General features: G+C 44.8%; 4 protein-coding genes and 2 pseudogenes across 4 annotated transcripts in view; 5 read left to right on the forward strand and 1 right to left on the reverse strand.

The window, feature by feature from the left end:
* The window catches only part of NLRP9 (NLR family pyrin domain containing 9), a 24825-nt gene extending 21231 nt beyond the window's left edge, over nt 1-3594 (reverse strand). Inside the window, 2 exon segments of the mRNA NM_001024664.1 lie at nt 1-533; nt 3315-3594. The exon segment at nt 1-533 is cut by the window's left edge and continues 1031 nt beyond it. Of these exon segments, the coding sequence (NP_001019835.1) occupies nt 1-533; nt 3315-3594 (813 nt within the window).
* Nucleotides 3595-18012: 14418 nt separating this feature from the next.
* BOSTAUV1R424 (vomeronasal 1 receptor bosTauV1R424) lies at nt 18013-19252 on the forward strand. The gene has a single exon (XM_015458417.3). It carries the CDS (start codon nt 18330-18332, stop codon nt 19236-19238), a length of 909 nt encoding a protein of 302 aa, XP_015313903.1. The 5' UTR covers nt 18013-18329; the 3' UTR covers nt 19239-19252.
* Nucleotides 19253-27807: 8555 nt separating this feature from the next.
* BOSTAUV1R425 (vomeronasal 1 receptor bosTauV1R425) lies at nt 27808-28716 on the forward strand. The gene has a single exon (XM_002695401.4). It carries the CDS (start codon nt 27808-27810, stop codon nt 28714-28716), a length of 909 nt encoding a protein of 302 aa, XP_002695447.4.
* A 4013-nt stretch (nt 28717-32729) lies between these two features.
* Nucleotides 32730-43423, forward strand: LOC100336049 (vomeronasal type-1 receptor 4-like; annotated as a pseudogene).
* Nucleotides 43424-54011: 10588 nt separating this feature from the next.
* Nucleotides 54012-55321, forward strand: BOSTAUV1R426 (vomeronasal 1 receptor bosTauV1R426). Its single transcript, XM_024979484.1, has 2 exons — nt 54012-54024; nt 54372-55321. Exons 1-2 carry the CDS (start codon nt 54012-54014, stop codon nt 55319-55321), a joined length of 963 nt encoding a protein of 320 aa, XP_024835252.1.
* Nucleotides 55322-70132: 14811 nt separating this feature from the next.
* LOC112442380 (vomeronasal type-1 receptor 4-like) overlaps nt 70133-71778 on the forward strand; it is a 1801-nt pseudogene continuing 155 nt past the window's right edge.

Genomic DNA, 71778 nt, shown 5'->3' on the forward strand with positions numbered 1-71778 from the left:
TGGGAGCATCTGTTTCTGCAGCAGGCTCTGCAGGACAACCTGCATGGACTGTGGCTGCTCCCAGTCTTCACAGAGGTCAGCGTTGCAATCCAAGTCAAACTTCAGTTCCTCCATGCCATCCAAGATAAAGAGGATTCTCTCTGGCTGGGAAAAGATGTCTTCAATGGGCTCTGAAGACTCAGGCCAGTCCCTGGAGAGCAGCTCCACCAGGCTCATGTCCGTCACACCATTCATTTCACGGCCTGTGAGGAAGAAGACGAACGAGAACCTGTCCCTCCATAGGTTTCCCTTGGCCCACTCCAGCATCACTTTTCTCAGAAAGGTTGTTTTTCCAATCCCTTCAGGACCGTGCAAGACCACAGTGGGTGAGGACTCTCCAGGCTTGAAGGCATCAAGGTAGACAGTGCTCAGGAGTTCGTACTCAATCTTTGTGGTCTCTTCGTAGAAATCTTCAGGAACCAGAAGGCAGGGCTCCTTCTCCCATAGGACTTGGAATTTCTGCTTCATGTGGCTTCTATATGGGTTTATCTTCTCTGAATTAACAGGGACAGAAGAGAAGACAATTAAAAAAAATACACCCCATATTTGGTACTGAGAACAAACCCTATGGATTTACTCAAACATATGCGCAAAGACTGATGTATGCCCATGGGGGACCAGGCTCATAAACTTTGGGGTTTTTTCTTATTTATTTTTATTAAAGTATAGTTGATGTACAATGTTGTTCATTCCTATTGTATAGCAAACTGATTCGGTTATACTTATATATTCATTCTTTTTTAATATTCTTTTCCATTATGGCTTATAGGATTTTTTTAATTAAAGGGTAATTACTTTATAATGTTGTGTTATTTCATGCTGTACAACAATGTGAATTAGTTATATGTTCTATGTCTCCTGCTTTGGCAGGTGGGTTCTTTGCTGTGGAGCCATCATGGAATCCCTAAATACGTGGGTCATCACAGAGCACCAAACTGAGCTCCTCGCGCTACACAGCAGCTTCCCACTAGCTGTCTGTTTTACACATGGTGGTGTGTATATGTCAGTACTACTCTTTCAATTCATCCCGCCCTCACCTTCTCCCAATGTGTCCTAAGAACCTAGGAATAAAACTATCACACGGCCCAGAAATCCCACTGCTGGGCATAGACCTAGACAAAAACATAATCCCCCCAAAAAAATCTACCCCAGATTTTACACAGAATATGAACACCTGAGGATTACATTTCAAACTAGAAGAACACCATCTGCACAGTCAAGAATTCATAAGCACTGCTATTTAGGGATTCCATGATGGCTTAGCAGCAAAGAACCCACCTGCCAATGCAGGAGACATGGTCAATCCCTGGGTCAGAAAGACACTCTGGAGAAGGAAATGGCAACCCACTTCAGTACTCTTGCCTGGAGAATTCCATGGACAGAGGAGCCTGGTAGGCTATGGTACATGGGGTCCCTACGAGTCAGACACAACTGAACATGTATAAAACAGATAACCAGCAAGGACCTACTGCATAGCACAGGAAACTTTACTCATTACTTTGTAATAACTTCTAAAGGAAAAGAATATGAAATATATATACCTTATATAATTTATGTACTATATAATATTTATGTATATTGTGCATTATAATACATAATATATAAATTATATGTCAGAAAGATCCCCTGGAGAAAGAAATGGCAACCCACTCCAGTTTTTGTTGGCTGGGAAATCCCATGTTCAGAGGAGCCTGAAGGGCTACAGTCTATGGGGTTGCAAAGAATCAGACACAATTTGGCGACTAAACAACAACAAATGATTACTAACATATTTAATGTATAATATAAATTATATATTACATGGCTATACATCTGAAACTAACACAACATTCTAACATTATAAATCAACAATAATTCCTTTTAAGAAATCATAATAAAGCCATGAAAACAGATAAAAGAGAACCTTGAGAGCAGAAAAATAAAATCTAAAGAAATGTTGGAAGAGTTTCCATGTTCATGAACTCCAATTTAAGATCAAACACTCACTCAAAAATAAATTTAAATATATGTGTGTATATATATACAAAGAGAAAAAAATTAATGAGTGATTTGTCTGGTATTTTGTCACTTTGTTTGCCAGGATTTACAATTCAACTGATCTTATTCTCTGAGGGAAAAAAAAATAGCGTACTCTCCCAAAGGAGGATGTAAAGCCCTTCAGTGAGTCAAAAATAACTGGTCCTGAATCAGATGTGTCCCTTTTGGATACGTCATCTAACATGCGGGGACACTGTTAGGTCTGCATTTTTCTCATTTGCAAACCTCAGAGTCATGGTAAAAATGAAACGACATCACACATGAAAAGCGCTTCCTGTGGGAGCGGGGGCATCTGCTATCTCCTCATCTTAGGATTCTGCCTAGTTTCTTGTGCAAGTCTGGTGAAAAAGATGTGACCTGAATGGGGAAAGAACTTTTAAAAGAGTGGACACATGTACATGTATAACTGAGTCACTGTGCTGTACAGCAGACAATAACACAACACTGCAAGTCAACTCTACTCCAATAAAAAAATATTTAATCAAAAGAAAGGTGGAGAGGGTGGCACAAATGGAGAGAGTAGCATGGAAACATTCCAGGTGTAAAACAGATAGCCAGTGGGAATTTGCTGTGTGATGCAGGGAACTCAAACTGGGTCTGTGTGACAACCCAGAGGGGTGGGATGAGGTGGGAGGTGGTAGGGAGGCTCAAGAAGAAGGGGACACGGGTATACCTATGGCTGATGCACATTGATGTATGGCAGAAACCAACACAGTACTGTCGAGCAATTATCCTTCAATTAAAAAATAAAAATTTTTAAAAATTATTAAAAAAAAAAAAAGAGTGGGTTAGAAGCATCATGAAATTCCATCTCAGCAGTCCTGGTGACACAGATACTAAGCCCCAGGTGCTCAGTCGTGTCCGACTCTTTGCAACCCCGTGAGCCCACCAGGCTCCTCTCTGTCCATGGGATTCTCCAGGCAAGAATACTGGAGTGGGTTGCCATTTCCTTCTCCAGGGGATCTTTTAAACTAGCATTGACTCAGCTTGGAACAGAAAAATGAGGAGAAGACACTTAGATGAATGGTCTGAGGACATTATTCATCCACTCTGGCCCATGAATGACCAGAGCTGGCTTGAAATTCTACTATTTCCAAGGGTCCTACTGACCTGTAACACATTCTCAACAAATGGAGGCATGGCCACTAACTCAGTAATGAAGTGACCTTCATTAGAAGCTCCCAGTAAACCAGCCACCCCCGTGGGTCCCTGCTCCCCATCCCTCCCAGGACACTTACGTCGGATCTCGTTCCGAGCCTTCCTCCAGAGATCATCCCGACTGATCTGAAGAAACAGATTCAGGGTCACGTCCCAGGCTAGTTTTCCTGGGTAATGCTTGCTCAACAGCTTTGACACATTTTCTCGTGAAGCCTTCTTTAGTTCGGTCCACGGGATGGGCTTGAGTTTCAATTTCAGAGGTTCTTGCTTGAGGAGCTCCTTAAATTTCCAGAACTCTTCCTTTTTGAGCTCCTCCAGGTACCACAACAAGCCAAAGTCAGAAAAAAAAGATTCGGCCATCTTGTCACGGGATTGCGGAGCCGGACTTCTCCAGCCGGTAGGGGGAGGGGGAAATTCTCAAAAAGAAGCAATAAGTGATATGATACCTGGGAAGAAGGGTGTCATGATGAAGTTAAATCTCAACAGATGTGGATATCATATCATGCATTTCTTGTTTAAAATCTATCTTCCCAGCTTCAGTTGCGGGGGGGAGTACCCCATCCTTTCTCAACATCCCAAAATCACGTATGTGAATTCAGTGCTAGCAACTGAAAATGTGGCTTATACTAAACCAAATTCCCTGGACTGCAAGGAGACCAAACCCGTCGGTCCTAAAGGAAATCAATCCTGAATATTCACTGGAAGGACTGATGCTGAAGCTCCAATACTTTGGCCACCTGACTCAAATAGCCAACTCATTGTAAAAGACCTTGATGTTGGGAAAGATCGAGGGCAGGAGGAAAAGGGGGCAATAGAGGATGAGATGGTCGGATGGCATCACCAACTCAGTGGACATGAATTAGAGCAAACTCTGGAGATAGTGAAGGACAGGGAAGCCTAGTGTGCTGCAGTCCATGGGAGAGAGGATTGTTGTATGGCAGAAGCCAACACAACATTGTAAAGTAATTATCCTCAAATTAAAAATAGAAATAAGAATACAAATGGAAGTCTGTGTTGCTTTGTTAGCATTGTTTGTTTCATGTAGGCAAGGGTCAGCCTAAAGATGTGTTTTTAAAATAAAAATCGGAACTACCTGGGGCGGGGGTGGGGGTGGCGGGGAACAGGTAAATACCAGCAAAAAAAAGTTGAGAAACATGGAGATTTAAAGAGGGAAAGTGCTGGATACACAACCTCTCTGTGAATTTAAATGCTTTTCACTTTAGTACACCCTTGCCAAAACAAAGCGGGGGAGACCTGGCCATTTCTGGTACCCCTCTCTCTTGTCCTTTAAGCACCCCCCGACCTACAGTAAGCTCTGAGAGTGGAAAATGAAGGAAAAGAAAGATCAGCAATAAGACCTCCTCACCCAGTCTGGTCCCTGATCCTCCTGACTGGCCATCAAGGAGCAGCTGTAGAGACAGACGTAAAGGCTGTGTCTGCTCCTGATTGGTCACAAAATCTCTCTCTTCCCATTGGCTGGCGTGGCTCTTGATTGACGAGTCTCCGAAGGTGATGGGAAACTGGGCTTGTTTTTCCACCTCAGGTGTGAATGATCTTGCTTCAGGAGTTGCTGGCTCCTGGATATTCATTCCCATGAAGCTGTTCACAGCTCTCTTTCTACCATCTCATCACTGGGCTGAACTGAACAGTCTTCTCTCACTACCGTTGATGGAAAGTGTGGAGACTGGTGTCAGGAACCTTCCGCTCATCCTCTGAGTGTCTAACTTCTCACATGTGTGCTTCCCAAGGGAGCCTATGGCGTGTGTCCTCTCAACTTTCATAGCAGCACCTAGATGAAGCATTCATATATTAGGAAATCTACGAATATTCCCGAGTAAACTAGCTGTAGATGGAAAGGGCAGAAATTAGAATTAGCAAATGTCTTTTTCTATTGTGATAAGAACGCTTCATGTGAGACCTACAATCTTAAATGTGTGTGTGTGTTTTTTTTTTAATTTATGTACTGCTTATTGAATTTTGGCCACATCCCTCAGCATGTGGGATCTTAGTTCCCTGACCAGGGATTGAACCCACAACCTCTGCATCAGAAGGTGGAGTCTTAACCAATAGACCACCAGGGAAGTCCCACTCTTAAATATTCAAGTGTCTGACACAGTATGGTTAACTATAGGCATGTTTTGAATAGCAGAACACTGGAACTCATCTCGCATAACCAAGAGTTTATACCCACTGAACGTTTACCCCCAACTTCCTCCTCCCTCTGCCCCAGCCCTTGGAAACACCCGTTCTATTCTGGTTCTATGAGTCTGACTATTTTAGGTACTTCATAGCAGTGGAATCATGCAGTATTTTTCCTTCTGTGGCTGGTTTATTTCCTTGAGCACCACATCTTCCAGGACCATCCATGTTGTTGCATATGGCAGAATTTCCTTCTTTTTCAAAGGTGAGGGTTCCGCCACAGGTGTCTCTGGATACCCCACTACGGTCATCATTGAGACCTGTGGGGACTTTGCCCCAGCATCACTCTTACCACCATCACCCACCATGGACAATCACAAGAGTCTCCACCAGCTTTAACATTCACTGGATGCTAATAATGCAAAAGCCCTCCAGGTAAGAGCATTTAAGGCAAGATCTGATTGTCTTCAGCCCTCTGAAGCAGGTGGTATCATTTACACCCTCCCTGCTTTTCAAAGATATGTGAGGCCAGCAGGTGGAGGCCAGAGTTTAGAACATCCCTATTTGGTTAGCCTTAATTTTAACCTTTCTTCTGAGCAGCCTCCTAGGCAACATCAATCCCACTGGGAGTTTAGAGAGAGTGAGGCTGGATCTGTGGGCAGGTGTGGCTTCAGTTCAGTTCAGTCGCTCAGTCGTGTCCAACTCTTTACGACCCCATGGACTGCAGCATGCCAGGCCTCCCTGTCCATCACCAATTCCTGGAGCTTGCTCAAACTCGTGTCCATTGAGTTGGTGATGCCATCCAACCATTTATCCTCTGTCACCCCCTTCTCCTCCTGCCCTCAATCTTTCCCAGAATCAGGGTCTTTTCAAATGAGTCAGCTCTTTGCATCAGGTGGCCAAAGGATTGCAGTTTCAGCTTCAGCATCAGCCCTTCCAATGAACACTCAGGACTGATCTCCTTTAGGATAGACTGGTTGGATTTCCTTGCAGTCCAAGGGACTCTCAAGAGTCGTCTCCAACACCACAGTTCAAAAGCATTAATTCTTCAGTGCTCAGCTTTCTTTATGGTCCAACTCTCACATCCATACATGACTACTGGAAAGACCATAGCTTTGACTAGACGGACCTTTGTTGACAAAGTAATGTCTCTTCTTTTGAATATGCCATCTAGGTTGATCATAGGTTTTCTTGCAAGGAACAAGAATCTAATTTCATGGCTGCAGTCACCATCAGAGAAGGCAATGGCACCCCACTCCAGTATTCTTGCCTGGAAAATCCATGGACGGAGGAGCCTGGTAAGCTGCAGTCCATAGAGTCGCTAAGAGTTGGACAAGACTGAATGACTTCACTTTCACTTTCCACTTTCATGCATTGGAGGAGGAAATGGCAACCCACTCCAGTGTTCTTGCCTGGAGAATCCCAGGGACGGGGGAGCCTGGTGGGCTGCCGTCTATGGGGTCGCACAGAGTCGGACACGACTGAAGCGACTTAGCAGCAGCAGCAGAAGTGATTTAGCAGCAACAGTCACCATCTGCAGTGATTTTGGAGCCCAGAAAATAAAGTCTCTCACTGTTTCCATTATTTCCCCATCTGTTTGCCATGAAGTGATGGGACTGGATACCATGATCTTGGTTTTTTGAATGTTGAGTTTGAAGCCAAGTTTTTCACTCTCCTCTTTCACTTTCATCAAGAGGCTATTTAGTTCTTCTTTGCTTTCTGCCATAAAGGTGGTGTCATCTGCATATCTGAGGTTATTGATATTTTTCCCGGCAATCTTGATTCCAGCTTGTGCTTCTTCCAGCCCGGCATTTTGCATGTACTCTGCGTATAAGTTAAATAAGCAGGGTGACAATATACATACTTGATGTACTCTTTTCCCAATTTGGAACCAGTCTGTTGTTCCATGTCTGGTTCTAACTGTTGCTTCTTGATCTGCATACAGATTTCTCAGGAGGCAGGTAAGGTGGTCTGGTATTCCCATCTCTTGAAGAATTTTCCAGTTTGTTATGATCCACACAGTCAAAGGCTCTGGAGTAGTCAATAAAGCAGAAGTAGATCTTTTTCTGAAACTCTCTTGCTCTTTTAATGATCCAGGAGATGTTGGCAATTTGATCTCTGGTTCCTCTGCCTTTTCTAAAACCAGCTTGAACATCTGAAAGTTCATGGTTCACATACTGTTGCACAAACAAAACCTTGTATACACCAGGATCCAAGAGAAAGGAGCAGTAACCCCACAAGAGACTGACCCAGACTTTTCTGTGAGTGTCCAGGAATCTCTGGCAGAGGCATGGGTCAGCAGTGGCCTGCTGCAAGGTTGGGGGCACTCTGTGTGGCTGTGTGTGCATGGGACCTTTTGAAGGAGGTCACCATTATCTTCATTGAAAGTGAAAGTGAAGTCGATCAATCGTGTCCAACTCTTTGCGACCCCATGAACCGCAGCACACCAGGCCTCCTTGTCCATCACCAACTCCTGGAGTTCACTCACACTCATGTCCATCGAGTCGGTGATGCCATCCAGCTTTAGCATCAGTCCTTCCAATGAACACTCAGGACTGATCTCTTTTAGAATGGACTGGTTGGATCTCCTTGCAGTCCAAGGGACTCTCAAGAGTCTTCTCCAACACCACAGTTCAAAAGCATCAATTCTTCGGTCCTCAGCTTTCTTCACAGTCCAACTCTCACATCCATACATGACCACTGGAAAAACCATAGCCTTGACTAGACGGACCTTTGTTGGAAAAGTAATGTCTCTGCTTTTTAATATGCTATCTAGGTTGGTCATAACTTTCCTTCCAAGGAGTAAGCAGAAAGTTGGATTAAAGATTTATTGAGCATGGCCTGGCCCATCAGAACAAGACTCAGTTTCCCCCACAGTCAGTCTCTCCCATCAGGAAGCTTCCATAGGCTTCCTTATCCTTCAGAGGGCAGACAGAATGAAAACCGCAATCACAGAAAACTAATCAAACTGATCACATGGACCATAGCCTTGTCTAACTTGATGAAACTATGAGCCACGAAAGTAGTACCTGCATGAAGAAGTGGGGGACTTGAATAAATAATCCCAAAAGACTCTTCAATGTCTATTTCCTTACCAGCACAGCCCTACTTCGTGTAGTCAACTAAACAGAACAAGCAAGGTATTAATAAGCTTATTGAATATGAAAACCTAGCTATAAAAAAGCAACTGTGTGCTTAACACATGACCAGTTAATCTAGTGTGTATTAGGAAAGCACTGTGAAAGTACTGCTGCTGCTGCTGCTGCTGCTGCTAAGTCACTTCAGTCGTGTCCGACTCTGTGCGACCCCATAGACGGCAGCCCACGAGGCTCCCCTGTCCCTGGGATTCTCCAGGCAAGAACACTGGAGTGGGTTGCCATTTCCTTCTCCAATGCATGAAAGTGAAAAGTGAAAGACACTGGTGATTGGCTTATGCCCCAAACAGCCATCCCACCAGGGTGCCCTTCTGGACCCCAAAGCTTCCCAGGGACCACCAGTTCAGGACCACCCCCACCCCGGAGCTGCCCCCTCCCCTTGTCACCGAATGTCCCCCACACAGCGGCTCAGCGGGCAGCACAGGGATCTGCAGACCCTTCCTCCTCTTTCCCAGGCCTGCAGGTCTGGCCTGCTCCACGCCCCAGACAAGAGAAGACTCAAGACAGTGGTTACTGAGCGGCGCCCCCGCCCCCGCCCCGCTCAGCCAGGCAGGAGCAGTGGAGCTGGGGGGTGGCCGGCAGTGACCCCTGAAGGCAAATGGCATTCTGCTGAGGGGCCAGCCGAGGCAGCGGCAGAAAAGGGCAGGAGAAGGCACTCCCTGGTCATCCTGGGCACCCGCGGGGTCTTCAGGAAACATGCCCTCCGGTCTCTGAAGGCTCCCCCCTGCCTCAGAGTCCAGCAAGTGGGTCCAGAGCCTACGGGTGGGCAGGAGGAGCCGGCACCTGCAAGGTAGAGGGGATGGAGTCAGTGGAGGCCTCAGCCCACCCCAGCAGCCCTCCCCCCTGCCAAGCAGCCCTCCCCCCTCACCTTCCAGCCCTCTCCCTCACCTCCCAGCCCTCCCCCCTCCCTTTCCAGCCCTCCCCTCCAGACCAGCTGGTCCTCAAAGCTCCAACAGAGGGTCAGTCTTTGTGGTGGCACTGGCAGCCCAGCCCAGACCGTAGAGCTGCAGACCTTGTAGCGCCTGTCCCTCGGGAAGGTGGGCAGGCGGTCCACCCTGGCCAGACCTTGCCCTGGGCGGCGCCCCTGAAGAGGGCCAGCAGGATCTCGCTGGGGCAGCCGTGTTCCACCCTGCGGCATGTGGGTGCTGTCATTGAGACTCCAATGCAGACGGAGCAGCCAAGACACAGGTCCACCTGGGCACATAGGTTGGCCAGAGAGGGCTCCTTGGTGGGCAGGGACTGGACCCTGGCAGTGCCCTCTCTGATCCTGGCCTGGTCCTCTTCAGGAGTAGTATCTGAGGTTTAGCTGTCCTCCGGGTCTGTTCACCCATGGTGACAAATCTGGGACAAGAAGAGCAAGGACCAAGTTTGGGGTGGAGGGCATGCAGGCCAGGTGACACACACCAGCCTCTCCCACGGGCAAGGGGCCCAGGAAGTAGAAGCAGGGAGAATTCTGCTGACTGGACAGAAGGTTGTCAGGTCCGGGGGAGCTGGGCCTCACTGACCTCGACCCAGCCAAGGCAGCCCCGCCCCCCACCTCTGAAGGGTCTCAAGGGTCTTGCCTATGGAGAGTCACCTGGATGGATGGGAAGGAGGTTGCCTGGCAACAAGAGACCTGGAAACCAGGGGGAGCCAGTGATGGAGCATCAGCCCTGAGTCGAAGAACTCACCCACTGGGAAATGGAAACCTCCATAAGAGAACCAGAGACCTCAAGTCAGGTGAAAAGTGAAAGTGAAAAAGTCGCTCAGTCGTGTCTGACTCTTTGCAACCCCGTGGACTGTAGCCTGCCTGGCTCCTCTATCCATGGGATTCTCCAGGCCATAATACTGAAGTGGGTTGCCCGTTCCCTTCTCAGGGAGATCTTCCCAACTCAGGGATCAAACCCAGGTCTCCCACATTGCATTCAGATTCTTTACCATCTGAGCCACCAGGAAGACCCCCAAATCAAGTGGCTGTCCATAAATAAGGATGGCTAGAGCCAGCTGGGGACCAGGGTCCAGAAATCTGCGCTTCTCCTGGCCCAGCCCTGAGTCAGCCCTCCTGGCTCTGCACCAATTAATAGAAAAAAAAAAGAAGAAGAAGAAAGAAAGAAAATAAAAAATATGGGCAGGAGACCTAAAACAGACATTTCTCCAAAGAAGACATACAGACAGACATACAAACACATGCAAAAATGCTCAACATTGCTCATTATCAGAGAAACGCAAATCAAAACTACAGTGAGGAACCACTCAGAATGGCATCATCAGGGATTCCCAGCGGCTCAGTGGTAAAGAACTCCCCTGCCAACGCAAGACACACGGATTCAATCTCTGGGTCAGGAAGATCGCTTGAAGAAGAAAAGGACAACCCACTCCAGTATTCTTGCCTGGAGAATCCCATGGACGGAGAAGCCTGGTGGGCTACAGTCCATGGGGCTACAAAGAGAGACTATGGATGTTAACAAGAGAATAGAGAAAATAAGAGGGTGGAGCCCAGAAAATATGCAAAATAACATAAAAGGTGCAGGAAAGCCAACCGCAACAAAAAGCTTTCCTGCCCAGAATGTCAAATCTGGGGGCAGGGCTGGGGAGTGGGGCTGGCGTGGGGGGGTTTGCCCAAAACCAAAATTTATGAATATGTTTTTTTTTCTATTGCAACTTTTAAGATTTTCTTTTACCAACACCCTTTATTAATTTGACTATGGTAATGTCCACAGATGCTTCTCTTTGGCTTTCTAGGCTGCAGTCCATGGGGTCGCTGAGGGTCAGACATGACTGAGCGACTTCACTTTCACTTTTCACTTTCATGCACTGGAGAAGGAAATGGCAACCCACTCCAGTGTTCTTGCCTGGAGAATCCCAGGGACGGGGGAGCCTGGTGGGCTGCGGTCTATGGGGTCACACAGAGTGGGACATGACTGAAGTGACTTAGCAGCAGCAGCAGCAACAGCAGTATTTAGTTAGTTAGTTTGGGCCGTGCTGAGTCTTCGCTGCCCCTCTAGCTGTGGTGTGCGGACTTCCCGCCGTGGTGGCCTCTCTTGTTGGGGAGCATGGGCTCTAGGGCACATGGGTGTCAGTAATTGTAGGGAACGGGCTTAGTTGCTCTGCATGGAAGATCTTCCAGGACCAGGGATCGAACCTGTGTCCCTTGCATTGCCAGGTGGATTCTTAACCACTGGACCACCAGGGAAGCCCTTCTTTGCTTTTATACTTAGAAAAGTTGGTTGAGTTTCTACTATTTTTTACCAAAATTCGGACGTCTTCAGTTGTTAGTTCTCCATTTCTGGCCATTTTCCTGTCTTGACACCGTCTGTGACTCCAATGAAATGTATGTCATTGATGTTGATAATACTTGATATTATCCTACAGACACTTTTCCCTCCCCACAGACATTTTTAATTTTTATTCCATCTTTTAAAACATTTTAAATTGTAGTAAAGTACACACGCCAAGGAAATTTTAAGGTACATTTTAAGTATACCATTCAATGGAATTAGAGAGCATTCATATTGTCATCATCGCTATGATCCACGCCTAGAACGTTTTGTTTTGCAAGACTGAAACTCTGGGGACTTCCCTGGTGGTCCAGTGGTTAAGGATCCACTTTGCAGTGCAGGAGACGCAGGTCCCATCCCTGGTCAAGGAACAAAGATCCCACATGCCTCAGGGAGATTAAGCCGGGGCACCGCAACTACTGATCTTGGGCGCCACAGCTAAAGAGAGCGAAGACCCGAGGCAACCGAAGATAAATAAGCAAACATGTTTCCAAAAGCAATAGAACAAGTTTCATGGCTGTAGCAGTATAATTACTGTAGCCACATTAAAGAAAGTAAAAAAGAAACTATGTCAATTATTTTCAAATCTTAAACTTTGTCCGCTCAAGCTATAATCAGTTCTGGAAAGATCTTGACAAAGATCAAGATGTTAAATTCCCTCTATGTTAAATCAGGCTTCCCTGGTAGCTCAGCTGGTAAAGAATCCGCCTGCAATGCAGGGAACCCCAGTTTGATTCCTGGGTCAGGAAGATGCCCTGGAGAAGGGATAGGCTACCCACTCCAGTATTCTTGGGCTTCCCTGGTGGCTCAGACGGTACAGGGGGAGGCCTGGGTTGAAATACCAGAACCAGGAGTGTTAATATTTCTGTTGGTGTCTTTGCGACTTAGTACTAGTGATGGTAGTGACCTAGGTCCACAGTATCTCTATGGGTTGGGATTCATGGGGACAGAACCTCACAATGAATCATTTTCAACACATTATAAACATTCTCATACACATTTTCCCCAGACAGGGACAAGGTCGTACACTTCACAGAAGCAGTAGCTGTCTGACTTGCCTGGCTTCTCTTGACAAGCCCATGCCTATAAAATGTGGACTTGTTCACTGCCCAGAAAGCATCAATGCGCTGCAGGAGGAGCCCACTGTGGGGAGGTTTACATGTCCTTTTGGCGCTAGTGGTAAAAAAAAAAAAAAAAAAAAAAAACTGGCAATGCAGGAGATATAAATGACACAGGTTCAATCCCTGGGTCAGGAAGATCCCCTGGAGGAGGGCAACCCACTCCAGTATTCTTGCCTGAAAAATCCCAAGGACAGAGGAGCCTGGCAGGCTACAGTCCATGGAGTTGCAAAGAGTGAGACACGACTCAGGGACTGAGCACACACACATATGTCCTTTCTGCTCTGTGATCTCTCAGGATGGAGACATCAGATTCATTTCCCAGAGAATATTCACAATTATCAGTTGATCATTTCTCTTTTTCTCTCTTTCCTTTTTACTTTTGAATTATGAAAGTATGATAACACATTTACAGGAGATTTGGAAAATACAGAACAAAGTTACATATGGTTCTACTATATATTATGATCATTTTTAAGTAGATAAATTATGAGTTTTAGTTGGAGTTTCAATATCAAACTGTCAAAAATTAATAGAATGAACATACAGACAGGTACAAAGATATAGTAGACCTGAAAAGCACTATAAACCAATTCAACGTAAGTAAGATTTATACAATTTTCACACAACAGCAGGATACAAATTCTAGTCAAGTTCCCATAGACTATAAAATAGGAGACATTGGAACATATCCAGGGACATAAAACAAGGTGTAAAAATTTCATGATCTAAAGGTTCAATTGATCATTTCAATGATCAATTTCATGCATTCTAATGTTAATCTCTCTATATTTCCTATCAATGCTTTTTTAAATCCCTTTCTATATGTCCAGGAATGCTTTTTTCCAGTACTAATAGCCCAGAATGTGGTGACATGCTGGAGGTTCAATGAGAGACTTAAGGAGGGGGCTCCGTGGGTGACTTGGAACCAAGGACAAAGTCCTTGCAGAGTCATGTGGACGTGAGGGAGACCTGAGGATTCTGAGGAGGGAAACTCTGGTTTCAAAGGGGGCATTTTCCAGATTAAACAGACCTGAGGCCATAAATAGAAAGGGCTGTGGGACTTCAACTCAGGAGAAAGCCCAGCCTCCAGACCCCATGCTGATGATCAGTGTGAACACATTTGGAACAGCTTGGAAGAGTGAGACCATGAGGGAAAATGCCCAACGGGAGACACAGTGAAGGGAGCCCCACTGCTCTGTGAGTGTCCCTTCCCTGGCTGTGACTTTCACTGTAAACTTGGGCTCTCCAACGGGGAACTCAGAAAACTCTCCCTGCCCTCTGCTCAGCCGCTCACGGGGACCTTCTCAGTAATTGCCAGGAGTTGTCAGTAGTCCCCAGGCGTGGGTGAGGGTAATGAGCACTGGGGGTAAGATCTGCCCCCCACTGGAGATGCCCCAGACTCTCCATGCAGACAGTGTCACCTCCGCTCCAGATGACATGATAATGGCTCCTCTGTGGGGAGAGCGGGCCCAGGGACCCTGTCCCTATAACTGGGGCCCATCCTGACTGACACTTCCCTGCACAGAGTGTGGAGCCAAGTGCAGGCAGGTGAGTGCTCCCTTGTGTTCAGTCTCAGGGCAGGAAACAGGAGAGCCGGCTCTCAGCAGAAGAGGAGCTCAGAGCTGTGTTGTCAGTGCCTTGGGCAGACAGGTGCTCCCCTGCCTTGACTGAGCTGCCCCGTCCATGCCCTGGCTGGCAGGTGGAAGTGGGGAATGTGCTGGGGTGTGTGTCTGAGGGGGACCAGAGCTGTGAGTTCACTGCAAATCCTGTGTCCTGGGGTCCCTGACAATGAGGGGAAAAGGGAGGGGTCACTGTGGAATCTGTTCAAGTCCTGTATGACCAGAGCCCTGGACGTCTCAACCACATAAAAAATGATCTAGAGACCTCCTCAGACCTAATAGATTAGGGTTGAGTGTGAATAAGGTGGAATAATGATGTGCAGAGTTTGGGTTAGAACCTGAAAGTCCTGAAATAAGATCCAGTGACAGACACATACACACACAAACAGAAATACAGAGAGAAAGGCCACCCTGTAACAACCTTCACATTTTCCTTCACGGGATGCAGTTGGCTCAGTAATTTCTGCCATAGTATCCTGTCTCGAGTCTCTCTGTGTTCTGTATTATGTATATCAATGTTGCTCATGTTTTTCTCTCTCTAATCAAACGACAAAATGCGCTCAGCCTCTTTAACATGAGGAGCAGGGGAAAGAGAAAAAAATTTTTGCACTGAGATAGAATCCAGTTAACCTCCAGTCTGCCAAATGAGTATAAAGGTTGCAAAGTAAAGTTTTTTGAAAAGATTAGAATTAGGAAGTAAAGCAGTTTCCCCTATGGTAATTCAACATTATATTTGGAAATACAGCTATCATCTGATGTGTGTATCTGCAGATATTCATATGTTGAAAACCTAAACCTTAAAGATACTGGTGTCAGAAGATGGAGCCTTTGGAAGTGCTCATATTAAGTGGGTGGGCATTTGTGAACAGAATTCCTACCTTGTCAAAACTCATGGAAACTGACCTGCCCGCACTGGACTTCCCTCCACCCCCCAACACCTGTGGGTGCAGAGAGGCTCCTGGGGGGCTGCAGGTTCTGGGATGTGTGTTCCTGACTCAGCACAAGAGACCTGCTCTGGGTTCATTTCTGACTCTGGCTGTGGGGGTGCCCCGTATGTGACTGTGTGGGGCTGGGGGGTCATGGGTCATGTGGGGTCAGGTATGTCCTGCAACCTAAGTCGTGGTTGCTGGTGTCAAGAAGGCACCTCCCCTGTGGGGTTGGTCTCTGTATCCAGGAAATGTCCAGGTAGGAGATCTGACCACATCACTGACCCCAATAAATACTCAGCCCTATGGGAAGGAGATCCAACCAGTCCATTCTGCAGGAGATCAGCCCTGGGTATTCTTTGGAAGGAATGATGCTAAAGCTGAAACTCCAGTACCTCATGCGAAGAGTTGACTCATTGGAAAAGACTCTGATGCTGGGAGGGATTGGGGGCAAGAGGAGAAGGGGACGACAGAGGATGAGATGGCTGGATGGCATCACCGACTCAATGGACGTGAGTCTCAGTGAACTCTGGGAGTTGGTGATGGACAGGGAAGCCTGGCGTGCTGCGATTCATGGGGTCGCAAAGAGTCGGACACGAGTGAGCGACTGATCTGATCTGATGGGAAGGAGGTCATGGACCATAACTGATTATTGAAATTGCAGTGTATCTGAAATGTACATCATGATTTAATATATGTACACATTGTGAAGGAGTCCACAGTTGACTGAATTGATGCATCCATCACCTCACATAGTAGGTGTCATCGCCTGTAGTCACCAGGTTCTACATTACTCCTCAGTCTTTGTTCATCTTATAACTGAGAGATTGTACCCTCTTCTCCCCTTTCCCCCAACCCCAGTTCCCAAGCAACCACCATTCGACTCTCTTTCTATGAAATTGAATTTTTTTTCAAACTCTACCTATAAGTGATAGAAGGCAGTGTTTGTGTATGAATATTTCACATACCAAAGTGTCCTCGAGTTTTACCCACGTTGTTGCAAAAGGAAAGATTTCCACCTTTTTAACCTGAGTAATATTTCCCCTGTGTAATATCCCACAGCTTCCTGATCGGTTTATCTATCAGCAGACCCTTGGGCTGTTTCCATGTCTCGGCTGTTGTAACAATTCAGCAATGAACATAGGGGTTCATTTACAGATAGTCATCTTTACAGATATTACTTCAAGATCTGATTTCATCTTGTATATATACTAGAAGCCCAATTGCTGGGTCATATGGGAGTTCTGGTTTTAACTTCTCAGGAACTTCCACAACATTCTCCACAGAGGCTGTACCCGTTAATATTCCCACCAACAGTGTGTGAAGTGTTCCTTTTTGTCAAGATCCTTGCCAATGTGTTATCTCTTCTCTTTTGGAGACTAGACACTCTAACAGGTGAGAGATGCTATCTCATTGTAATTTTGACCTGATGACTAGAGATGTTGAGCACCTGTTCATATACCTTTAGGTTCTTTGTATGCAGTCTTTGAAAAAAAAATCTGTTCAGGTCCTTTCCCCATTTTAAACTGGATTATTTGGGGTTTTGCACAATATTATTTTACATTTTGGATATTCATTCATTCGTGGATATGTGGATTGCAAATAGCGTCTCGTATTGCACAGTTCCTTTGCCCTGCAGAGGCTCTTATACGATGAACCCTCACTCTTTTACTTTTGTTGCTGTGTTTTTGTTGTCAAATCCAAACCATTACAGCCAAGATCAATTCAAGGAGCTTACTTCTTTCCTCTAGGAGTTTGATGGTTCCAGATCTTACATCCAAGTTTAATCCAGTTTAGAACATTTTTGTGTGTGGTGTAAGATAGTGTCCAGATTTTTTTTTTTTGGAATTTTAAATTTGGATATAATTGATACAACATTATGTCTGTTTCACGGGTACAAAATAACAATTAAATATTTCTCTACATTGCCAGTTGATCACAGACAGTCTAGTTTACATCTGTTATACATGTAGTTATATTTTTTTATTCGACCAGAATCTGTAAGGCTTACTCTCTCTCTTTTCATCGTTAGATGTGGATTTCCAGTTTTCAAACACCACTTATTGAAGGGACTAACATTAGTCCATTGCATACCCTTAGGGCCTTCGTCAAAAATTAATTCACCAGAAGTGTATGGGTTAATTTCTGCGCTTTCTGTTCTGTCCCATCAGTCTGTCTATTTTATGCATATTTTATGCAAATTTATGTTGCCATAAATTCGACATATGGTTTGAAATGAGAAAGTTGGATGTTTTGTTCATCTTTCACGTGATGCTTTGACTATTTGGGGTATTTTTTGGTTGTATACAGATTTGGGGATTTTTTTTTTTTTTCTGTTTCTGTGAATACTGGCATTGGAAATAGTTGAACTGAGCCAACAATGTTGCTGAACAAGGCAGACATGTTTTCTAAGTTTATAGATCTTACATGAGGATAGAAGATCAGGTTATACAAGTAAATAGAGAGCTGTTGTATAACATAGGGAGCTCAGCTCAGTGCCCTGTGATGACCTAGAGGGGTGGGATGAGGGGATGGGAGGGAGGCTTTAGAGGAAGGAGATATAGGTGTATTCATATCTGATTCACATTGTTGTACAGCAGAAACTAACACAATATTTTAAAGCAATTAACCTCCAATTTAAAATTAAAAAAAATAAAAGTAAATAGAAAAAATTCAGAATAGTGATGGTGAATGATTTAACTGGTATCAGAAGTATGTTATCCAGGTAAAGTCATTTCTCTGGACTATGACAGTGTCTTCCTTTTCAGGAGAAATAAAATGTGGGAATCTTTGTCCAACGGTGATTATGTAAGAAGCCTGCTGATGGCATCACCAGCACAGCCTACTTTCTGCTCCAGGACACTCTGACATCCTCTCCATGTCTTTTCACAAAGATGCCCTGAGAACCACAAGCCAGAGAGCCCTGAAAACCATGTATCTTATACAGATAGGAGTTGGATCTATGGCCAATATCATCCTTTTCTTTCACAACATCTCTCCGATCTTGCTTGGCCACAACCGGAGACCCACACCCACAGTTCTTGCCCACATATCCCTAGCCAATCTTTTGTTTCTTCTGTCCTCTGGAATTCCCCATATAATGACAGGTTTTGTTTTGAGAAACCCTCTCTCCAGTCTTGGGTGTAAGTTTGTGTATTACATACAGAGGGTGGCTCGCAGCACCGCCCTGTGCTCCACCTGCGTCCTGAGCACCTATCAGTCCTTCACTCTCACCCCCAGGAGAGCAGAGTGGGTGATGCTCAGAGGAAGGGCCCCCAAGGTCACTGGTCCTTCCTGCTGCACCTGCTGGATGTTCAGTCTCTTAATGTACATCTACGTTCCTGTGAAAATCACTGGTCCTTGGGATAGATACAACAATACTGATTCCCAAGGCAAGTGGTTCTGCTCAATTACAGGTGCTGCCACAGGCTTTGTCTACTTTTGGTTCATCTCTGATGTCATGTTTATTGGCCTCATGGTCTGGTCCAGTGGCTCCATGGTGCTTCTCCTGCACAGACACCACCAGAGGGTGCAGTATATCCACACCCCCACTGGACACCACAGATGCCCCCCAGAGACCAGAGCCGCCCACACCATCCTGATGCTCATGGTCACCTTCGTTGTCTTCTACCTGCTGAATTACAGTTTTGTTTTCCATATCAGTGCCTCTTTAGATTTTCGTCTGTGGTTGCTCCAGGTCTCTAATGTCTTGGTTTCTTGTTTCCCCACTATTTCCCCCTTCCTGCTGCTCCTGAGGGATCCTAGAACGCCTAGGTTCTGCTCTTGAGTCATTAGAATGTATGAATAAAGTGCTAAATATCTAGTAGACACCTTCAATAGTAACCGTAATTATTCTGTAAGTCCTCAGTATCCATTTTTTACTGAGATATAACTAACTTATATCTTTACTAACACATAGCATTGTATTAGTTCCAGATATACAACATGATGAATGTGCATTTGTATATGTTGCAAAATGATCACAATAAGTCTAGCTAGTTGCATCCCCTCACCTTCAGAGAAGATACAAATTTTTTTCTGGTGACACAAACTGCCAAGTTTATTTATTTCGTTAGTTTTTGTTATTATTTGGCTGTGTGGCATATGGGGTAATAGTTCCTGGACCGTCAATTGAACCAGCTCCCCCTCAGTGGAAGCTCATAGTCTTAACCACCAGTAAGTCCCTGTGATGAGAACTTTGAAGATTGACTCTCTTGTTGTTCAATCGCTCAGTTGTATCTGAATCTATGAGACATCATAGACTGCAGGATGCTAGGCTTCCCTGTCCCTCACTCTCTCCCAGAGTTTGCTCAAATTCATGTCCATTGTGTGGATGATGCCATCCTACCATCTCATTCTCCGTTGCCCCCTCTCCTCCTGCCCTCATTCTTTCCAGCATCAGGCTCTTTCCCGATGAGTCAGCTCTTCACATCAGGTGGCCAAAATACTGGAGCTTCAGCATCAGTCCTTCCAATGAATATTCCAGGTTGACTTCCTTTAGGATTTCCTGGTTTGATCTCCTTGCAGTCCAAGAGACTCTCAAGAGTCTTCTCCAGCACCACAATTCGAAAGCATAAATTCTTTGGTGCTCAGCCTTCTTTATGATCCAACTCTCATATCCCTTTATGACTACTAGAAAAAACATAGCTTTGACTACACAGACCTTTGTTGGCAAAGTGATGTCTCTGCTTTTTAATATGCTATCTAGGTTTGTCATAGCTTTCCTTCCAAGGGGCAATCATCTTTTAATTTCATGGCTGCAGTCACTGTATGCAGTGATTTTTGAGCACAAGAAAATAAAAACTGTCACTGCTTCCACTTTTTCCCCTTCTATTTGCCATGAAGTGATGAACTGGGCACAGAAGAATTGATGCTTTTGAACTGTGGTGTTGGAGAAGACTCTTGAGAGTCCCTTGGACTGCAAGGAGATCAAACCAGTCCTAAATATTCATTGGAAGGACCGATGCTGAAGCTGAAGCTCCAATACTTTGGCCACCTGATGGGAAGAACTGACTCATTGGAGAAGACCCTGATGCTGGGAAATACTGAAGGCAGGATGAGAAGGGGACGACAGAGGATGAGATGGTTAGATGGCATCACCAACTCGATGAACATGAGTTTGAGCAAGCTCTGGGTGTAGGTGATGGCCAAGGAAGCCTAGCAAAGCTGTAGTCCGTGGGGTCACAAGGAATCAGACATGACTGAGCAACTGAACTGAGCTGATCTGATGGGACTGGATGCCATGATCTTTGATTATTTTTTTCAAGTATGCAATGAATATAATTGACTATATTCACCATGTGGTACACCATATCCCCTTGACTTGCTTGTTTTATAACTAGATGTTGATAGCTTTTAATGTTTGTACTCAATACCAAATTTTTACAGAATTTCCAATGAACTGAAAAGGTTCACTTAGGAGATTTGAAAGTCAATCCATGAAATTATGAGCTCGAAAAATGTACAAACCATTATTGAGGAAACCATTTCTGCCTTAACCAATGAAGCACTCTGAAAGAAACGTCCTTTCTTCCAGAACATTTCAAGAGTTTCCACAGACTTTATCTCCGTGTGTTTCAGCTAATACCTGACACACATTGGCACAGAATCCAACATTGGTCTCCATAAATATGACTCTTGTGTGGGTGGAGATTTGATTTTTTAGATAAAGGTAACACACAGGAAAGTAGAGAATGTGTTCTTCTGTATTACCTTGTAAATTTAGTTCACTCCTATTTCTCCAGTATGCTATAGTGTTACACAGAAAATCGATGTTATTCAGTGTCTTGCTTCTTCTCTAAAACTGGATTGTTTACACGGTGGACCCTCAATAAATTTAATAGATAGGATGGATGACATAATCTGAAGGACAGACTAGAAGCTGTCTTCTTTTTCATTTGTCACTTGAATACGTAGTGTTCGTGATTGCATTTTGCAAACTTGAGATTGTTTCTATTTGTCTTATTTTCTGGGTTTTTTTGGGTCATTTTCTGTTGTGTTATTTTTAAGTTCCAATTTAAAAAATCAATGTGCTAAGGTATAACTATTTTTCAGTGATATTTTGGACATCACATATGGATCCATCACTCCTGTATATATATATATATATATGTAATTACTGACAATTAATGCTATGATTGTAGCTGTCATGAACTAGTTGTGTCTTATATAAAATAAGAAATGAACAGAAAGTATAGTGTATACATGTATCAATATGATTGCGTTTTCCAAAGCTTGTAGTTCTTTTTTGTGTTTCTTTCTTTGGTATAACTTGCCTTCTGTTTGAAAAATTTCCTTTAACTAATATTAAGGAGCTAGTTTTACTATGAGTGAATTGTTTCAGCGTTTATCTAAAAATATCATAATTTTACTGTTTTTCCTATTAGAGAATATAAAAAGCTAATAAAACATGATCAATAATAAAGGTATACTTAGCAACAACCTCCTCTTAAACACTAAGGAATTAAATGCCTATGAACTGTTTTTATTTTTTTAAATGATTAGAGGTAATTTCAAATCTGCTTCACTTTCACACTACTATATATAAAATAGGTAACTAATTATGACCTACTGTGTAGTAGGGTGCTGGTGTATAGTTTTCGGCCAGCTATTTGACTGCCCATTCGGATCTTTTCATTGATTCTCAAGAGGTGTCCTTAATCACCCAAGAAAGAAGATGATTTACACTGGGGATATCATTTGCTCCTCACTGGAAACGCCCCAGACTCCCCATGCAGTCAGTGTCACCCACACAGCAGGTGACATGATAATGGAATCTCTGTGGAGAGACCAAGGCTAGAAACACCGTCCCTATAACCATGACCTCAGGTGCTCGGCGCTCATCCTGAGTGACACGTCCCTGCACAGAGCTCTGAAGCAAAGACCAGCCAGGTGAGTGCTTCCTTCTGTTCAATCTCAGGGCAAAGACTGGGAGAGACGTTGCCTTCAGCAGGAGAGGGACTTAAGACTTAACTCACACTGGGCAGGACAGGGGCAACACAGCCTCACTTGAGCACTCACATCCATGCTCTGCTGGGTGGAGGGTGGCTGTGAGCCCAGGAGTGTCTCAGGCTGGGAGCAGAGCCAGATGGTCCACTGCAGATCCCTGTGCCATGGAGTCTCTAAAGATGAGAGGAGGGATTTGGTGTCTCTGGAATGTGTGCCAAGCCTTGGATGATCCAGTCACTGAGCTCCTCTCTGTTGTTAACAAAGACTGCTCATTGTAGCAGACCTCACAGGTCTATGCTTGCAGGGGAAGGAGTCCCCCTGCCGCCTTTCTCAGATCATCTCCACCCGGGACCTTATTCCAGGGTCCTCTAGTCTTGTTGCCCACAGCTCATGACAATGCCTCTAAGCAGCTCACTCTCGGCTCTCCCTCAGCACTGGGCTACACACCAGCTCTGACTTCAGGGCTCACTGTGATGAGTTACACACTCCTCTGTCAACACAACAGAATTAACTCCTGTTGCTTCCACTGTATTGTAAGCAGTTTTATGCACATAAGTAAAAAAAAAAAGAAAAGAAAACCAAGACAAAATGAGGAAGCTATTGTAGCAGAAAGTGCTCAGAACCAAAGGAGAGACAGAACTGCCTTTAAATTGTTTTTTTGTGCAAGCACAGCTGTGTCATCAGAAAAGTTGCTGGAAAATAAGGCTTTTATGGGTTCTCTGTTTTCTTCTAAGAAAGGTTACTTCCAGCTTGTCCTGTTACATGGAGAGTGACCTGCTCACACTGGTTCCCCCACACCTGTGGGTCGGCAAGCACTGGGATATGTGTTCCTCTCACAGCACAAGGGCATCTTTTGCGGGTTCATTTTTTGGTTCTGGCTGTGGTGGTGCCCCATGTGTGACTGTGTGGGGTTGGGTGTCATGGATTGTGTGGGGGCAGGTGTGTCCATCTGCAATTCTGGGTCATGATGGTGTCAGGGAGGCACCTCGTCTGTGGGGTTGACCTCTGTGTGTCCCACAAAATGGCAAACAGTAGCTATGACCACATCACTCCCCCCAATAAATACTCAGCCCCATAGAAAGGAGATCATGGGCCATGTGTGTGGGAGGAGAGATGCAAGAGGATGAGGGGAACTGCATGTACTTAGGAGTCACTGTGATGTAGGGAGAAATGAGTGGGGTTTCAGGGAGGATCCTATGAGGATTCACTGTGCATGAGACTCATGTTCGAGCTTTTGCCAATAAAGAAAATTCAATGGGATTCATGGAGCAGCTCCATCACGAGGGCCAGGCTCAGGGTACCCCCAGGATGGGCCACCGCAGCCTGAAGGAGGCTGGACGGGGATACAGAGCAAGTAGAAGTCGTGTGTGCTCACGCAGGGAAGGACGCGCAGTTCAAGCACTGTCCAGCTCCACGTGCCAAGAGGTAGCTCTCCACGCAATGGTCGGGGCACGTGTCCAGGCCCACACCTCGGAAGCAATCGTGAGACCACGGCTACACGTGTCCAGGCCTGCGTTCAGGAAGCTAACGCAAGAGGAGGGACAAGCATCCAGGTCCGGGCCGGGAGCTGTCGCAAGAACTGAGGTAACTGTCCAAGTCCTGCCTTGGGAGCTATCGCGAGAACAGAGGTGGTGCCTGGTCCCGGCTGCGGCGCACAGCAGCTCCAGCACGAGGAGCCGCCGCCAAAGGCCCAGAGGGCCGGGAGCCACGGTGCTCGTCGGCGGCCTCTGCATCTGCCAGGATAGTATTTCTTGTTTCCAAGAGCTCTCGATTTATCAGGAAGAGAGAGCAGAGAGGAGGAAACGAACAAAAAGGTATGAATCTCATCTTGAGGTGAAGAGAGTGAGTCAGTTGTGACTACGGAGGGGCTCACAGGAGCCAGGAGCAGGTGGAGCCAGGAGGCTGAGCCTAAAGGACGAGACCATTGAAGTGGCGGGAAGAGGGGCGACTAGGAGCTGGGAGGGGGGCCAGGACGCGTTTCCTGCTTTGAAGGGAAGGAATGCCTCTGCTCTGGTGGGAAAAGGAGCGAGGGCGGCCGTGGGGTTAGAAACGCCTTAGGTGCCCGAAGTCACTGTTTCCTCCTCACGTTGCTTCAGGTGCTCAGTGACAAGGGGAATGTTCATCTTTCAAAAACCAACTCATGGTTTCCTTGGTAGTTTCTACTTCTTTTCTGGTCCTTATTTCATCCATTTCCACTGTTTTTCCCTTATATATCTGCTAACCTTTGCCTTAGTTTTGGGTGGGTGGTTTGGTTTTGTTTGGTTTGGGTGTTTTTTTTTTTTAATGTGATTTTTGGTTTGTTTTTGTTCTTTCTGGTATAAAGTTATGTTTATTAGAACCTTTTTTTCTTAATCTCATTTGTTGTTAAACCATTCTTCTTAGAACAAAGCCTGTGCTGACTCCCGTAACCTTCGGTTTGCTGTGTTCCCACTCCACTTGCATCTCAAGGTATTTTATTTCCATTTTTATTTCCATTTGGATTTTCTTTGACCACAGTTTGTTCTGGAGTGGTTGTTCATCTCCATGTATCTGTGATTTTTCCAGCTTTCATGCTGTTATTGGTGCCTTATTGCATATAATTACCGTGGAAAAAGACACTTCATGTGATTTCGGTGTTAAATCTGTTAAGACTTGTTTGGGGGACTTCCCCGGCATTCCAGTGATCAGGACCTCACTTTCCAAAAGAGGGTGTAGGAGTTTGATCCCTGGTCAGAGGTCTAACATTCTACATGTCTCAGGGCCAAAATCAAGACATTAAAAAGAAAGCAATATTATAACAAATTCAATAAAGACTTTTTAAAAAAAGACCTGCTTGAGTCCTAATATGTGATGTGATCTGGTGAATGTTCTCTGTGGTCTTGAGAAGAATGTATATTTTTCTCCTCTTGGATAGATTGATCTGGTTATGTCCATAAAGTTCAACTGTGCTAATGTGTAGCTAACTCCAACATTTCCATGTTGGTTTTCTGTCTGATGAGAGTGTGAGTATTGCAGTCCCCACTATGATTATGTTCCTTGCTTTAGATATGATAATGTTTGCTTTATTGTTTAGATGCTCTGAGGTGAGTGAGAACTTATATATGAGGCTTGTCTTGTGCACCAGCATGATGATGACTATTGCAATCTTAAAAGACTACAACATGGTATAAATGTAATATTCATATGCACTGGGAAGCCAAAAAATTGTGTGACCCACTATATTATGACATTGAATTTACTGCTATGGTTTGGAACCAAACACAACTTCTCTGAATTACATCTGTATTTCTGCTGTGAACCTCACTATTTCTTTCCTTTGGGCTTAATTCGTTCTTCTTTTGTAGTTCCTTGAGGTGTAAAGCTATTTTGTTTGAGACCTTTCTTCCTTTTTCATATAGACATTTATCACTATCAACTTAGCTCTTAATCTGCTTCCCATAAGTTTTGTTATCTTGTATTTCCATTGTCATTTTCTGAAGATGTTTTATTTTTGATTTTTCATTTCATCCATGTAGTTTAATCTTCACACAAGTATACCAGCTCCAAGTAAATATAATATGCCTAGCCGCTGTTAACAGAGAAGGCAGTGGCACCCCACGCCAGTACTCTTGCCTGGAAAATCCCATGGACGGAGGGCCTGGTGGGCTGTAGTCCATGGGGTCGCTAAGAGTCGGACACGACTGAGCGACTTCACTTTCACTTTCACTTATTATTGAATTATCCCATTTTCTTTAATAATTTGTAGTTTCATATCATTGTGGTTGAAAAAGATGCGTGAAATGATTTCGGTCTTAAATATGTTAAGACAAATGGAGAATGGACCATATACACTTAATATATTTTCTGTTGCTGATGGATGGTGAGTCTGTTAAGTTCATGTGGTCTCATGTATAGTTTGAGTTCAATGATTCCTTATTGATTCTCTATATGATTAATCTATTGCTGAGACTAGGAAATTAATGTCCATATTATTACTGTGTGTTGTATATTTTTCCCCTTGATTTATGTGAACAAGTCCTTAGTATATTGAGGTCCTCCAATGTTGGGCTTACAAATATTTACAGTTGTTCTATTTTATTAATGAATGGATACTTTCATCATTATATAATGACTTCCTTTGTCTGTTTTTACAGTTTTTGCCCTTTAGTCTATTTTTGTCTGAGATGACTATAGTTATCCCTACTTCTTTGGGTTTCTACCTGCATGGACTATCTTTTTCCCTTCCTTCTCTGTAGGTCTATGTGTGACCATGAAAACTTCAATTCTACATAACATGGTCCTGTGGGACTCCAGTAGGCTGAGTACCCTTCACTGTTGGGGTGGGTTATTAGAGGGTCCACCCCTTTGGGGGCAGCCACAGAGGTTGGGGCATGAGATGTGTGTGGACAAGTTCCTTCCAGGCACAAGCTGAAGGCTTGGCTTCATTTTTTGAATCAAACCAGAGAGAGAATGTGGAAGCAGTGGCCACTTGTTCTTTCAGTCTCCTGAGAGCCTCCCAGTCAGCCGCTCGATGCAGTGCTTAAATGCCAGATCCTCAGGCAGTAGCTGATAGAGAGTGCAGTCAAACTCCAGCAGGGTGATGGTGTTAAAGCCTATTCATGCTGCACTGATCCTGGGGATGTGGCCGTGGTGGGTGCTAGCAGGTCATTTCACAGCTACTTTTTTATTTTCTTAGCCCTTTGAGGCTCCACAGTGCCCATCCACACTGGCTACCAGAGCTAAGTGATTTGAGGGAGCTAACATGTGGTTCAGGTCCTTACTTCTCAGAGAAGCAAGTAGTTGCGTGTTTCATTGTGATTGGAATGCACTGCGCTACACGTGGGCTCATGGTGAGCAGGTGTCCCAGACGTTCCCACCTGTTTTGATGTGGGTGTTTTCAAAGTCATCTGATGTGTGCAAGTCATTCAATGATTTCCTGAATTTCTCTCAAAGGAATTGATCCACGTGTAAATATATTCACTGTGTCCATGGGAGGAGCAAGCCTCTGTGTTGCCATCTTGGTGAAATCACTCAGTACATTCTTGTAATAAGTGGGATGATCATGAATCCTAAAGTGGTAGAGCACATTCTTATCTCTGTCTTCTGTCACTCATATACCTGATACATATTATTTAATACCTATGATGGGTCATCAAATGTTGTTGAACAAGACAGACATGGTTCTTGAGTTCATGGACCTTACATACAGGTGGAGAACAGGATATACAAGTAAATAGGAGTAAATAAAAAATTGTAATGGTGAAACTTGTAACTAATGTCAAGTGTATGTTCTCCAGGTAGAACTGATTATCTGGCATATGAGAGTGCCATTTTTCTCAAGAGAAGTAAAGAGTGAGAGTCCCTTCCCAGTCTTGGTTCTGTAAGAAGACTGCTGATGTCATCACCTGCACAGCTTCCTTTCTGCTCCAGGACACTCTGAAATCCTCTCCATGTCTTTTCAGAAAGATGTCCTACGAACTGCAAGCCAGGAAGCTCTGAAAACCACCTATCTCTTACAGATGGGAGTTGGGTCTCTGGTCAATGTCATCCTTTTCTTCCAAAACATCTCTCCAGTCTTGTTTGGACACAAGCAGAGACCCACAGACACTATTCTCACCCACATGGCCCTGGCCAATCTCTTGGTTCTTCTCTCCTCTGGGCTTCCCCACACAATGACAGCTTTTGTTTCAAGTAAGCCCCTGTCCAGTCCTGGGTGTAAACTTGTATATTACATACACAGAGTGGCTCGCAGCACCACCCTGTGCTCCACCTGTGTCCTGAGCACCTATCAGTCCTTCACTCTCATCCCTAGGAGAGAAGGGAGGTCATTGCTCAGAAGAAGAGCCCTCAGGGTCACAGATTCTTCCCATTGGATCTGTTGGATATTCAGTGCCTTAGTGAATAGCTACGTTCCTGTGAACATCACTGGTCTACAGGACACGCACAACTATTCTGATGCTCAAGGCAGGTGGTTCTGCATGTCCTTGGGTCATAAATCAGGCTTTACCTTCTTGTGGTCTGTCTCAGATGCCATATTTATTAGCCTCATGATCTGGTCCAGTGGCTCCATGGTGCTTCTTCTGCACAGACACCACCAGAAAATGAAGTATATTCACACCCTCACTGGACACCACAGATGCCCCCCAGAGACCAGAGCCACCCACACAATCCTGATGCTGGTGGTCACCTTTGTCATCTTCTATGTGCTGAATTCTATTTTTGCTTTTTGTATTAGTGCTTTTCACGATTTTCGTCTATGGTTGCTGCAGATCTCTAGTGTCTTAGTTTCATGTTTTCCCACTGTTTCCCCCTTCCTCTTTCTCCTCAGGGATCCTAGAGCACCTAGATTCTGCTCCTGAATTATTAAAATGTATTGTTAAAGTGCGAAATGTACAGTAGACAGCTTCAATAATGAAAGTAGTGACTCTCTTCTGTAACTATTTCCTCAGTAATAGTGTTTCTCCAGTATAATTAGTATATAACATAATGTCAGTTCCAGTTGTGCAGCATGATGAATGGGAATTTATATGTACTGCAAAATGGTCACCACAGTGTCTGGTTGATATGAAGCCTGCATAAAACATTACAAATGTGTGGAACTGTATAGTCTAAGAAATTCCTACGTATTCTGTAAAATGGTCAACAGTGATTCTGAGCAGAGTATAAACACTTTAGGAACTCATACAATGGCTACAAAAATCAAAGAGCACAAGTTTAGAGCCCTAACCCTGTGCTCTGCAACAAGAGAAGCCACCACAGTGAGAAACCTGCGCACGGCAACTGGAGAGTAGCCTCCATCACAGCAACTACACAAAACCCAGGCGTAGCAACAAAGACCCAGTGCAGCCAAGAATAAAATACATAAATAAAAATTTTTTAAAGAAAGAAATTTATCATTAAAAAAATACAAACTCTTTTTGAGGAAATCATTTCCTTGATGGCCAGTTCAGCTCTGTAAAAGAAACCTTCTTCAGGAGTTTTTGCAAATTATTTTTCCCATATGTTGCATCTAATACCTGATGTACATTGACACATAATCTATGTTTGTCTAGATAAATATTACTGTAGGGTGGATGGAAATATTTATTTCATGGATGAAGATAATAAATACAGAAAATGGAGGTGTTCTTCTGTATTACCATATACCTTTATTCACTTGTATTTTCCAGTATGCTGTAGTGTTAATTCAGAAAATAAATGTTATTCATATGGGTTGCTTCTTCTTTCAACCTGAATTTTCTTTACGTGATTGACCATCGATAAATTTGGTTGATTGAAAGGATTAAGTAACATGAAGGAGGGAGTAAAAACGGTCTTTATATTTGTCACTTGAGTGTTTATTATTCATCACTGAAAATCAGAAACTTGGGTCTTAGTTTTCAGTTTTTCCTGTTTTTTTTTTCCCTCTTTTTTTGCCTTTTATTTGGATAGTCTAGTGTTTTGTCTTTTGCATTCCTTTGAAAAATATATAGTGTTATGGTATAACTACTTTTTTATTGGTTTGATTTTTGCAGCTATTGTATGAGTTCCTAAAGTGTTTATATTCTGCTCAGAATCACTTTTGACCATTTTACAGAATACGTAGGAATTTCTTAGACTATACAGTTCCACACATTTGTAATGTTTTATGGCACTGCTTTTATAAATGCTTACTCTCGATACATATTATTACCCACAGTTAATGCTATGATTTTTGCCGTGATAAGGTAGTTGTCTCTAATGCAACAAGTCTGGTAATACCAAGTGTTGAAAGGATATGGATCAAGAGGATTTCTTTTTTTCTCTCTTTTTTATTTTGTTTTTTAATTATAGTCAACATGCAATGTTATATTTGTTTCTGGTGTACATCATAGTGATTCCACATTTATTTACGTTATGAGTTGATCGCCGCAACTCCCGTTACCACTCCTCTCTGCAAAGTGTTGACTATTCCTTATGTTACAGCTCAGTGACTTATTCACGTCATAACTGGAGGTTTGTGCCTTAATCTGTCTCATCTGTTCATCTGTTTCATCCAACCTCCAGCTTCCTCCTTCCTGAAAACCACCAGAGTATCTGCCTCTATGAGTTTGATCTTGTTTGTTTTGTTTTCTTTTGCAGACACCCCATGTAAGTGAAGTCACGATTTTTGTCTTTCTTTATCTGACTTATTTCACTTAGCATAATAGGTCTAGGTTCATCCATGTTGTTGCAGATGGCAAAATTTCATTCTTTTTCTGGCCAAGTAATATTCCTTTGTATACCACATCTTCCTTATACATTCGTCTGTTGATAGATACTTAGATTGTTTCCATTTCTTAGCTATTGTAAATAATGCTGCAATGAACATTAAGGTGTCCATATCTTTTTGAATTAGTGTTTTTGTTTTTTGGAAATCCAGGATTGGAATTTCTGGATTGCATGGTAGTTCCATATTTAATTTTTTGAGGAATCTCTATTCTGCTTTTCACAGTGACCACACCAGTTTACATTCCCACCAACGGTGCACACGAGTTGCCTTTTCTCCACATCCTCACCAGCACTGGTTATTTGTTGTCTATTTAATAATAGCTTTTCTGACAAATGTGAGGTGATATCTCATTGTGGTTTTGACTTGCATTTTCCTGATGACTAGTAATGTTGAACACTCATTATTACTGCTTTATAATATTCCATTCATTACTTATTCTAGTGCTGATGGGTATTTGAGTCTTTTCTGGCTTTTTACCATTGTGCGACATGCTGCAATGAACTTTCTTACACATGTGTTCTGATGAATATGTATAAGGGTTTCTCTGGGTTATACAGCTGATCTGCATGAAGAATATAAATGTTCACGTGACAAAATAATGTCGCGTTATTTTCCAAACATGTTGAAGAAGGCTTCTCAGGCTGCCTGAGATGCTGCATTTCCCCTGCTGACTGATTCAGCCCCTCGTACTGGGCCAGGTGCTTTGCCACAGCCAGGTAGGTTCAGCCGAGGGGCAGAAGGTCTGAGTCTGACCAGCAGCACCCAACGGAAAAAGACATTGGTCCATAGAGGTCGATTATGATTATAAATTTACATGTGGCCACGTTAAGTGTCAATTTTTTACAGTGTCAATTATTTTAATATCATAACTATTACCATTTCAAGTTGTAATCAGTTCTGAATAGTTCTTGACAAGATGGTTTAAAATCTCTGTCTTAATACTTTCTTGAAATTGAGTGTGTGTGTTACACCCACAGCCCCTCTCAGTTCAGATGAGCCCACTTAAGGAGCTCAGTAGCCACAGGGGACTGGAGCTTCCACACTGGACAACCCAGATGTGGACACTTTCGCCAGCTCCACTAGAAGTCTGGTGGTGAACCACATCCTTCATGTGGTTCATATGAAACCAGCATTTCATATCTCAGAGCCAGGACCATGAGTATTATTTCTGTTTGCATTTTCATTACCTAGTACTAGGGACGGCACACAGTAGGGTCACAGTAGCTCTATGTGTTTAAATATGTGGGGGCAGATTCCAAGGATGAATAATCATTCAACACATTAAATCATTATCATGCATATTTTCTGCAGATGGGAACTACAGTTGAACACTTTAAAGAGGCAGTGGCCGTCTTATCTGCCTGCCTTCTCTTCTCAAACCCATGTACCTGAACTGTGGACAAGTCCGCTGGCCACAGTGTGTCAACTCCCTGCAGAAGGAGCACAGTGGGGACAATTAACTGTACCACTTCTGCTCTGTGGGCTTCAGAAGGATGAACTCAGGACTATTTCCCAGCTTAGGAAACTGGTCCCCAAGAACCAATTGTAAATTGATAGTTGCTATGATCAATTTAAAGTATTCTAATGTCCCCTCTCTATTTTTTCTAATTGTTAATAGTTTTTAACCCACAAAACTCTGGAGATCCCACTGCAATTGTTCTTCCTGGAGTTTCTACCCTCAGGCTCTACACACTGATCCCCCATCAACCCAAGGACAGAGTGCATGTTTTCCTGCCCCAGGTCTTGTTCCCAAGGTGTTTTTTTCCATCGTGAGTCTCTGCCCCCATAAGCTTTGATCCCCTCTATTCACTGTCCGAGTCTTCAGTCTTTGAGGCAGTGATGCCCCTGGTTTTCTCACCTTTTTTACAGATACAAGAATTTTTCCTCTGTTCAGTGTTTTTTCTTATTGTTAGAACAGAGTGGTGACTTTCAAGATCCATGCATGAAAAACCAGAAACCAGAAGTCCATGACTGATTTCTTAAGTTATATTGGGTTGAGGAATTCTGATGATATATGAGTTCTCCAATGTTGACAGCTAATTCAATTGCAGCCATGTTAAAATTAGTTGGAAAGTCTTATAACCTAAGTGATATTTTTGTATTTTATTTTCTTAATACATTTTTACCATAGGCAGGATAATCATGAGTTCTGTAGGTGGTAGACTATATCCTTTACTCTATCTCCTGTCACATATTCATATACTCAGTACGTATTATTTAACACCTGTCAGAGATCAACCATATTGCTGAATAAGACAGACATGATTCCCAAGTCATGGGAAACAGATATAAATACAAAACAGTAATGGTGAATAATACAGCTGTTATGTGCTTGTTCTTCGAGTTGAGCCCCTCCTATAGGGTATAAAAGTATCTGCTTTCTCGGAAGAAAGAAGAGTAAGAATTCTTTTTTATTTTGAGAATTCTTTTCCAGTGCTGGTTCTGTAAGAAGACTGCTGATGTCATCATTAGCACAGCCTCTTTTCTGTTCCAGGACACTCTGGCGTCCTCTCCATGTCTTTTCACAAAGATGCCCTGACAATCCCAGGGGACATGGTTCTGAAAACTATCTTGTAGTTACAGACGGTGGTTGGGGCTCTGGTCAATGCCATCCTTTTCCTATACAGCATCTCTCCAATCTTTCTTGGCCACAAGAAGATATCCACATATGTGATTCTCACCCACATGGCCGTGGCCAGTCTCCTGGTTCTTCTCGCTCTTGGCATTCTCCACACAATGGCAACTTTTGTGTCAAAGAACCCCCTGTCTAGTCTTGGATGTAAACTCTGTATTACTTACGGAGAGTGACTCTCAGCACCACCCTGTGCTCCACCTGTGTCCTGAGAACCTATCAGTCCTTCACTCTCACCCCGAGGAGAGCAGAGTGGATGATGCTCAGAGGAAGGGCCCCCAAGGTCACTGGTTCTTCCTGCTGCACCTGCTGGATGTTCAGTCTCTGAATGTGCATCACTGTCCCTCTGAAAACCGCTGCTCCACAGAACACACACAACCGTAGTGATGACCAAGGAATGCGGTTTTGCTCATCCTCAGGTCCTGCCGATGGCCTCCCTGTCTACTTGTGGTTCATCTCTGATGGGCCGTGTTTCTTGGCCTCACAGAACACACACAACCGTAGTTGATAACCAAGGAATGCCGGTTTTTGCTCATCCTCAGGCTCCTTGCCCGATGGCCACCTGTTTCTACTTTGGTTCATCTCTGATGGCCGTAGTGTTCTTGGCCTTCACAGAACACACACAACCATAGTGATAACCAAGGAATGCGGTTTTGCTCATCCTCAGGTCCTGCCGATGGCCCTGTCTACTTGTGGTTCATCTCTGATGCCGTGTTTCTTGGCCTCACAGAACACACACAACCATAGTGATGACCAAGGAATGCGGTTTTGCTCATCCTCAGGTCCTGCCGATGGCCCTGTCTACTTGTGGTTCATCTCTGATGCCGTGTTTCTTGGCCTCATGGTCCAGTCCAGTGGCTCCATGGTGCTTCTGCACAGACACCGCCAGAGGGTGCAGTATGTTCACACCCGTTCTGGGCACCACAGATGCCCCCCAGAGACCAGAGCCACCCACACCATCCTGATGCTGGTGGTCACCTTTGTCATCGTTTACATACTGAATTCCATTTTTTCTTTTTATATCGCTTCCTTCTCAAATATTCATCTATGTTTGATACAGACCGCTCATATTTTGGTTTCATGTTTCCCCACTTTTAGCCCCTTTCTGCTTATCCTTAGGGATCCTAGATTTCCTAGATTTTGCTCTCATGTTGTCAGAAGTCATGGCTGAAGTGCAAATGTGTAGAAGATAGCTTCACTAATAGCTGAGATCACTCTAGTCTGTGACTCTTTACTCAGTGCCGTTTTTATTGATATAGTTAACATAAAATGTTATAGTAGTTTTAGTTGTAGAATATAACGATTCTATACCTGTATATGTTGCAAAATATCACCTCAGTAAGAACAAATTGCCGTTTTCATACAGAGACACAAAATTATTTTTCCTGTAATGAGGACTTTTAAGATTTACTCTCAGCAAATTTAAAACCATGCAATACAGTTTATTATCTATAGTCACTATATTGTATATTATATCCCTGTGACTTATTTTACAACTGAACATTTGTACTTTTTGATGTTTATAATAAGTACCAAATTTTTACATAAAGTCCAACGAACATGGAAGATCAGTGTACTAAGTTGCTGCGCTGGTATATTTGATAGTCCACCCATCAAATTATATCAGCTTGAAAAGGATACTTCAGATTTTTGAGGAAACTGATTTCTCCCTCAATCCATCAACTGTCTGGAATAAATCTCCTTTATAAAGAAATATTTAAAGTATTTCCACAAATTTTATCTCAGTGTTACTGTGAATAATACCTGAAATACACTGGCACATAATCCAGTATTGGTCCAGATAAATTTTATTCCAGAATGGACAGAGATTTTATTTCAGTGAAGAAGATTGTTTAAAAACTGGGAAAAGGAGACGGTGTTGTTCTGTATTACCTTGAATCTTTGTTTAACTCATGTTTCTCCAGTCAGCTATAGTCTTACACAGAAAATCAGTGTTCTTCAATGGATCGCTTCACCTTGAAAGCTGCATGTTCTTTACATGGTTGAGTCTCAGTAATCTGGTTGATTGGATGGATGAAGTCATATGAAAGAAGGAGTAAAAACTGCCGTCTTTTATATTTGTCACTTAAATGTGTAGTTTTCATCTAGTCTCAGTCGTCTTCTGTTCTCTTAGGTTTTTACTCTCTTTGTTTTTCCTTCCCCCCTTGTTTTGTGACAGACTGTTGTTTTTAATATACGATTAAAATTGTTTAAATTTTTTATTTTTAACTAGTTCAGCATTTTCTTTATTTTTAAAAAAAATTTATTTATATCAATTGGAGGCTAATTACTTCACAATATTGTACTGGCTTTGCCAATATTGTACTGGCGGATCGACATGAATCTGCACGGGTGTGCACATGTTCCCCATCTTGAACCCCCCTCCCACCTCCCTCCCCATACCATCCCTCTGGGTCATCCCAGTGCACCAGCCCCGAGCTTTAAAATTAGAGGATAACTACTTAACAATATTATGATTTTTTTGCCATACATCCATATGAATCGGCCATAGGTATACGTATGTCCCCTCCTCTTGAACCCCCCGACTCCTGCCTCCCCATCCCACCCCTCTAGGTTGTCACAGATCACCAGCTTGGGGTTCCCTGCATCTTACATCAAACTCCCACCAGCTATCTGTTTTACATACGGTAACGCACATGTTTCACTGCTACTCTCTCAACTCGTCCCACCCTCTCCTTCCCCCACTGTGTCCGTAAGTCTCTGCTCCGTGTGTGTGTCTCCATTGCTGCCCTGCAAATAGGTTCATCAGTACTATCTTTCTAGATTCCACGGTGATGGTGGTTTTGTCACTAACTCATGTCCAACTCTTGTGACCCAATGTACAGAGGAGCCTGACAGGCTACAGTCCATGGGATTCTTGAGGCAAGAATACTGGAGTGGGTTGCCATTTCCTTCTCCAATATTCCATACGTATGCATTAATATGTGATATTTGTCTTTCTCTTTCTGACTTACTTCACTCTGTAAGGTTCATCCACCTCATTATAACTGACTCAAATGCATTCCTTTTTATAGCTTAGTAATATTCCACTGTGTATATGTACCATAACTACCTTATCCACTCATCTGTTGATGGACATCTAGGTTGCTTCCATGTCCTAGAACTGGTCTTTAGTTGCTTTACAATGTCGTGTTCGTTTCTGCTCCACAGAAGTGAATCAGCTATACATATATCTCCTCTCTTTTAGATTTCCTTCCCATTTAGGTCACCACAGAGCACTGATAGAGTTTCCTGTACTATACAGTAGGTTTTCATTAGTTATCTAATTTAACATTGTATATACGTCAACCCCAGTCTCCCAGTTCATCCCACCCCGCTTTCCCCTCTTTGGTGTCCATATGTTTGTTCTCTATATCTGTTCTAATTTTAGTAGTGTATTTAAAATAAATAACCAATAGGACCTACTGTATAGCACAGGGAACTCTGCTCAATATTCTGTAATAACCTAAATGGGAAAAGAATTTGAAAAAGAATAGAAAAATAATAAAAATGAATTCATATTGAGTTATCGAATGAGAGGAAACAAAACGATATTTAGGGCTTCACCAGAGGCTCAGCGGTAAAGAATTCGCCTGCAAGGCAAAAGACTCAGGTTGATCCCTGGGTCGGGAAGATCCCCTGGGAGAGGATGGCAACCCACTCCAGTGTTCTTGCCTGGAAAATTCCATGGACAGAGGAGCCTAGGAGGCTACAGTCCATGGGGTTGCCAAGAGTCGGACATGACTGTCGTGACTGAGCACACATGCATGCAAACCTTATTTATCCTTCTGAAACCTCCTGTTTTACTTAACAGTATATCAAGGATATCTTTTCACTTTAATACATAAGTCTTTTTCACCTTTCTAAGGCAAAAAATTTATTTGATAGTGTTAAGGTGTAAGTACTTTCCGTTGCTTGTGGTAGCCATTGTATATGGGTTCCCAAAGTATCATAGTCTGAACTGACTGCTTTCAACCCTTTCAAAGAACATGTAAAAACTTTTAAATAGTATAATTCTACAGGTCTTGTAATGCTTTTTGCTATTTTTTTATGTTTTCATCAAAGAATACAGATTCTTCGGAATGTGTATTGGAAGTCAGTTTTGAGAAACCAGGGTGCACTACTAGCTTTGCACACTGCCGAGACTGTCATTGCTCTGGGGCCTCTCAGCACAAACAGCTCATAATTCGGTTTCATGAACGCACTCACACATGCAGATATACCTAGCTACACTCAACACATACACATTTTTTTATCCAAGCATAGTTGATTTACAGTATTGTGTTAGCTACTGTGTTTAGAGTGGATAACCAATGGGAACCTATTGTATGGCACATGGAACTCTGCTCAATGTCACGTGGCAGCCTAGATGGGAGGGGAGTTTGGGGGAGAATGGATTCATGTACATGTATGGCTGAATCCCTTCACTGTTCCTCAAACTATCACAACACTGTTAATCAGATTTACCCCAATACAACAGGTGTTGGTGTTGAGAAAAATAAAAAGATGCAATATTGTTTTAGCTTCAGCTGTACAAAAAAAATAATTCAGTTATATTTAGAATGGCAAAGTCAGGATTTAAACATACATACATATAATAGTAATGAGTAAATGTAGAAGGAATGATGTAGGTAGAACGTGATTGGAAACCACCATAGGAAAAAAAAAATAGTTGTTTCCTAGCTTTTAAAACTTGTCTGGTGTTTTCTCGTAACTGGATTCAACAGATCACTCTACTTCGGCCCCTAAGCCAGTTTTGGTGGAGTTCATTTCAGTCCTGACGTCATGCCATCCAAAGGCTGCACCAGTTTCTGCACTTTCCCGTCTCTAGAGAACATGCCGTGTTGGGCCAGCTAAGGACTGGTGCTGGTTCTGCAGCATCCTCATGTGGCCGTGACAGACGGGCCTCCTTGGTTCCACACACCATTTTACTGGAACCAGAAGTGCTGAAGTTCCTCTTCGTTCTTGTACTAGCACTCCTGCAAAGCACACGGCAGAATTGGTGTGTGAGAGTGTGTGAAAGAGAGGGTGTGCATACTGGGAAGCACAGTAGAGAGTCCGTGACTGAGACCACGAGTAAGATTGTGAGGGTGTGTGTGTGAGCGAGAGGGAGTGTGTGTCTCTCCCTGAAGGAGAGAAAATAGGAGACAGAGGAGAAACAGTTCTGAGAAGCTTGTGTGGGTGCATGCATAATCGTGTCCAACTCTTTGCGACCCCCCGGACTGTAGCCCACCAGGCTCCTCTGCCCATGGGATTCTCCAGGCAAGAATACTGGAGCGGGTTGCCATTTTCTCCTTCAGGAAATCTTCCCGACCCAGGGATTAAACCTGCATCTTTGGCATCTTCTGCGTCGACGGGTGTATTCTTTACCACTAGCACCACCTGGGAAACCCTTTAAGAAACTTAGTTCCTGTATTTCATAATCTCTTGTGACCCGGGAAGAGCAGCTGCAAGTGTGTGGATCCCAGGCTTTCCATTGTCTCCAGCCTCCTCCCGCCCCACCAGCAACACCAGCCCTGATTCTCCGTCCTGGAGCTCTGGCACCATCTGCTGGGCCAGGTGCCCTACACTGCAAGGGAAGACACCTTCCGCTTCTCCCAGTCCCTGGGCTCGCCACGTGGAGCTGCCTACATCTAAGTTCAAGCAGAGTAAGATTAAAATTCTGCTCCTCATTTGCCCTAGACTCATTCCAGGTGCTCCATAGTGACATATTTCTGTACAACACAACGTTTCCATCACCTCACAAAGTTCTTCTCCACCCAACACCAGATACAGTTAACTCTGTGTAACAGAAAAGAGGGTGCCCAACTATGCATCCATCCTACATTCTCTCTCTCACACACACATGCACACACATACACATGGGAACACGAGAGACCTGAAACTCTTCTGCATCAGCAGCAGGACTGGAATCCCCTTGTTTGGGATCATCTTTCCCACTTCAGCCCCTGAAGACAAAGATGCTCAGGGCAGAGTGACACAGACAAGTGCACACCCCTCCTCTCCATGTCAATCTGCTCCACGCTGCCAGCTTCATACTGTGAATACCCAGGTCCCCAGAAGATGTTTGCTATTCAAACAGTGAGATTAAGACAGAGAATGGTGTAGGTACAGCTCGGATGTAGGAATCAGAGCAGGGACCCAACCACATACCCTACGGTGCCTTTTTTAACATTCTGTCTTATGCACACTCTCAAATAATTATCATTTTTCTCTATAATGTTTGGAGTTAATGATGGTTGATTCAACTTACCTTTTCTGCTGGAGTGAGAAGATTTGAAGCTGTCGAATGGAACATTCTAGAAGGCAGCACATAAGTGATTCAGCCACAGTTGTATCATGAGCTTCTCCTCTCATTCCCCTTTGAGTGTATGGTGGTAACTGTTGCAGGGTTTCCCCCCCATAAATGCCTCAGAGTTGTATCTCTTAACACTAACACCAAACTGTCCCTAGCCAGGATATAATTATCACTTAAATTCTCCAATGGAGGGACGTCCCTGGTGGTCCTGTGGATAAGACTCTGAGCTTGCAATGCAGAGGGCGTGGGTTCAATCCCTGGTCATGGAACTAAGATCCCACATGCTGCATGCCACAGCCAAAAAGTAAAAATTCTCCAGTGGAAAGAACTGCTGGATCTGCTCAAGGTAGATGATGCTTAAAGTAAACAAGGAGCTTGAGGTATGGGTGGGTGAGTGGGTGATTACCCTGTTGTCTACAGTTTGTATGCTTGAAAACACCCATTAAGGGAAGGGATATGTGTATCCTTGTGGCTGACTCATTTTGCTGTTCGATAGAAACTAACACAACATTGTAAAGCAACTATACTCCAGTAAAAATTAAGTTTAAAATAAATAAAAATTGTATTTAAAGGAGAATTTTTTAACAGTACTCTTGGAAATTCTAGTAATATTCAAACAGGAAAAAAAGATAACATGGCTGAAACAAAGAATTAGCCCTAGCATGAGAACAAAAGCATGAAAACATACTCAATATGAAACGAAGGACAGCAAGAAGAACAGTTTCTCAGTGAAAAGCCTGAGGAGTGTGGGATTGTCCCAGGGGCTGGGGCACCATGAACTCTCAGATGGGGTGGGTTGTGGGCACTGGAATTCTCACAAAGTACAACAAACTAGTTCTTGGGAGCAAACTTTTACTCAAAGACTCAGATAGTAAATATTTTTAGGTTCACAGGCCACATGGTCTCTGTCACAACTGCTTAATGCTACATTTGTAGGTGGAAGCCACCTTAGACAGTATGCAGACAGAGGTGGCTGCTTTCCAATGGATGCGTGCTTAGTCCCTTCTTCAGTCGTGTCCAACTCTTGGCGACTCTATAGACTCTAGCCCACCAGGCTCCTCTGTGCATGGGATTCTCCAGGCAAGAATACTAGAGTAGGCTGCCATGCCCTCCTCCAGGGGATCTTCCCAACCCAGAAATGGAACCCCCGCCTCTCATGTCTCCTGCATTGGCAGGTGGGTTCTTTACCACTAGCGCCACCTGTGAAGCCCCTCTGCATTCCAGTAAAACGCAACAAAACTTTCCAATAAAATTCACCGTTTACCTGTGCCATCAGGTTGACATTATGGATACAAAGGATTTTGAGGTTGAAAAGATGGCCTAAAATGGGGGATTTTACAGACGACAAAGACCTAGGAATATAATTAGAAAGAAGCATGGAATTTAAGGTCCTTGAAAACAGACTCCTGATCCATTGGTGACACGGTATTTTGGAGACATGAAAAAGCACTGAGGAACCAGCCCAGTTGGAAATAATGAAATCCCTGATGCACCTTCAATGGTCCCTTTAACGCCTGATTTAACTTTGACTCTGAACTAAAATTTCCACGGGAAACACAGAAAACTTTTTTCTGACAGCTATTTGGATATCATTTGTTGTTGTTCAGTCGCTCAATTGTGTCTGACTCTTTGCAACCCCATGGGTTATAGCAGGCCAGGCTCCTCTGTCCTCCACTATCTGCTGGAGTTTCCTCAAACTCATGTCTATTGAGTCGGTGATGCCATCCAACCATCTCATCCTCTGTCATCCCCTTCTCCTCCCGCCTTCAGTCTGTCCCAGCATCAGGGTCTTTTCCAATGAATCAGCTCTTCCCCTCAGGTGGCCAAAGTATTGGAGTTTCAGGTTCAGCATCAGTCCTTCCCATGGATATTCAGGGTGAATTTCCTTCAGGACCCACTGAATTGGCAATATTTGTTTCCTATTAGATTAAAAATAGCACTTTGAAGATACAATTATCTTTTTTGTGTGTGTTAAATCTCTGTATGACTGGAGGATAAAGAAACCTAAGGCCAGAATTAAATCACAACCTGATTGGATTAGCAAAGAATGGGCATGAGATGGGAGAAGCCATCTCTTATAAAAGCCCCTGGAGGTGGCTCACTGCAGAACTGAGCTGTGAGAGGGGGCAAGCAGCTGGACCTGGCTGAGTAGAGGTAAGTCTGTCTTAGGAGCGTTCATTCTTGTATTTCTGTTCTACAGAAGGCAGGGATTTGGAAATGTATTCAAATTGGAGAGTTACCTGAGGCACGGTGTGTGCACTTGGAGACACAAGGACCTCCAGGAGAACAGGCAGAACTTAGATGTTCAGTATCCAGGCTGGAGAAGTAATAAAGTCTTCACTGTTGTTGTTCACTCAGTCGTGTCCAGCTCTTTGTGACCCCATGCCAGCCTTCCCTGTCCTTCACCATTTCCCGGAGTTTACTCAAACTCATGTCCATTGAGTCGATGATGCCATCCAACCATCTCATCCTCTGTCAACCTCTTCTCCCGCCTTCAATCTTTCCAGCATCAGGGTCTCTACCCACGAGCTGGCTCTTGGCATCAGGTCGCCGAAGTACTGGAGCTTCAGCATCAGTCCTTCCAGTGAATATTCAGGGTTGATTTCCTTTAGGGTTGACTGGTTTGATCTTCATTATCCTGAGTCTAATCAGAGCTTGGTAGACTCTGTGAGATGAACTTTCAGCCACAGACTGGTTCCACCTCTCAAGTTCCTCTGTGAGTTTTTGTCACATGCAGTTTGGACAGGTGGAGAGTCCAGGGTGACCCACATGTGTGATTCTAAGTTCATTTTCCAGTACACACATAAACAAAGGAGAAGCAGATAAATCTAAAGTGTTAAAAGGCAAAGTGTCATCATTGCAACATCATTTTTTTAATCTTTTTGGGTTTTTTATGTTAAAAGACAAATTACTCTTTATTGCATTGACACTAGCATCCCTATTAGTCTTATTTTTTTATTGAAGACTAGCTGATTTTCAATGTTACTTTGAGGTACAGCACAATGATTCAGTATTTTTGCAAAGTATTCTCTAAGTTATTACAAGGTAATGGGTGTACATCCCCAGTGCTATACAGTATGGTCCTTGTTTATCAATTTTACATATAGTAATTTCTGTCTGTTAATCTATAGTACTGCCCTCCACCCAACCTCCCCTCTGGTTACCACGCATTTTTTTTTCTATATCTGTAAATGTGTTTCTGTTTTTCATATGTCTCCATTTGTATTGTTTTCTACTCTCCACATAAAAGTGATATCATGCAGTGTTTGTCTCTGTCTGACTGACTTCACTGTGCATAATATCCTCCACGCAGCCAGAATAAATAAATAAAATTGTAGAGATTTATATTCTCTATCAGGCTTCCTTGGTGGCTCAAAAGTAAAGAACCCACCTGCCAATGCAGGAGACTTGGGTTGGATCACCCTGTTGGGAAGATCCCCTGGAAAAGGAAATGGCAACCCACTCCAATACTGTTAACCTGGAGAATCCCATGGACAGAGGAGCCTGGCGGGCTACAATCCATGGGGTCGCAAAAGAAGCAGACATGACTGAAGTCATATTCTCTATAAGACAAAAATTCTGGGGAAAAAAGTGCCCCAGGGACTAGTATCCATTCAGCTCATGGAAATTCCCGTCTCATGCATGTTTCCCCAGAGAGGACCCAGGGCTGAACACTTCTTTAAAGCGAGTAAATGTGTGGTCTGCCTGACGTACCTGGACAACCCCAGATACTTGAAATGCGGCTTTGGCTGCTGCTTCCGCTGCCTGGATTCGCTGCAGAAGGTGCCCGGCGCGGAGGGCTTGCTGTGCCCCAACTGTTTGGTGGTCTCCCAGAAGACTGACCTCAGGCACGCGCTGCAGCTCGGAGCACTAGTGTGCAAGGGCAAGGCCTCGAGCCCCAGCTGAGAGCCGTCCCCCAGAGGAACCCAAGGATCCGCAAGTTCTGAGGTAAGGCGTCTGTGTACCGCGCCCCAGCCAACAATCACCCGGGGCAAAGCGCCTTTTCAACAGCGCTCAGCTAGCTAAGGCCTCGCTGAGGCCCTCGCTGAGTTCTGCCGCCTGAAATGTTGATTCTTTCCAACCAGCAAGTGTTCTCCTCCATTAGGTGTAGATAAGAGCTATCTGTAGATTTTTATTTTTTAAGCAAAGACACATTTAGGCCATGCCTTAGTCCTGTGTGGCCTTCGCAGGTGGTACTAGTCATAAAGAATCCGCCTACCAATGAAGGAGATGCCCTGGAGGTGGCTTCCATCCCAGCATGCGGGAGATCCCCCTGGAGGGAGGGAATGGCGACCCCCTCCAGCATTCTTGCCTGGAGAATCCCGTGGACAGAGGAGCCTGGTGGGCTACAGTCCACGCGGTTGCCAAGAGTCCAACACGACTGAGCGATGGAGCACCTCCCACAGGATGTGGCAAAGCCCCAGGTGACTGTGCACAGTGCGAGTGGACAGGGCGTACTGAGGGCACGAACGCCCAGCTGAAGGGAAAGGAATGTGTGCTGTGTGACCGGAGGTCTCAGTCCTGTCTCCTGCGCTCCCGCCCTGGCTGGGACCTAAGGTGCCTGATTCCGGCTCGGGACTCCTAGGGAAGGGGAATGACCACAGCTCAGCTGCGTCTCTTGGGTTAGCTCCGAATGCCAGGGCTGACCTGCCCAGCTATACAGAGAGTGCCCAGGCTCCTTCCACCTGCTCCACCCACTCCCTCTCCTCCTGTGAGGGGTCCTATCATCCCGTGGGCTGTGATGACTGTGCTCCAGTGCCCCTTCAAACCTGCATGTCATCAGGAAAGCAGCCAGCTGCTCTGTGCACACCCGTGTTTATGATAGGGAACTGGAAAACCGCACGTTCTCTCCAACGGTCAGAAAGTCTCAGCATCTCCCAAAGAGCCGTGTGAGGAGGGAGCCAAGCGGAGTCGTTGGCCTTTGCGGCAGAGAGTTTATTTCTGAGTCTCCTGTGGCCCCATCCTGTGGCCCCATCAAAAGCAGAGACATTACTTTGCCAACAAAGGTCCGTCTAGTCAAGGCTATGGTTTTTCCAGTGGTCATGTATTGATGTGAGAGTTGGACTATAAGGAAAGCTGAGTGCAGAAGAATTGATGCTTTTAAACTGTGGTGTTGGAGAAGACTCTTGAGAGTCCCTTGGACTTCAAGAAGATCCAACCAGTCCATCCTAAAGGAGATCAGTCCTGGGTGTTCATTGGAAGGACTGATGCTAAAGCTGAAACTGCAATCCTTTGGCCACCTGATACTCAGAGCTGACTCATTTGAAAAGACCCTGATGCTGGGAAAGATTGAGGGCAGGAGGAGAAGGGGATGGCAGAGGATGAGATGGTTGAATGGCATCACTGACTCAATGGACATGGGTTTGGGTAAACTCTGGGAGTTGGTGATACAGGGAGGCCTGGTGTGCTGCGGTCCATGGGGTCATAAAGAGTCGGACACAACTGAGCAACTGAACTGAAATGTGGCCCCATCCACACAGTCACATCAGGACAGGTGGGTCGAGGCCCCCTCCTCATTACTTGGTTAGGCGGAGATGTTGCCAATGCAGCTAGTCCGTCCACCCCGGCCCTCTGAGCCTGGCCGAATAGAGTTCTGGGTCTGAATCACTACATTATCCAAGCCCATCCTTTCCCATGTCCACAAGAATCCCTTCCTCTGTCTTGACTTCCAGAGTTAACCCCCTCATCCAGAGACCTCTGACACGTCTTCTTATATTTTCTACAACTCAGAGAATGGGAAGGACTGGAATGCAATTGCTTGTTGTTCATTTACAGAGAGGGAAGATGCAAAAAGAAAAAGATACATTACTATTCCAACATTATTCTGGGGCACGTCAAATCACCACCATTCAGGTGTATATTCAGTGTCTGTATTTTGACAAAGTCTGTCTCATTTGGACAATTTTGAGGAAAATCAACACCCAGGGACTTTTTTTTTTTTGTGGACGCATATCATGTTCTAAACAGAAGGAAAGTCTTGAATCAAATAATCCAATTAATGCAAAGAGAACATGGGCATGAATGAGAAAGACCGGTTCCATTTTAATCATTCAGTTTATACATGGAATTGTATCTCTTTAACCATTCAGTTTATACGTGGAACTATCTCATCAGGCTCAGGGGAGCGTCGGCAGGAACCCTCTGCTTGGGTGAGAAGTGCAGAGTTACGGAAGTGAAGTGAGTGAGCCAAGGGACCCCCCAGAGGGCAGGAAGTGCAGTGCCCAGTGTCCCTGCTTGCTGACCTTTCTGCCCGCCGTGGACGTGCCCTTGGACGTTGACACGGCCACCACGCACCTCATCATTTCTGAGGACCTGAGAATTGTCCGGGCGGGTTTACGAGCAGCAGAAGGAGCCGAGACCTGAGAGGTTCACCGCACCACTTGCGTCCTGCGCTCCCCGCGGTTCACCTCCGGCGCCACTCCTGGAGGTGGAGGCGGGGTCCGGCCGAGGGGACCTGGGCGTCGGCCGCGAGACTGCGCGCCGCCGAGGGGAGACGCGGCCGACTGCGGGCGCGGCTTCTGGGCAGTGAGTTTGAGAAGGAGCCGTGTTCTCCGCCTGCACCGAGCCTTCCTGCACCGCGCTCACGGTGAGCCCCCGGCTGCACCGAGCGGGCGTCTTCCTGAATGTCGGGGTCGTTTCCTTCTACCACGTTGGCGAGGGGTCCCATATCTTTACATTCACTCAAGTTCCCGCTGCGGAGCCGCTGTGTCTGTTTTTCTGTGCACAGCATCCGAGCCAGGACGACCAGAGCTTCCTGAGGATCTACCCTGTGAGTCTGGGCACTGGCGGTCCTCGCTGAATCCGGGGCAAAGCGAGTGACACCGACCGCCGAGGCGCGGGGAGAGGACTCTCGAGTGCGCGTGGCTGTGGCCGGGACGTCCCCGGTTGCTGCCCGCGTGGCGCAAAAGCGCAGCAGAGAATTACAGAACAGTTCATGAATCACTAACTCAGATTGTATGAGAGAAGCTTACATTTCCAGAAGTAGTGTTGTGGTTTCCGGACTTATTTCTATTTCAATTATTGGTTGTTGTTGTTTTTTTTTTCCAGATCAAGTTCCAAATGTTTTCTGTTAATTTTCTGTAAGCGTAACCTAGTGTGTGATGGAGGTTCTTTATATGATGGAAACAAGACGTGTTTCACGAATCAAAATGTGTGCATGCAATCAGTTTCATTCAATAGCTGAAAAACACACATTCATTTCAGGTGCACATTGAACTAGGCCGCAAACCGTTTCTACTGCACATTGCTGAGCCTTCTGACCCCAGCAGGAAGGACCCACCTGGCCATGAGAGGAGGCCTGGCAGGACCTGAGAGGTTGATTAAGTCAGTGGGGAAAAGTCACCATCTTGCCTAAAATGTGAAGCTGTGATGATAAAGAAAATGAAGAAGACCCTGCCAGGGTCAGTTCACTCCTCTCAGGACAGAGTCTCTGTCCAGTGCCCCTAAATGGACACACACTGCCCGGCACTGAACTGACCTCCAGAATATTTGCTGAGTTAACAGATGCCTCCGTACTGCAGACCTTGTCTTTCAAATCCGTCTTTTGGAGAAATTGGAGACGTGAAGAAGAAATTCCATCAGGTGGACCCACCTCAAGTCCACTAGGTTCGCCTGTGGCCTCCACGTGCCCCCACTGACACTCAGCTCCCCTGCAAGGGGATTTTAGTGAATATGGTTCCCATTTCCTCCTTATTTATGTCCCACCTCCTTAATCCCATCAAATGTTGACTTATTTCTGGAATAAGTGAGGTTTTATTAAGGATGGGGGCTTCCCTGATAGCTCAGCTAGTGAAGAAACTGCCTACAACACAGGAGACACAGGAGACTGAGGCTCGATCCTGGGATCAGGAAGATCCCCTGGAGGAGGGCATGGCAACCCGCTCCAGTATTCTTGCCTGGAGAATCCAATGGACAGAGGAGCCTGGCGGGCTACAGTCCATGGGGTCACAACAAGTTGGACACAAGTGAGCGACTGAGCACAAGCTATAATCAATTCTGAAAAGTTCTTGAAAAGGTAGTTTACTGTCTGTCTTAACAGATGCTTGACGTCCAGTGTGTGTTTACAATCAGAGCATCTCTCAGACGAGCCCATTTCAGGTGCCTAGTAGCCACATGGAACTGGAGGTACCTTAATAGCGAAATCAAGACCAGTTCACCAGTTCAGTGAAGAGTCTGATGATGAACCTTGTCCTTCATGTAACCAGCATCTCATAGCTCAGGACAAGGACCATCATTACCTAGTACTAGGGACAGCACACAGTAGGTTCTCTGTGTTTAAATGTGTGGGGGCAGGTTCCAAGGAGGAATAATCAGTGAACACATTAAATCATTATCATTCATATTTTCTGAAGACAGGGACCACAGTTGAACACTTTAAAGAGGCAGTGGCTGTCTTATCTGCCTTCTTTTCTCAAACCCATGTACCTGAACTGTGGACAAGTCCGCTGGCCACAGTGCATCAACTCCCTGCAGAAGGAGCACAGTGGGGATGAATGATTGTACCCCTTCTGCTCTCTGGGCTTCAGAAGGATGAACTCAGGGTTATTTCCCAGCTGAGGGACCTGGTACCCAGGATCCAACTATCAACTGATGATTGCCATGATCAGTTTAAAGTATTCTAATGCTGTTGTTCAGCCACTAAGTCAAGTTGGACTCTGTGACCCCATGGACTGCAGCATACAGTCTAATGTCACCTCTCTGTTTGTTTTCATCAGTGGTATTTCTTAGTCCCTGTGAGTCCAGAAACCTTTCCAGCAGTCATGGCCCAGGACACAGGGACAGGCTGGAGGTCCAATGAGAGGCTCAAGGAGGGGGCTCCATGGGTGACTTGGAGCAAATGACAAAGTCCTTCAGAGTCACGTGGACACAAGGGAGACCTGAGGACTCTGAGGGAAACTCTGGCTTCAAACGGGGCGTTTTCCAGATTAAACAGACCTGAGGCCATAAATAGAAAGGGCTGTGGGACTTCAGCTCAGGAGAAAGTCCAGCCTCCAGGTCCCATGCTGATGATCAGTGTGAACACACTTTGGAACAGTTTGGAAAAGTGAGACCACAAAGGAAAATGCCCAACGGGAGACACAGTGAAGGGACCCCGGTGCTCTGTGAGTGTCCCTCCCCCAGCTATGACTTTCACTGTAAACTTGGGCTCTCCCGCGGGGAACACAGAAAACTCTCCCTGCCCTCTGCTCGGCTGCTCACGGGGACCTTCTCAGTAATTGCCAGGAGTTGTTACTAGTCCCCAGGCGTGGGTGAGGGTGACGAGCACTGGGGGTAAGATCTGCCCCCCACTGGAGACGCCCCAGACTCTCCATGCAGACAGTGTCACCTCCGCTCCAGATGACATGATAATGGCTCCTCTGTGGGGAGAGCGGGCCCAGGGACCCTGTCCCTATAACTGGGGCCCATCCTGACTGACACTTCCCTGCACAGAGTGTGGAGCCAAGTGCAGGCAGGTGAGTGCTCCCTTGTGTTCAGTCTCAGGGCAGGAAACAGGAGAGCCGGCTCTCAGCAGAGAGGAGCTCAGAGCTGGGCAGGTGGAAGGCGGGAATGTGCTGGGGTGTGTATCTGAGGGGGACCAGAGCCATGAGTTCACTGTAAATCTCCTTCTGAGATTACTTCCACACCAGCGTCCTCTGATTTACTAAGAAGCCCATCAAAGTCAGTCTGGAATTTCTGGGACAGTGTTTTGGTCTCCAGCATTTCTTCCTAATTTAGGATTCCCCTCTCCTGCTCTCGTTGCCCAGCTGTTCTCGCACCTGTCTGCTTTATCCACTAGAGCCCTCAGCACAGTGATCGTAGCTGATTTAGGTTCCTGGTCTGACCATCCAACTTTCCTGGCATGTCTGCATCTGATGCTCGCTCTGTGTCTTCAAACTGTTTGGGTTTGGGGGGTCTTTTGTTTGTTTTTGCCTTTCAACGCGCCTAGGAGTTTTTTCTTGTTATCTGGACGCATTGTAGTGGGTAAAGAGAGTGCCTGTTAATAAACCTTTGGTGATGTGGTGGTGAGCTGTGGGGATGACCTCAGAGAGACGGCAGTGAGGGGTTCTGAAAACAGATCTTCGTTCCCTGCCCAGGAATTGAACCTGGGGCGCCTGAATGAAAACCAGGAGTCCTACTTGCCAGAACACCAGGGGCCTGAGGCTAGAAGCAAAGTGACCCTGGTTCTTTCCCCCATTAGAAAGCAAGAAAAAAAAACAGGTATAAAGTTCATTATTAGAGACACAGCAAAGCATGTGCGTGAGCACACGGAGAAGAATTTGTTTAAGACAGAAGTGGGGCGAGATCCACCCAGATAAAGGGTGTGGGCGTCCTGAATGAGGAGCACAGAAAGAGGTGACGGAAACCCCTCATTTAGGACCATCCTTCCAGGTCTTTGTCTGACCTTTAGCTTTAGTCCATCAGTCATGTCCAACTCTTTGTGACCCCATGGACTGCAACCCACCAGGCTCCTTGGTCCATGCAATTCTCCAGGCAAGAATACAATGGAGTGATTGCCATTTCCTTCTCCACGGGATCTTCCCAACCCAGGGATCGAACCTGGGTCTCCTGCATTGCGGGCAGACTCTTTACCATCTGAGCCACCAGGAAGCCCGTGTATAACTATCACCACCATCTATTCCCAAAACTTCATCATCCCAACAGACACTTGCTACTCATTAAACAACCTTCTTCCCCTCAGTAGAGCTGAGGGGTTCTGCTTTCAGGTTCAATGAGTTTGCCTACTCCAAGTAACTATGATAAGTGGAATCATGTTCTGTTTTTCCATCTGTGCCTGACTTGCTTCATTAAGCATGTTTTCAAGGTGCATGTGTGTTGTAGCATATATCAAATATGCTACGTATTTCCTTTTCACAGCTGAATACTATTCCTGTGCGATATAGGATGACATTTTGCCTATCCACTCATCTACTGATGGACCCTTGGGCTGTTTCCACTTACTGGTTACTGTGAACGATGCTGCTGTGAATGGTGGTGTGCACATACGCCATGTGTCTTTAGAAATCCAGTTTCATTGTGAACACAGCTATGCTCACCTGTTAATATATTGTCCGCGGCTGCCTTCCCAGCTGCATAAAACATGGAGTTACTCAGTTGTATCTGGACCTACAAAACCTAAAATACCACTATCTGTCCCTTTACAGAAAAAGTTTGCTGATCTTTGGTCTATATGATGGGATTTCACTCAGAGAAAATGGGATTCAACTATAGTGGAATTTTTCTCTTTGAAAGAAGGAATGATTTCTGAGATTACCAAATGATGGCATTTACTAGCAAAAAGGACATTTGTCAGTAGGTCTTTAAAAACTCCACAAAAACAAACAAACCGAACTTCTGTTAGTCTAAATTCTAAATAATTGCTGTGGTTACTGTACGATTTCATATTATATACTTAAAATATTGTCTTTCTTTACCTTTGGCCAATTACCTTGTCTCTTTCTTTTTTAAAAAAATTACTTTACAATATTGTAGTTTTTTGCCATACATTGACATGAATCAGCCATGGGTATACATGTGTTCCCCCATCCTGAACCCCCCTCCCACCTCCCGCCCCATCCTATCTCTCTGGGTCATCCCAGTGCACCAGCCCTGAGCACCCTGTCTCATGCATCGAACCTGGACTGGCAATCTGTTTCATATATGATAATATACATGTTTCAATGCTATTCTCTCAAATCATCCCACCCTCGCCTTCTCCCACAGAGTCCAAAAGACTGTTATATACATCTGTGTCTCTTTTGCTGTCTCGCATATAGAGTTATTATTACCATCTTTCTAAATTCAATATATATGTATCAGTACACTGTATTGGTGTTTTTCTTTCTGGTTTACTTCACTCTGTATAATAGGCTCGGGTTTCATCCACCTCATTAGAACTGATTCAAATGCATTCTTTTTAATAGCTTAGTAATACTCCATTGTGTATATGTACCACAGCTTTCTTATCCATTCGTCTGCCGATGGACATCTAGGTTGCTTCCATGTCCTGGCTATTATAACCAGTGCTGCAATGAACATTGGGGTACACATGTCTCTTTCACTTCTGGTTTCCTCAGTGTGTATGCCCAGCAGTGGGATTGCTGGGTCATATGGGAGTTCTATTTCCAGTTTTTTAAGGAATCTCCACACTGTTCTCCATAGTGGCTGTACTAGTTTGCATTCCCACCAACAGTGTAAGAGGGTTCCCTTTTCTCTACACCCTCTCCAGCATTTATTGTTTGTAGATTTTTGGATAGCAGCCATCCTGACCAGAGTGAGATAGTACCTCACTGTGGTTTTTTTATTTGCATTTCTCTGATGATGAGTGATGTTGAGCATCTTTTCATGTGTTTGTTAGCCATCTGTATGTCTTCTTTGGAGAACTGTCTGTTTAGTTCTTTAGCCCATTTTTTGATTGGGTCATTTATTTTTCTGGAATTGAGCTTCAGGAGTTGCTTGTATATTTTAGAGATTAATTCTTTGTCAGTTGCTTCGTTTGCTGTTATTTTCTCCCATTCTGAAGGCTGTCTTCTCACTTTGCTTATAGTTTCCTTTGTTGTGCAAAAGCTTTTAAGTTTAATTAGGTCCCATTTGTTTATTTTTGCTTTTATTTCCATTACTGTAGGAGGTGAGTCGTAGATTTATGTCAGAGAGGGTTTTGCCTATGTTTTCCTCTAGGAGTTTTATAGTTTCTGGTCTTACGTTTAGATCTTTAATCCATTTTGAGTTTATTTTTGTATATGGTGTTAGAAAGTGTTCTAGTTTCATTCTTTTACAGTGGTTGACCAGTTTTCCCAGCACCACTTGTTAAAGAGATTATCTTTTCTTCATTGTATATTCTTGCCTTCTTTGTCAAAGATAAGGTGTCCATAGGTGCTTGGATTTATCTCTAGGCTTTCTATTTTGTTCCATTGATGTATATTTCTGTCTTTGTGCCAGTACCATACTGTCTTGATGATTGTAGCTTTGTAGTAGAGCCTGAAGTCAGGCAGGTTGATTCCTCCAGTTCCATTCTTCTTTCTCAAGATTTCTTTGGCTATTCGAGGTTTTTTGTATTACCATACAAATTGTGAAATTATTTGTTCAAGTTCTGTGAAAAAATACCATTGGTAGCTTGATAGGGATTGCATTGAATCTATAGATTGCTTTAGGTAGTATACTCATTTTCACTATATTGATTCTTTCAATCCATGAACATGGTATATTTCTCCATCTATTTGTGTCTTCTTTGATTTCTTTCATCAGTGTTTTATAGTTTTCTATATATAGGTCTTTTGTTTCTTTAGGTAGATATATTCCTAAGTGTTTTATTCTTTTTGTTCCTTGTCTCTTTCTTGACACCTGACTAATCCCTGAACCCTCCCCAACATGCATGGGCAACATTTTGCTAAGACAGATCCCACCACAAAGACCTGTGGGTGCAAGTCCACCCTTATTAGGCCCTCCTCCCTTTTTGGCCCCTGGGAAGCCTTCCTGCTCTTGTACAGACCTCAGGTGTGGGCACAGTATCTTCTTTGACCTCAGGTGTGGGCACAGTATCTCTTTACCCCTTTACTCCAGAAAAGCTTCTGCCACTAGCTTTTTCCTTGGAGTGTGTGCATGAGAATAAACCTTCAGTTTTACTCCACTCGACGAACACAGGCTGTCCAGCCCGGGGGCCCCTCTATCTCCTTTGTAAGGGAGAAGGGAGGTTCCACCTCCTATGATGAGGTCTCAGTTGGTCCCTGAGCCTGTGCCTCTGGACTGTGAACCCCCTGTTTCTCCATGTTTTTCTCACCCTTGGACAGGACAGCACAGATAGAGTGGGCTGGAGCTGGGGATTTCCCTTCCCAGGTGAGTCAGGCTCTGTGCAAACCCTGATGGTTAGGCTCTAGGTAACTACCTTCCCAGGAAAGCAGATTCAGTTAAGAAGAACCCAGTGCTCTGATGTATTTGAAAATGTTTGCTTTCCTCTCCCAGTAATGGAAGCAGAAGGGGATAGATTTCTCTCTGATATCAACTGAGGGAAATATCACCAGACTCATAGGACTGTGGGATGAGTGGTCCTCCTGGAGATTCTAACTGTCAGACTCCTACACACTGAATCCCCATTGATCCATCGTTATGATGAAGGATTTCCTACCCAGGGCTTCTTCCCGAGGGCTTTCTGCTCAGGAATCTCTGCTCCAATATGTCTTGATTCCTTCTCTTCCCCGCTGTCTCTTCCCTAGTGGAGGCAATGATTCCCCTGTCTCTCACCTCTCTTACTGATCCAGGAATTTTCAGTCTATTCAGTGTTTTCCTTGTTTCTAGGACATAGAGGTGACTCCCAAGCTCCTCACATGAGGATCTAGAAAGTGCAGGTCCATAGCTGATTTTTTAAGTTATACTGTGTGTGGTAATTCTGATGAAATATGAATTTCAAGTGTGAATAACTGACTCTCCTGCAACTGTGTTTAAATTAGTTGTGCAGTCTTAAAGCTCACCGGCATTGTGCATTTTCCATTTCTTTCTTAATACATGCTTACAATACGCAGGAATGTCTCTAAGGGGTTAGTGTATCTGCTAGTCTGTCTCCTGTCACATCATCATACACTTAGTACAGATTTTGCAACATCTATTATGCATCACACCATGTTACTGAACAAGTGATGTGGTTCTTAACTTCATGGACCTGACCTGCTGGTGGAGAATAAGGAAATGCCAAAACAATAGAATTAAATATAATCAGAGTAAAAAGTGTAACTGGTATCATGCATGTGTGCTCCAGGTTGAGCCCCTCCTGTGGAGCATGACCATATCTCCCTTCTCAGAAGAGGAGAAAGGAATTCTTTCCCAGTGTTGGTTCTGTGAGAAGACTGCTGTTGTAGACACCCACACAGCCCCCTTTCCATTCCAGGCCACTCTGACGTCCTCTCCACGTCTGTTCACAAAGAAGCCCTGAGAAACGCAGGGGAGGCGGCTGTGAAAACCATCTTTCTGCTCCAGGTGGTGGTTGGGGCTCTGGGCAATGCCATCCTTTTCTCCCGCAGCATCTCTCCAGCCTTGCTGGGCCACAAGCAGAGACCCACACAGATGGTTCTGCCACATTTGGCCATGGCCAACCTCCTGGTTCTTCTCTCCCCTGGCATTCCCCACATAATGGCAGCTTTTGTGTCAAGGAAGTCCCTGTCCAGCCTTGGGTGTAAGTTTGTGTATTATATACAGAGGATGGCTCTCAGCACTGCCCTGTGCTCCACTTCTGTCCTGAGCACCTATCAGTCCTTCACTCTCACCCCGAGGAGACTGGAGTGGGTGATGCTCAGAGGAAGAGCCCCCAAGTTCATTGGTCCTTCCTGCTGCACCTGCTGGATTCTGAGTCTCTTAATGTACATCCCTGTTCCTCTGAAAATCACTGGTCCTCAGGACACACACAACTATACTGATTCCCAAGGCAATTGGTTCTGCTCAATCTCAGGTACTGTCACAAGCTTTGGCTACTTGTGGTTCATTTCTGATGCCGTGTTTCTTACCCTCATGGTCTGGTCCAGTGGCTCCATGGTGCTTCTCCTGCTCAGACACTGCCAGAGGGTGCAGTATATTCACACCCCCACTGGGCACCACAGATGCCCCCCGGAGACCAGAGCCGCCCACACCATCCTGATGCTGGTGGTCACCTTCATCATTGTTTACATACTGAATTCCACTTTTTCTTTTTATCTCACTGTTCTTGTAGAGTTTCGTCTGTGGTTGATGCAGACTTCTGATGTCTTGGCCTCATGTTTTCCAACTGTTTCCCCCTTTCTGCTGCTCCTAAGGGATCCTAAAACCCCTAGGATCTGCTATGGAGTCAATAGAAATAATGCTTAATGTGATAAATATCTAGTAGATGCCTTCAATAATAACCAATTCTCTTCTTTAAGTATTGAGTGACTATTTTTATTAAAGTATAATAAGTGTGACATTATATCACTTCAGGACTTACAACATTATGATTGAATATTTGTATACATTACAGATGATGAGTTCAATAAATCTAGTTAACATCTACCCACCTCTACACGGTACTATACTGATGAAACTTTTTTCTTGTGTTGAAACCTTTCAAGATTGATTCTCTTACCACTTTTCATCATGTGACACAGTATACTTAACTATTGAATCATGTTGTACATTACATATCCATGACTTACTTATTTTATAAGTAGAAGTTGCTACTGTTGAAGTCAGTGCTGTGCTGTGCTTAGTTGCTCAGTCATATCCAACTCTGAGACCTCATGGGCTGTAGCTCGTCAGGCTCCTCTGTCCATGGGGATTCTTCAAGCAAGAATACTGGAGTGGGTTTCCATTTCCTTCTCCAGTGATGGAATATTACATAGCCATAAAAAAGAATGAAATCATGCCATTTGCAGCACCATGGATAGACCTCAAGAGCACTATGCTAATTGAGATAAACTGCACAGAGAAAGACAAGTACTGTGTGACAGCTTTTGTGCGTGGAACCTGAAGAAGCTGAACTCAGGAGCAGAGAGTGAGATAGTGGTTTCCAGGGGCCGGGAGGTCAGGGGAATGAGGAGATGTTGGTCAAAGGGCACTGAGTTCCAGTTATAAAATGAGTAAGTTCTGAGGATCTGATGCACCGCCTGGGGCCGGTACCTACAAGTGCTGCACTATACACTCACCTTATCCTAGAAAGTCAGTGAGAGAATACATCTTCCATGCTGTCACCACCAGCTGGGAGAAAAGTTAATTCTCTGAGGCGATGGAGGTGTCAGCCTTCCTGTGGTAATAATTTCACAGTCTATTCCTGCATCAAAGTACCACGCTATACACCTCACACTCACATATTTTCCATGTCAGTGATATCTCAGTAAAGCTTCCTGAACCAGTCAAGATGCTGGGGCTTCCCCGGTGGCCCAGTGGTTAGGACTTCGCCTTCCATCGCAGGGGGCGCGTGTTCCATCCCCGGTCGGGGAGCTAAGATCCCACATGCCTCTCGGACAAAAGTGAAAAACGTTAAGACAGAAGCAATACTGTAAGAAATTCAGTAAGGACTTTAAAAATGGTCCACATTGTGGTGAGGGGGGGTACTCTTTAAAAAGAAATAAAGGCCCTGTGACGTTCTCCGTACTTCCTGCTAGGGGACACACCACATCTGCCTGTCCCAGCCCTGTCACGGGCACCTGACAGGTGTCTCCATGTTACACGGACCATGGGCCTTGCAATCGGTCAGCGAGTTCTTTGCTGGGAGACGTCCTGAGACTGTCCTAATATGCAGCTGCTCATCCCGGCACACCTCCTCAGCTCCCGCCCCAACGCCCTCCCGAGTCAAAACATACGCAGTGGTCTCATTTCAGCCTTCAGCATTTACTGGTAGGAGTCTGTTGAAGGAAGAGATTTCCCTTCACCCATGTGTGTGTGCAATCATTCACTCTTTCCCTCATTCATTTTTACTCAGGCCAGATAAACTCCTAAAGCAGAGGGACCCCAGCAGCCTCTGAAAGCGTGAGGAGAGACGCGGACACTGAAGGGCTCTTTGTTTGTTTTATTTGGAGGATAATTGCTTTACAATGTTGTGGTGGCTTCTGCCATACATCAATAGGAATCGGCCATATGTATACACATGTCCCCTCCCTCCCACCTCCCACCCCTTAGGGAGCACTGGGTTGAGCTCCTCGAGTCTTACGTCAAACTCCCACTGGCTCTCTGTTTTACATACGTTAATGTGTATGTTTCAATGCTATTTTCTCAAATCATCCCACTCTCTCCTTGCCCCGCTGTGTCCACAAGCCTGTTCTCTCCATCTGCATCTCTATTCCTGCCCTCCAAATAGGTTCATCAGTTCCATCTTTCTAGATTCCATATACATCTATTAATATGTGATACTTGTCTCTTTCTAACTCACTTCACTCTGTGCAATAGGCTCTAGATTCAGTCACTGCACTAGAAGTGACTCAGTGTGCTCCCTTTATTGCTGAGTAATATTCATTACACACACACACACATATATAAACCACAACCTCTTTATTCATTCACCTCTCGATGGACATACAGGGCTCTTAAAGCTCACTCTAGTCCAAAGCAGGAGAGGAGACGTGTTGAGCAGAGGCTGAAGTGTTCAGCATCCAGGTTGTCAATCAGTTTTCGGCCATTGCTTGTCCTGTGTCATCTGGGGTGGATGACCACAGCCCACACTGAGCCTCCTGGGGGCTTAACCAGCGCCCAGTGAGCATCTGTAGGACTGGGTTGAATTAAGCAAGATGGCAGTGGGTTTCATCCCCAAGTCACATAGCAGAGTCACCTGGCTTGCTTAAAAAAGCAAGCACTTTTCTAACTCAATCTACACAAACGTTATGATGAGCAACAGCTTGTTACTGGGCTTCCCTGGTGGCTCAGTAGTAAAGAACCTGCCTACCAATGCAGGAGACACAGGTTCAATCCCTGGGTCAGGAAGATCCCCCGGAGAAGGAAATGGCAACCCACTCCAGTGTTCTTGCCTGGGAAATCCCATGGGTGGAGGAGCTTGACGGGCTACAGTCCATGTAGTTGCAAAAGAATCAAATACAACTGACCAACTGAACAACAAAAACATGAGTTAGTCATAATTCCTCCAATTAAAAACCAAACTCTAGGGCTTATCCTACCCTTCCCCTCTTCTGTGCTTATAAATATTCCACCATCAGTGAGAAACCTGGACCACATCCCCGTCAGTCTACGTATCATCTGTTGAAAGGTGGCTTAGATGCTTATTAAGCCAATGCCTAACCACCCTGCCTATCTTTGGTCTACATTGTTGGATTAGCCAATAAGTTCATTAGTGTTTTTCCATACATCTTCCAGAAAAACCCAAATGGACTTTTTAGCCAACCTAAGACATAACTGAAGAGAAAAATCTAATACCTTCGTGTAAGGAGAATAGCTACTGTGAATAGGAAGATTTTGTTCCAATTAGCCATTTGTGCTGTATATAAAAACATTCACCTACTCAGGGTCCAAGATTGCCGGGAGAAATATCAATAACCTCAGATATGCAGATGATACCACCCTTATGGCAGAAAGCAAAGAAAAACTACAGGGCCTCTTGATCAAAGTGAAAGAGGAGAGTGAAAATTTGACTTAAAGCTCAAAATTCAGAAAACTAAGATCATGGCATCCAGTCCCATCACTTCATGGGAAATAGATGAGGAAAGAGTGGAAACAGTGGCAGACTTTATTTTGTAGGGTTCCCAAATCACTGCAAATGGTGACTTCAGCCATGAAATTAAAAGATGCTTACTCCTTGGAAGGAAAGTTATGACCAACCTAGACAGCATATTAAAAAGCAGAGACATTACTTTGCCAACAAAGGTCCATCTAGTCAAGGCTATGGTTTTCCAATAGTCATGTATGGATGTGAGAGTTGAACTATAAAGAAAGCTGAGTGCTGAAGAATTGATGCTTTTGAACTGTGGTGTTGGAGAAAACTCTTGAGAGTCCCTTGGACTTCAAGGAGATCCAACCAGTCCATCCTAAAGGAAGTAAGTCCTGAATATTCATTGGAGGGACTGATGTTGAAGCTGAAACTCCAATACTTTGGCCACCTGATGCAAAGAACTGACTTATTGGAAAAAACCCTGATGCTGGGAAAGATTGAAGGCCTGAGGAGAAGGGGATGACAGAGGATGAGATGGTTGGATGGCATCACCGACTCAATGGACATGGGTTTGGATGAACTCCAGGAGTTGGTGATGGACAGGGAGACCTGGCGTGCTGTAGTTCATGGGGTCACAAAGAGTCGGACATGACTGAGTGACTGAACTGAACTGAACAGTGTCCAAGTAAGTTTCCCCAAGAAAATTCTGGTTTGGGGAAGAAGTGGAATCACAGAAGTAAAGTGAATGAGCTATTTGCGCCTTTGCAGTAAATGTGAAGAAGATGCCTATAGGGGTGTGGGGTTTGGGGTCCTTGACCTGAAACGTGACAGTGCACAGGACTTGGGTGTTGACAGTTCCTCATCCTAAATGGTGACTTGAGAAGACTCTGAGTTAGCCCTAAAAGAAGAATGAAGACGTGAACAGACCCAGTAGGAAGCAAAAGACAGCAAAAGAGAGCAACTTCGCAGTGGAAAGCCTGTCGGAAGCCCATGGGGATGTGTGGTTGGCCCAGGGCCGGGGCGTTTCGGACCATCACGTGGGGTGGGTGTTGGCCCAGGGCCGGGGCGTTTCGGACCATCACGTGGGGTGGGTGTTGGCCCAGGGCCGGGGCGTTTCGGACCATCACGTGGGGTGGGTGTGGGGCAGTAGAAGCGCTATATACAAGGAGGCGCTTGAGGCAAATCTCCTTAAATATATGTTTATTTTTTTTAATTATGAAAGTATGATGACACACTTACAGGAGACCTGGAAAATACAGAACAAGGTTACATATAGTTCCACTATATATTACAATTATTTTTAAGTGGATAAATTAAGATTTTTTATTTGGAGTTTCAATATCAAAAATTAGTAGAATGAATATACAAAGAAGTAGAAAGAGTAGATCCGAAGAGCACTGTGAACCAATTCAACATAATTAAGATTTACATAATTTTCACACAGCAACAGGGTACCAATTCGATTCAAGTTCCCTAGACTGTGAACCAGGAGACACTGGAATACATCCTGGCACATAAAACAAGGTGCCAAAATCTCGTGGTCTGCAGGTGCTGACGTCACAGAGTCTGTTCTCTTACCACTTGGATTACGTTAGAAACCAACGTTAAAGATATTTGGAAACAACCCACATATTTGCTGGGGGAAACTGAGGGCAGGAGGAGAAGGGGGCGACAGAGGATGAGGTGGTTGAATGGCCTCAGTGGCTCAATGGGCATGAGTTTGAGCAAATTCCAGGAGATGGTGAGGGACAGGGATGCCTGCTGTGCTGCAGTCCATGGGGGCGCAAAGAGTCAGAGACGACTGACTGACAGGACAACAACACGTATTTTCAAGTGCAGTGTGACATTTACCAAGAGAGATCTTCGACTTGGCCATCAAAAGGCACGTGAGGCAGATTTTTATAAAGCATCAGCGAGTAGGTGTTTTAGAGTCACGGGCTGCGTGGTCTCTGCCACACCTATCAAGGCCACCTTTGCAGGTAGACGCTGCCCATAGACAATGTGAAAACAGGTGTGACTGCGTCCCTATGAAGCACTCGAATAACTGTCCCAATAAAAGGCACCGTCCTCCCGTGGAGGCCTGGGGGCATTAGGGATCCACAGCATTTTGAGGTGGGAAAGATGCCTTCAAAATGGGCTGCTTTCCAGATTAGAAAAAGAGCTCCGGCTGTAAAGAGCAGGAACCATGGAGTGTGAAGTCACTGGAGCCAGACTCCTGACGGGGATGGAGCTCAGAGCTGTGACGAGATGACGCCGCCCCGAGGAGCACGCCCAGGAGAAAGCGCAGGAAGGAAGTGACTGGTGCACCTTCGCTTGCCCCTTTAACGCCCGATTATGCTTTCTCAGCTTTGATTTTCCACAGAGGACACAGAAGTGTTTTCACCTGTGGTCTGGCTGTTCGGTTAGGATCTTTAATTGCTTAATCACTCGAGAGGGGGATGAACAGCATGGGGGATAAAACCGACTCCTCACGGGACACGCGCCACACTCTCCGTGCAGACAGCGTGGCCGACCCAGCCACTGCGGGGGTGGTGGCGTCTGTGGGGACAGCAGGTCTGGGGGCCCTGCCCCTGTAACTGTAGACTCACCAGCCCCTGGCCCACCCTGGTCGACAGTTCCCTGCCCAGAGCTCTGGAGCCAGGTCCGGGCAGGTGTGCGCTGCCTCGTGTTCAGTCTCAGGGCAGAAAACAGACAGGACAGAGGAAGTCTCCAGGGAGAGGACCGTGGAGCTGTGTCTGGGCACCGACCTTGGGCAGGAGACGTACTGATCCTGCCTCTGCGTGTCCACACCCAGGCTCCGGCTGGATGAGGGGGCAACTTAGGGAGCAGAGAGGGGGGTTTTCAGTGGGGTCCTCAGAGGATTTAGCATAAGCGAGCTTCAAGTCAGGACTTTTGCTGAGAAAGAAGGTTTTTAAAATGAGATTCACTGCGGCTACAGTAGAACCTAGCATTCTGGAGTCCCAGGGAGTCTGCAGGGAATCATAATTCAGAGGAGAGCTCAGACAGATGGATGTCTGCATTTCCTCCATCTGCTGTGGGAGATGCTGGGGAAGAGCCAGAGGGGAGGCCCCCCAGGTGCAGACGCTGAGGGTAGAGCATCTATGAGGGGAAGAGAGCAGTGCCCGTCCTCCCATGGCTCTCAGGGCATTGGGGACAGGGGACAGAGGAGGAAGAGAAACAACAGTGTGCGTGTTGTTATGAGACTAAGAGCGAGGCTTGGTGGTGGTGACTGAGGATGGCCAGCAGGTGTGGATGACCCGGTGAAACCAGCTGACTGGAGCACGAGGAGCAGCGAGGCGAGTGAAGTGGTGGGAGAGGGGGTTCCAGGAGGAGGGGGAACAGGAGTTGCTGTGATGAAGCCAACGCGTGTTTCTTGCTTTTTTTAAGCTAAGTAAGTTCAGCTGACTTAGAAAAAGGATGCAAGGACAGAAAAAGGATGCAAGGACAGCAGAGCTGCAAAACAAAATGAGTTTCCTGAGCGAGAACGTCCTCACATTCCTGCCAGGGGTAAGTAACGAAATGAATGTGTTCTTTTCAGAAAACCAACTCTTGGTTTTGTTGACCTTTTCTGTTGTTTCTCTGGTTTCCATTGTGCTCAGTTCTGCACTAGGCTTTGTTATTTCCTTCCTCCTGCTAGCTTTGGGCTTAGTTTGTTCTTTTTAGTTTTGTGACATATAAAGTTTGACATCTTTTGTTTTTTCCTTTTGCTCTTATTACTTCTATTTTAAAATTTTAAGAAACAATCTTTTCTTTATCGGTAATTAGAAATTACTTATTTCAGTAACTAGAGACAATGCATATAGGTTTATACTGATACCCACAGAACCTTAATCTTCCTTAGGAAATTTAGCATTACTGTGGCTTCTTTCTTTCTAAAATGTTTTTCAGAAAATGAATCCTCTTGAAGAATGTTTTGTATTATACAGACTAGTTTATGTTATGTTGGAAAGTTACATTTCAAACAAAAATGTTTTTAGTTGAACACAATCCCAGCGTTTGCTGTACTGGTCAGTAGTATCCAGTCTATTCCTGTATATAGTTCCAATATCCCATATATGTTGTTCCAGGATCCAGTATATAGTCGTTATGCTAAAAATCTCCCTCTTAACTTTTCCACCTTACGAAACTGGTCCCTACAGAACTCACCTAAAAAAAGGTCATTATTTTCTCTCTCCTCAGCTACTAGTAGCCACCATTTTACATTAATGTTATATATATTTGACGACTTATATGCCACATGTGTGTGGAATTCTAAAGCACTTGTGTGTGTGTGTGGCGGGTTTATTTCACTGGAATATTGTCTTCGGGTTTTATCCATGTTGTTCCTTCCTTTTAAAGGCCGAATAATATTCCATTGAGCTTTTACACTGTATTTTATTTATCCATTGATTTGCGTTGTTCTCACCTCTTCACTGTTGGAAAAGTACCGCTATGGACATGAGTTTGCAAATGTCTCTTCAGGTCTTTGCTTTCTGGTATTTTGGACATGTCCCTAGTATTTGGATGATTTGGTCCCGTGGTGTTTCTAGTTTCGATTTTTTGAGGATCTGCCATGTGTTTCCCATAGTGGTTGCTGCATTTTATAAAGTTAACAACAGTGCACAAGTGTTTGAATGTCTCCTCCTCCTCCGAAGCAGTTGTTATTTTCTGGGTTTTTTCAAGAGTATGCTAATTTGTGTAAGATAATGTCTTATTTTGGTTTTGTTTTGCATTTAGCTAAAAATTCATCATCTTAAGCACCTTCTCATTTTCTTGTTGCCCATTTGTGTATCCTTTTTAGAGAAATGTCTATTTAAAATCATTTGGTCGTTTGTTAATCAGGTTGTTAAGTGGCAGGAGTTCTTTATATATTTTAGATACATTTAATATATTTATTAACACCTTATCAGATATGTGACTTGCAAGCATTTTCTCCTGCTTTGTAAGTTTATTTCACTCTGTTGGCTGTGTCCTTTTACCAGTTTTGAGGCTGACGTGGTCTTATTTGGGGTTTTTTTTTTGGCTGTGCTGGGTCGTTGTTGCTGCATGCAGGTACTTGGAGATGCTGCCCGCACCATTCTGATGCTGATGGTCACCTCTGTCACCTGCTAATTACTGAATTCTGTTCTTGCTGCTTGCATCATCGCTTTAGTGGGATGTCACATATGGTTGGTGCAGGCCTCTTCCATTGTGGGCTGCATGTTTTCCTGCCCTTTGCCTCTGGCTGCTGATTTCTAGACACCCTCGAGCTCCTTGTTTCTGCTCTTGAAATAATTTAAATGACTGCTGAGAATCTATTGATATAGTCAGTTTCAATAACAGCCATGTTTACATTGTTGAGTAATAATTCACTGAATAACAGTTGTTTACATAAAACCCACAGTGATCTTTTATTTTTTCATTTTCAGTTGAATTATAATTGTCATAAAACGTTGTGTACATTGATGGTGTACAGTGTGTTGCTTTTATATACTTGTATATTGCAATGACTACCACCATAGGATTAGTTCAGGGCTTTAGCCCATCAAATAATTATCATTTCTTTTTTTATGGTGGTAACAGTTAAGATCTAGTCTCTTAGCAACTTTGAAACTTATAATACAGTATTGTTGACTATAATCACTACTCTGTGCAAAATCTCTGCAGAACTTATTTATCTACTCCAGTTTATACCCTTAAATACACATCACCAACTTCCCACCCCACCCCCAACCCCCGCCTCTGGTAACCACTGTTCTACTCTCTGTTTTTATGAGTTTGGTTTTTTAAGATTTCACATACAAGTAATAACATACTGTACTTAGCTTTGACTTACTTCACTTAGCTTAATGCCTTTAAGGTCCATCTATGTTGTCACAAATAGCATGATTCCCATCTTTCTAATGCCTGGATTATATTTATATGTATATGTAATTACATAGAGAGAGAGAGAGAGAAAGAGAGAAGAGAATGGCAATGCACTCCAGTATTCTTGCTTGGAGAACGCCATGGACAGAGGAGCCCGGTGGGCTGCAGTCCCTGGGATCACACAGCTGATTAACTACCGCTCTCACTGTCTCACTTTCATATATATACATATATCTCACAGCTTCATGCCTCTGTTGATGCACACTTCGGTTGTTTCCATTTCTTGGCTATTGTGGGTAGTGCGGCAATAAGCGTATGGGTATAAATGCCTCTTCAAGCTTCTGTTTCCATTTCCTCTGGATACATATCCAGCCTGAAGTAGAATCATATGGTAATTTTATTTATGGAGGAACCACCATATTTCTCACAGTGGCTCTACCAATTTATAGCCCCGATAATATACAAGGGTTTATACCAATAAACTAATAATATACATCAGTTTATACCAGTAATGTACAAGGGTTTCATTTTTTCACATGGTCACCAACATTTGTGTTCTTTATGAGAGCTGTTCTAACAGGTGTGAAGTAATATCTCACTGTGATTTTGTATTTTTTCCTGATCAGTGATGCTGAGCATCTTTTCACGTGCCTGTTGGCCATGCAGACACATCTTTGGAAAAGTGTCCATCCACTTCCTTTGCCCATTTCTTTTATTGGGTTATATTCTCCCACTTCATAGATTCTTTTCATTTTGCTGTTTCCCTTGATGTGCAGAAGTTTTGAACACTGATGTAGTCCCACTTGTTGATTTTTTCTTTTTGCTTCTGGCGCGTTTGCTTTTGGTGGCATATCTAAAAAATCATTGTCATGACTGATGTCAAAGGGACCTTCTTCCCTATGTTTTCTCTCAGGATTTTATAGCATCGGGTCGTACACTTACATTTTTAATTCCTTTGGAGTTAATTTCTGTGAGTTGTGTACAATAGGGTTACAATTCCATTTTTCTCCATTTCTTTATTTAGTTTTCAAATACCAGTATGTGGAAGAGATTGCCCTTTCCTCAACAAGTGTCTGTTGCTGCCTTGTCAAACGTTCCTTGACAGGAGACGTGTGAATTTACCTCTGGGGTCTCTGGTTTTGCTTTGGTCTTGTGTCTGTTTTTTGTGCCAGTACCACACCACACACAGTTAATAACTCTAGCTTTGTAGTAATTAACACAGTAACTGTGATGCCTCCAGCTGTGTTCATCTTTCTCATGATTGCTTGGGCTATTTGAGGTATCTTGTGGTTCTATACAAAATTTGGGGAAACTTTTTTTCCATTTCTGTGAAAGATGCCATTGAAATTTTGTTCAGGATTGCATTGAATCAATAGCTGACTTGTGTACTATGGACACTTTACTAATGTCAGTTTTCCAATCCATGCTATGGATCCTAAGATGCTATGTCTTCTTCAATTTCCTTCATCAAGGAAGTTTAGTTTTCATCAAGACTTTATCAAGTCTCATAGTTTTCATTTGTAGAGAGCCTTCACTCCTTAGTTCAACGTATCCCTAAGTATTTTTTTTCAATCAAGGAGGTGGTTTCAGCTGAAGCCTGATCCCACAGGGGCTGTGAAGTGTGGATGGAAACATAGCTAAAAGCAAGGCTGTGTGGACTCTAGTTCAGTGGGACATTGGCTGGGGGCCTTAGGGGTGGGTCGGAGGGCTCACCCAGTGTGTCCACGCGGGAGAGCTGCGGTCGGCCTGGGCAGGTCTCCAGAGTCTCCTGAGCCAGTCCCTGCAGGTGGGGCTCCGTTTGCCATCCAGGGAGAGGGAATCCATGTGTAGGTCCACCCAGGGCACAGTTTGTAACAGTTGTGTTTGGTTGCTCACTGTTTTCTTTGATATGCTCAGAGTCAGTGATGCCTGGCCAGGTTTAGGTGTGCACTGGGGCAAGGAGCTGTGAGGCGGTCAACTGGAGCATTCAAGACAGCACGGAGGAGGTCCTGCCACACTCGTATCTTGTTGTCATCAGTCGCTCAGTCCTGCCCGACTCTTGCCACCCCATGGCTGTAGCCCGTCAGGCTCCTCTGTCCATGGGATTTCCCAGGCAAGAATACTGGAGTGGGTGCCATTTCCTCCTCCAGGGGATGTTCCTAACCTAGAGATCAAATCCACATCTCCTACATCAGCAGGCGAGTTCTTTACCGCTGAGCCACCGGGGAAACCCATTATATCATGAGTCTCCCCCTAAGTTCATTCGCCTCTGAACATATTGACTGCATGCAGCAGTTTCCCGCTGAATATATCACGGTGTATTTCTCAACAGCAGCATCAAAGTTCCAGCTTAGAGGACAATTATTTTAAATTCTCCAGGGAAAGGACATATGAGGGGGCTGTCAAAAAACTAGATCCATCTCCGTGTAAATGACAGTTGAAATCAGACAGGGTGTTCCCAAGGTGTATGTGAGTGGGGTTTTCTTACTATTGGCTGTAGTTTTGTGTGCTTGAAAACGTGGGTTCCAATTGTATTTTTAGGGATCAAGTAGTGTCTTTGAAATCTGCATATTCAGAATAAAATAAAACAAGTTATCTGGTGAAGCACAGTGTGAAAGAATTATCCCTAAGATTAGATTTTAAAGCCTGACACCTACTCAGCAGGAAACCAAAGACAGCAGGAGTGTTTGGGATCCAGTGGGCAGTGTGTGGCTGTCCCAGGGCCGGCTGCACCAGGGGCTTTGAGGCAGAGTGGGAGGTGGAGCTGGAAGCCCCACCACCTTCACCGAGCTGCAGCAGCAGAGTCAGAATGTAACTGTTTTGGGCTGTTGAGTCCCACGTTCTGCATCACACATACTTTCTGTTGTCATTGTAGTGTGGGATCATTGTAAGGCGTCCCTGAATTCCAGTAAATTTTTATTTAACAATCAACCAGCATTAACGTACAGTGTTTGTTTTTCTCTTTCTGACTCACTTCACCCTGTATGACAGACTCTAGGTCCATCCACATCTCTACAAATGACCCAATTTTTTTCTTTTTTATGGCTGAGTAATATTCCATTATATATGCACCACCTCTTTTTCATCCACTCATCTGTCAATTGACATTTAGGTTGCTTGGTTATTACAAATGGTGCTGCTATGAACACTGGGGTGCATGCATTAAAATAATACTTGATGTTGTTCAAAGTGACGAAAGGAAGCATTTTAGGTGATAAACTTTAACATGTCATGAAATAGCCCCCCCATTCAAAACACTGCAAAATACAGCTGAAGGAAAAGGAGACTTTTATAGAATAAAGAATAAAGAACCAGCCTGTAAGATGAAAAACATTTGATGGTCTGGGACCACATGGTGGAACTCGTTTGGTGTGAGGAGAAACCAAGAAATGTGTACAGTGCTCAGGGGTTGGCTGACTGGACACACTGCATTTCTGGTCCAGGGAAACACTTACAGGGATGAGATTTATCTAAGTTTTTTTTTTTTTTTTAAACTTTACAAATTGTATTAGTTTTGCCAAATATCAAAATGAATCCGCCACAGGTATACATGTGTTCCCCATCCTGAACCCTCCTCCCTCCCCATACCATCCCTCTGGGTCGTCCCAGTGCACTAGCCCCAAGCATCCAGTATCGTGCATCGAACCTGGACTGGCAACTCGTTTCATACATGATATTTTACATGTTTCAATGCCATTCTCCCAAATCTTCCCACCCTCTCCCTCTCCCACAGAGTCCATAAGACTGTTCTATACATCAGTGTCTCTTTTGCTGTCTCGTATACAGGGTTATTGTTACCATCTTTCTAAATTCCACATATATGCGTTAGTATACTGTATTGGTGTTTTTCTTTCTGGCTTACTTCACTGTGTATAATAGGCTCCAGTTTCATCCACCTCATTAGAACTGATTCAAATGTATTAAAAAGAATACATTTATCTAAGTTTTGCTTTGCTGACAGGTCACCCTGGGTAGGAAAAGCGCCATCACAGACCTGGACAATTATTTCAACATTAACAAAAATAAAACTGCTGCCAGGATAAATTGTTCACCTTTCCTTGTGGTGAACTCCGTGTGTCCTCAATAAAATCTCACTTATTCCAGAAATAAATTCTGATGGGATTGAGGAGGAGAGGTGGGATGTAAGTAAGGAGGGAGGAGGGACCGTCCCCCATAAAAGCCCCCACAGGGGCCTCACTCCACAGCTGAGCGGTCAGTGGAGGCCACAGGAGAACCTAGTGGCCTGGAGGTGGGTCCAGTTTATGGAATGTCTTCTTCACATCTCAGATTTCTCCAGAAGGCAGAGTTGAGAGAGCAGGGTCCACAGCACGGAGGCATTTGTGAATTCAGCAAGTGTCATGTGAGGTCAGCCTGGTGCCCGGCAGTATGTGTGCACTTAGGGACCTGTGTGCCCCAGAGCAGAGGGATGTTTGAGTCTCTACACAGGCAGGACAGCGGCGTCTCCACTTTCTTCAGTCACCAGAGCTTGACGGGCTGCATTGCTGTTTAGTTGCTCGGTCATGTCGGACTCTGTGACCCGCTCTTTGTGAGCCCACCAGGCTCCTCTGTCCATGGGATTCTCCAGGCAAGAATACTGGGTATTTGAACATTTGGGTATATTATTTTGAATATGACATGCCTGCAAATATGGTTTGGGGAGAAGGCATTTATCCTCTTTGGGGTTCTGTGGGCTTCCTGGATCGGTGGTTTGGTGTTGACATTGTTTTGGGGGGAAATTCTCATTGTTGCTTCAAATATTTCTTTTTCTCTATCTTGCCTTCTGATAGTCCCACTGTGCACGTGTTCCACCCTTGGTACTTCTCCCACAGCCGTTGGATACTCCATTTTGTGTTAAGTCTCTGTCCTGGCCTTGCAGTTTGCAGATTTCTACTGATAGACCCTCAAGCTCAGACACTCTTTCCACATCTACTAACATTCCCTCCAACCTACTAACAAGCCCATCAAAGGCATCCTTCATTTCTGAGACAGTGCTTTGGTCTCCGGCATTTCTTCCTAGTTCTTCCTTAGAATTCCCCTCTCCTGCTCTCATTGCCCAGCTGTTCCCGCACGTGTCTGCTTTATCCACTAGAGCCCTCAGCACAGTGATCATAGTTGATTCACCTTCCAGGTCTGACCATCCCAACATTCCTGCCGTGTCTGCGTCTGATGCTCGCTCTGTGTCTTCAAACTGTTCTTTGCCTTGTAGTATGCCTAGGAATGTTTTCTTGATATCTGGACATAGTGTACTGGGTTAAAGGAACTGTTAATAAACCTTTAGCGATGTGGTGGTGAGGTGTGGGGAGAGGGGAGCGTCCACCTCCTACGATGAGGTCCCAGTCAGTCCGTGAGCCTGTGCCTCTGGACTGTGAACCTCTTTCTCCATGTTTTTCTCCCCCATGGATGGGACAGCATGGCTAGAGTGGGCTGGATGCTGGGGATTTCCCTTCCCAGGTCAGTCAGGCTCTGAGAAGACCCCGGCTGCTTAGGCTCCAGTTAAGTCTCTCCTGAAGGCAGACCTTGTAAGAAGAACCCCACACTCTGGTGTATTTGAAAATGGTTTCTTCCTCCATTCCCCACTGAAAGCACAAAGGGAGTTTTTTCCCCATCAGTTATGTTGCAGCATTTCTCGTCCTGGCAGGCCTTATTCGCAAGGTGTCTCCATCATGAGTCTGCTCCAGAATCTTGAGCCCCGCTAGTCACTGTCTGTCTCTCCAGTCTTGGAGGCAGTGGTGCCCGTTGTCTCTCCTCTCTTCATGATGCAAGAATTTTCTTCCTATTCAGTCCTGTTGGGATGGAGTGATGACTTGAATGAGCTCCTTGAGTGAGGACCTGGAAAGCTGAAGTCCATGAAGTCCTGAAGACTCATTTTTAACAGTTATTTAGTGTCCAGTAAGTCTGATGAAATAGGAGCTTGCTATAACTCACTTGCACACTCTGTTAAAATTAGACCGTCTTATTAGCTCAACTAAGGGGTGTGGAGAACATCCTTGCATATGTGTCCTGTAACACATTCATATACTCAGTACATGTTATTTAACACTTATTATTGGTCAACCGTGTTATTGAACAGGACAGACCTGGTTCCTAAGTGCATGGACCTTACCTTCAGGTGGAGGATCAGGATATACAGGTAAATAGAAATAAATACAAAATAATCATAGCGAAAAGTGTAAGTGGTGTCAGGTATATATTCTCCAGGTTGAGCTCCTCCTGTGGAGCATGACAGTGTCTCCCTTCTCAGGAGAGGAAAAGATGAAGAATTCTTGTCCACTGTTGGTTCTATGTGAAGACTGCTGGTGTCAGCACCAGTTCAGCCCCCTTTCCGCTCCAGGTCACTCTGACGTCCCCTCCATGTCTTTTTACAGAGATGCCCTGAGAACACTAGGGGAGGCGGCTGTGAAAACCATCTTTGTTTCAGGTGGTGGTTGGGGGCTCTGGGTAATGTCTTCCTTTTCTTCCACAGCATGTCTCCAGTCTTGCTTGACCGGAAAAGGAGGCACAGATGTGATTCTCACACACTTGGCCCTGGCCAGCCTCCTGGTTCTCTCCCCTGGCATTCCTCACACTGCCATTGCAGTTTTTGTTTTGAGGAAGCCCCTGTCCAGTCTCGGGTGTAAGCTTGTGTATTATATACAGAGAGTGGCTCGAGGCACCACCCTGTGCTCCACCTGTGTCCTAAGCACCTATCGGTCCTTCACTCTCACCCCCAGGAGAGTGGAGTGGGTGATGCTCAGAGGAGGGGCCCCCAAGGTCACTGGCCCTTCCTGTTGGGTCTGCTGGATGCTCAGTCTCTTAATGACTAACTTTGTTCCTGTGGCAGTCACTGGTCCACAGGACACAGGAAATGATACCGACAATCAAGGGAAGTGGTTCTGTTCATCAAGTCCCAAAGCAGCCATTGGCCTCCAGTGGTCCACCTCGGATGCCGTGTTTCTTACCCTCGTGGTCTGGTCCAGTGGCTCCATGGTGCTTCTGCTCAGACACCGCCAGAGGGTGCAGTATATTCACACCCGCACTGGGCACCACAGATGCCGCCCAGAGACCAGAGCCGCCCACACCATCCTGATGCTGGTGGTCACCTTTGTCAACTTTTACAAACTGAATTCCACTTTCAAGTTTTACACCACTATTCTTCTGGAGTCTTGTCTGTGATTGATGCAGGCCACTCTTATTCTGGCTTTGCTTCCCCACTTTTAGCCCCTTCCTCTTGATCCTTAAGGACTCTGCATCTCCTCATTTCTGCTCGTGAGTTGTTGAAATCACTGTTGAAAGGTTTGCTGCTGTTGTTCAGTCACTAAGTGGTGACTCTGTCTCTTTAAGACCCCACAGACTGCAGCATGCCAGCCTTCCTTGTCCTTCACTATCTCCCAGAGTTTGCTCAAACTCACGT

This window comes from Bos taurus, chromosome 18, assembly GCF_002263795.3.
Source record: "Bos taurus isolate L1 Dominette 01449 registration number 42190680 breed Hereford chromosome 18, ARS-UCD2.0, whole genome shotgun sequence".
NCBI lineage: Eukaryota > Metazoa > Chordata > Mammalia > Artiodactyla > Bovidae > Bos > Bos taurus.

Excerpts from the sequence above, each read along its gene's own strand:
- BOSTAUV1R424 (XM_015458417.3), top strand. The coding sequence starts at position 18,330 with ATGTCTTTTCACAAAGATGCCCTGAGAACCACAAGCCAGAGAGCCCTG.
- BOSTAUV1R425 (XM_002695401.4), top strand. The coding sequence starts at position 27,808 with ATGTCTTTTCAGAAAGATGTCCTACGAACTGCAAGCCAGGAAGCTCTG.